The sequence below is a fragment of the Arachis hypogaea genome, chromosome 1 (genome assembly GCF_003086295.3).
Source record: "Arachis hypogaea cultivar Tifrunner chromosome 1, arahy.Tifrunner.gnm2.J5K5, whole genome shotgun sequence".
Classification (NCBI taxonomy): domain Eukaryota; kingdom Viridiplantae; phylum Streptophyta; class Magnoliopsida; order Fabales; family Fabaceae; genus Arachis; species Arachis hypogaea.
This window is the reverse complement of record NC_092036.1, coordinates 96,945,105-97,017,193: the sequence shown is the minus strand read 5'-3', so window position 1 is coordinate 97,017,193 and position 72,089 is coordinate 96,945,105. Positions and strand designations below refer to the sequence as shown.

The following is a 72,089-nucleotide window of genomic DNA, read 5'->3' as shown; positions in this document are numbered from 1 at the left end:
TCTATCATATCCTACGGGCCTCTGATATCCCACAAATTTATCATTGCAGAATCTGATTGCTCTTCACTCCTTCTTCTTCTCTTCTTCTTCTTCTTTCTTGGATTCCTATTTTTAAATATAGTATTTATTTATGTAAGCTTCACTTTTTAAGATAGAATGTGTCAATTTAATTTATATTATATTATGGATAAAAATTAAAAATTTTTATTTTCAAATTTCAGTTTTAAAATTTTATTCTAGGATTTTTTTTTACATTATAGATAAAAATTAAAAAATTTTATTTTTAAATTTCAATTTTAAAATTTTATTCTAAAATTTTTTATCTTTTTGTATTATGTAAATTTAGATAGTTTTTAATTAAAACAAAAAACTCTCAAAGGGCATTAAATATTGATTTAAATTAAATATAAATTTAAATGTAAAACCAAAATTCAAATATAATATTGTAGTGAGGTCGTACGCGTTAAAGTAAAAATGGACAGACATATTGAAGATATTGAAGGCGATTAATATGAATAAAGTAGTACTTAATCATGAAGCCTAAAATCAAGGCGTTATCTTAGAAGGAGGAGATCTTGTCCAGAAATTTTCATTGGGATCAAAATCCAAACAGAGAGGAAAACATATAGATTTTAAACTCAATATTTTACCCACTTTATTCCATTTTCATTTAGGTATTTGTTATGGTGTCTAAAGAATATTGTCTAATTACTAAAATAGGTATAATAATTAATTTTAAATTTAAAAGTATAAAAGTTAAAAAATTTTAAATATTTTAAAATTACTATAAAAAATAATTTAGACAAAAGTTAGACACCAAACAAAAGGCACCTATTGAATCATTTTCCAACACATCATACCAAACATACGCAATTCTTCACAGTAGAAAAAGCTTATCAAAGATTAAGGTTACTCAACAAAAATGGGTAAATAATTTTACCTTAGTCCAAGAAGAGGGTATAAGAAGAGTGAAACCTTCCTTCGAATCAGTGTATCTCTGAAGCTCCAAGTCCAACTCTTGAGCCATCAACAATGCACCACTAGTGTTTGATAAATTACTCGAAAGAAAAGTTGTGAGGAGAAGAGTAAGATGGAGCTTCCTCTTAGTAAAAAATGTTGATAAATGCAGGATGTGGTTGTTGTGAGGTTCATTGTGAAGAATGCATAAACAGGGGATTAAGAAGAAGGTTGTGGAAGAAGAGTGTTGTGAATTGTGGAGAAGAATGAAGCAGGTTTTCAAAGCCATTGGAATTGAATTGCAAAGTCTTATGTGTCGGGTTTCATTCGTCCCAGGGACATGACAACTTTAAGAGTCGTTAATCGTTAATCATTAAAACACGGGGCACCGGGAGCCACCACTTCCTGTCTTGCTGTTGAATCGTCTTGCGAAATGAGGCCATTACATCGGCTTCCGGGGCTACAATTCCTTGGTCAACATACCAGAACTCGGTGGAGGTGAAACCATCCAATATGTCCTGTAATAGAAAGTATAAATTCACATTAACAACAAACATGTGACAACAATCACCAATGTAGTGTGCATTCAAACAACAAGATTCATCACTCACGAGAAGCATGTTATCAAGTTTCCTAAGCGCTGGAGCATTGATAAAAATATCTGTCCTTGGCCTGCAAATCATTACCTGCAGAATAAAGCAACATATTAGAACTAGAAACATTATGATTCATATTCTACTTTTGTTGAATGAAACCGTACTTGAAAATTTAGGACTTAATCCAAATTTACCTCTAGCTTGCTTCCATCAGGGAATGTTTGCCAAGAAGGTATTAGTTCAACAATGTGATCACTAACACTAACAAGCCATTCCATCTCTCTTCTCCACATAGCTTTCTTTTCAGAAGGTAGAGGTTCTAATCTCCATAATTGTCCAAACACAGTGGCTACACAAGTTGCAAAAAAGTTCAAAACGAATTAAATTCGAACTTTGAAGTTTGAAAGTATCAGAAGAAGGAAATGCATACCGCACAGATTAGTGATAGCATTTGAGATGGCCAAAGCAGTACAAACCCCTTTCCCAGAACCTGACATGTCTTCACCAAGCAACAATTTTGCAAACCTTTCCTTCATCATTTCAGCATCTGCTCCAATTTGAAAGGAAATAAAGTAATTAAATTAACAAACCTACTAGCAATATCATATATCATCCTAAATCATCTTCTAATAATTCTTCTGCTTCCTACTACATAAGGTAAAAGCGAAATACATTTATTATCTTAAAAACAGAACAAACAGTAAAAAAAATTCCTTATTTGAAAATTGATAGGTAGAAAAATGATTTAGGAGAATAAACTACAACTAAACCGACATAAAAAGGGATTATTAGATTCCAATGAATAATTAAACTGAAAAAATAAATAAATAAATAAAAGCGTTGTCATCCTTATACTTTTGAAAATTCAAGCACATCAACCACTTTTATTCATTAAACAAGACAGATTTCTAAAATAACGAGAAACTGACCTGACACTTTTGAACCAATACTACTAAATTTTGTGTCATCCAAATGATGTTCTTGATCATTATCTTTTTCATCAGATTTCCCACACTTGGAAACTGCAGCTTTCAGAATAGGCCATCCAAGTGGAGGAGCAGGTGGAGATGGAGAAGAAGACCCTTTTGCTGCTTTTGCTTCTTCATTTGATGAACATGAGGAACTTGAATTTGATCCACTGAAACTGCTTTCTCTTGACTCAGCAGTGGAATCAGTTAACGACTCTTTTTTAACCAACCCATCTCTCTTCTTCCGAAATTCTTCACTCTTCTTAGACAAAGCACTCATCTTTAACAGCTAATTACAAATTCTCTTTCACTTCCCACACATAACACAAGCTTATATATATGAAAAGGCAAAAGGGGTAGTCACCACTCACTTCACCACTGACCTAGATAAGATTCACCAGGTCCCAGTAACATAGGTTTGGACATGGAAGGAACAAAGGAAGAGGAGAAATGTGATACTATTATTATAGGGAGGGACCAATTCTAAGGTTGTTTTGAAACGAAAAAAGACGATGAAATGATGAAGACGTGTGGACTTTTCCGTAAAGTTTGTGTGTTTTGAGATGCTTCAAAAAAAGGAAGCACATTTCATACAGAGTGTGTTAGAAAGTTCGGAAATTTGATTTCAAGTTTGAAGCTTTGCAATTGGAAGTGGCACCTGCCATGTCCCAACGTCTCTCTCTGGCTTTCGCTCTCACAGTAATTTAAAATTTTATATCATTTTTATTAACAAATTTTGAAAACCGGTTGCTGTGCAAAACGATGAATACCTCAAATTACATTATTGCCCCTATGCACAGTTGAATAATTAATTTGTTGTGTCTTTTTGTAAGTGTACTTTAGCAACGAAATTAGTACTGTTATGCCAAAGTAGTACTTTAGTTATGCTAACGAAATCAGAATGTGTGTTTTTTCAAAATTATCTCTTGTTTTTATTACTTTACTATACAGTGAAAAAAATATTATTGAATAATTTTAGAATAATATACATCAGGAGAGAAATATTATCAATTAAAGAATCACAATATTACACTCTTAATTTTCAATCTTTTCTCTATTTTTAATTAAAAAATTATTACTACTCTTAAAATTCATATTAAGTATGTTCCAATATCATGCCAGTATTTCTCTTATTTGAGAAAGTTATCAATGTAGGAATATAAAACATAATTTTATACTACATTGTTTATGAAAGTTGTAATAAAAACTAAATGACATTGTTTATCTATTTCTAAAGTAGCACTAGAGACTTAGTCAATTTCTTTCTGTTACCTCGTAAAAATTAAACACGAAAGAATCATCAAAATCATTGACACTCTTAAGGATAAGATTTATCTGAATAAAGGCTAGGAGAAATAAAGAACACTTAATTTACAAGCAATGCCATTTAAAATGAATTGAATTTGATGACTTGTCCCATTTATTTATTGGATTAATCACAAAAAATAACCCCGGATTATTTAAATGCTCACAAAATACATTTGAATTTTATTATCGACAAAAATATCTTTAAATAATTTTAAAATGTGATAAAAATGTCCAACAGTAAATATATATTTTTTAAAAATATCTTAAAGATTGAATTTTGATGTTATTTTTTGCAAGCATGATTATAAAGATAAGATATTATTATCTATAAAATTTGATAATTTTTCGTTAAGTATTTATCTTTTTTGTAATTTTTTTGTTAACAACCAATAATACTTTTAAAAAATCACAACAAATATATATTTAGCAAAAAATTAGCAAATTTTAAGAATAATAATATCTCATTTTTCTAATCAAGCTTGCAAAAAATCATATCAAAATTCAATCTCTAATGTATTTTTTGACAAATACATATTTAATGTTAGACTTTTAGCAAAATTATCTAACATTAAACATGTATTTCTCAAAAAATACATTAGAGATTAAATTTTGATGTAATTTTTTATAAGTATAATTATAAAAATGAGATATTATTATATTTAAATTTGGGGGGGGTTTCCTTAAGTATATATTCATTTTTATAATTTTTTTGTTAACAACTAATAATACTTTAAAAAAATTATAAAAAATATATACTTAGCAAAAAAAGTCACCAAATTTTAAGAATAATAATATTTTATTTTTCTAATCATGCTTGCAAAAAATCGTATCAAAATTCAATCTCTAAGACATTTTTTGAAAATACATATTTATTGTTAGATATTTTTGTCGCGTTTTTAAATTATTTAAAAGTATTTTTGTCCATAGTAAAATTTGGGTGTATTTTTGTTAGCATTTGAATAATTAATACTATGTAAACAGCTCCAAAACAGTTTTGGAGCTGCTATGCCTATAGACAATAATAATGGTCCCTTTCGTGATGCTTATGGGAGAGATCATGGTCAGAAGGCGTTTGCCTAAGTAGGAGAAAACGTTGTACCATGTGGAGATAACAATGGCATAGCAGCCGGCAATAGTGCTGGTTGTGGCGAGGGTGGTGCTGTATGGACAGGTTCAGTTGTTCGGAGATGAAGTTTAGTTAGTAATAGTCAATTAAATATTGCTCTCTGAGCTTATTCTATCTTGTTAATTAGCATGGCTGAATTGATAACTTTTTTTTAATGAAAATTCGTTATAGATAACGCGATTTCCTTTCCTGTTTTAATTGTAACCTGTGAATTATTTGCTTAAAGCCGTAAATTCGAGCAAGGACTTCATTGTATAGATTTTGGAGAAGGTAAAAATATTTTTCTCAAACTTTGTAGCAGAATGAATTGAATGTCTTTGCAAGAGTGGCCTATGTAATGAATCATGTTGCTTGTATGGTATTGTTGTTATTGCTTTTGGTTGTTTTGTATGTTCATAAACAACCACAATGGTTTTAAAATATCATGCTCTTAAGTTTAATCCTTGGAGATAATCATTAACCTATTAAAAACTGAATTCGGATAAGTAACAGAAAAATATTTTTTGAATGATCTTATCAAAATTTGTTGAATGATACATGGATGTATGGTAGTTTATTATTAACCATGTGCATGTCTTCTGACTTTTATCTTTTTCTAAAGTATTATTTTCAATAAGCAGTTCTTAACTAAATTTATTATAGTGCACTCCTTTAGAAAATATTAAACTTTAAACCATGATTTTTTTTTACTGGTGAAAATTTATATACAATTATTTTCATACGAAGTTAATAGTTAAAAAATCATTAAATAACAATTTAGTTAAATATATTATATAGTTTCACTTTTTTTAGACTTGAAGTTTGTATAGTTTTAAGTTTAACCATGTGATTTCAGACAGAATGATCCTATTTTTTAGGGTACATAATATTAAAATTATCTAACATAAATCGATTAAAATCAGTAAAGTCAACTCAAATCTTTCGAACTTTTAATATTGACAGTAAAACACACAAATTTATTTTATTTGGTGTTGTAGTTGCTCTTAAATATTAACGCTTGGTCAAAACTCATCGCCGCTAAGTTCAATCCTCCAAGATTATCACTAACCTATCCAAAAAATAAAATAAATAAAGAAAAATACATAGTAAACAATCTTGACAAAATTTTCAGGTTCATTATTTCTTTTAAGTTGTACATGTGAATTATTTTAATCTTAAAATTTAAGAATTAATTTTTTTTCAAATTACAAACCTGAATCACATTAATCCTTGATTTCTTTTTTATTATTGTTTCATCAAGTTTTCATTAATAAGACATTCTAAATTATAGAAAAAATGTTTTTTAAATTGAAAAGCTTGCTAAGGTAAGAAATTGAAAGTCTATTTACCTTCGAATTTATATAGGTGTGTTCAGGGACGGACATAAGGGGGCGAGTGGCGGCCTCGACCCCCTAACTTTTTTTAAGAGTAATAAGTTATTATGTATAATTTAATTTTTTTAAAAAAATATTTAGTATTTAATCTAGTATAAATAAAAATTCAGTCTAATTTTAATATTAATAATTTTTAATATCTAAAAAATAAGTAACAATATTAAAGAAATCTGAAAAAGATATTATCACTAATATTTTTTAATTAAATAAAAAATTTTAAATATCATAAAGTGAATTCTTTTTCTTCTTGTAGTAGTCTTCTTTTATTTATTTGGTATTAATTCTCTCTGTTTCAACTGCTACAATTAAGAGATCTTTTTCAACTATGAATATTGTGAAAAATAACTTAGAAATAAAATAAAAGATGAATTTCTTGATAATTTTCTTTTAATTATATTAAAAAGAAAATTACTGAAAAATTTTACACAAATTCCATTATCGGTGAATTTTATGATATGAAGAATCGACCATTTCGTTAGTAAAAAGTATACACATATTTCTTTTTACTTTAAAATATATTCTCTGTCAATATATTTTTGTAATACATCTTATATTATATAATTTTTTTACATAATTTTTAATATTATATATGTTATTGGCCTCCATAATATTATTTCTGGATCCGTGCCTGGGTGTGTTGCATGAGATTTATAAAGTGGCATGGATAAAAATTTTAGAAATATAAATATTTAATTTGTTAAAAAAAACTGAACTATATATAGTGGTACTCATTTATTTATTTTTATTTATTTTATTTAATTTGGTTGGTACTCTAGAATCTAGATCAGGAATTTTTTTTTAGAGTAAGAAATAGCGGAGATTATTTTCGCTGTGCAATATAATTGGGCTTCATGTTGGCCCATAAAGTCTATTATTTATTAATTTAGTTGCGCTTTTTTCTTTCGTCATTTCTGAAAAAAACAGAATTCTTCCAAAGCAATTGTTTTGATCCCAGTCTCACTCATGGCGGAGGTGTGCTTCTTCCTTCTTCCTCTCTTACTCTCTCTCATTCTCACGTTCCTACCAATTGTTCCTTTTCCCTATAATCTTACGCCATTTATTTCATTTGCTCATTTATGCGATTTATTTAAAATCTGTAACATTCCCCTAATGTTTGCAGATTCGTCTGTTATTAGAGTTATATTCTTTTATTGATCTGTTGAATTATTTAAACATTCGGTATTTCACCTTTCTGTAACAAAAACATTGAGTTGCATTTTTTGTTTCTTTCAAAAACGTGAAAAATTTCGAAATTTTTTATATCAACATTGTTGCTGGTTAAATTTGATCCGGTTCAACGATCCAAGGTTGTTGTTGTTTTAGCCGAATGATTGATTTTTGTCAGGGAAAAAGTGAAAAGTGGGTGAGTGAGAGTGAGAAGAGAAAAATATTCAGAGTATATCGCTTTAATTGTGTTTCTTTGAATTCAAATAATGACATTTCGGATTTTCGGGTTAACTTTGTAAAGTTGGTTTCTATGAAATTGCACCATGCGTATCCATTGCCATATGATTGCTAATCAAGATGTGCTTTATTTCGTTTTAGACATTCATACACATCATAATTCATTTGTGGTTGACGAGGATATGGACAATATGTTTTAAGGCATGCTTGTATTCGTTTTTGGAGTTACAGAGCCTGATAGAATGTTTAACTCTAGCATTTAGTTGATGCATATGTTGTCATGTTTTGCATTTGAACTTTGATGTGACAGGTTCAGTATCATTCTGTCTGTGTTTTTTTGGCATTTCTTCTGATGTTTTTATTTTCGTTTTTTTGGTTCTTTTGGTTACTGCTAGATTGAGCTAAAAACTGCACCTGCTGATTTTCGTTTCCCAACAACAAATCAAACCAGACACTGTTTCACTCGTTATGTAGAGTTTCATAGGTGGATTTTCTGACATTGCCTATCTTGTTCAGCAAAATTTTGTTTCTCTAGAATATTTTATTGAACCTGGACTCTTGATCACAGGTGCTTGGCAGCAAAGGGTGATGGTTCAGCTGAATGTGAGAGATTCGCTAAATATTACCGCTCCCTTTGCCCTGGAGAATGGGTAAGCAACCTATTGCTTGTTTGCTTACATTTAAATTGTCTGCAAAATTACTTCAATTTAAACATTGATGTCATTTGTGAAGCAATGTGATCTGTGGTTTAGTCCTTAATATCAGGTTTCTTTACACAATTAGGAGTTAGAGCCTTATTTATGGTCATGGGTGGTAGTGGGTAGGAGCTTGTGGTGTTGAGTGAGGGCATTGGTGAGTTTTTGACATAAGAAGATAATTGTGGAATTTTATAACAACAACAAGAACAACAAAGCTTTATCTCACCGAATTTTAGAAAATAGTTTTCCCTAAAATCTATGATGGCTGTACTTGTCTCCAATAAAAGATTATGCTTTCCCCTTTAGATAATCTGGATTTGCACTCTACTTCCCCTACCGAATATGTGTCACTGGAGACTAACAAGATAGTATGGGGATTCTTTCTTATATAGTCAAATAGACACTCTTTGTAGTTCACATGCTTGGAGGAAAGAGACAATCGTTGAAACGAGTTTAATGCATTATGAAGTCTGATGAACCAAATGTCATTTCAGAAATAATGAATATTATTTTGGCTAGAAGACATCATGAATATTGAGACATTCACAAATGCACAAGGGCAAAGGAAAAATGTTGTCTTACTGGTGTTATAACTGGGTAACATTCTATATAGCCATTGCATGAGCCAGGTTTATGCATCCATGCTTCTGAGGTGTGATAAGCTTTGGCGGATCCGAACTGCTTTTTCTATATCTCTAGAATTCTCTTTTTCTACTTTCCTTCTCTCTTCAGTAGCCCTTTTCTTTAACATGTTAGATCTACTGAGTCAGTTAATTGACTTGTATTAGCATGATGATTTAGTTACTAGACAAAGATATTTTTCGACCCCTTAGATCATCGCGAAGTCAAAGTATCAAACCATAAACATAAATTGCATTGATACATTATTTCTGACTCGCAAAACTCTATTTGGTGGGTTAGCATTTCTATGTTTGAAAGCTTTTTGTTTGCTAAATTTGTGGCAGGTTGAAAAGTGGAATGAGCAGAGGGAGAATGGGACTTTCCCAGGACCTCTTTGAAATCATGTCTGTGCCTTGGACAACCTTTTGAGGCTTGAAAACACTTGAACTTTCTGTTGGTTTAATTTCTTCTGTTAATTTGATGATCTTTACCAAATCATGTTGGATCAATAAGGCAGTTTATGGGATATTCATTATTCAAAGTTCACAAATTGTTGCACCCTTTTCTTTTTTGGTAACAGAATTTGCCTTTTAAGTTGAAGTGGCGATTCTGACAATTATATTCTCTTCAATCAGAACCTTGTTTTAGATAAGCAATGCTACTAAAAAGTATAGTTTCTAAATCGAATTAAAAATACATAAACAGAGAAAATAAAATTAGTACTATATAAAGCCAAAGAAAAAAAATTGCGTTTTTATTTGAGTGTACATATACATTTCAATATTTCATTAGCTTACACAACTCGTATATTATTGCCAACAAAAAAATGTACGTGATGTTCTCAATGTAGTTATATGCAATTATGCAGAGTGTCCAAAATACACACATCCTAGCCCCTACACTCTACAGGAACTGTATAATAGATATAAAAAAATTCTCAAAGTAATAAACAAATTATCTATATGAAGACCATTTTTTGAAGACCAGTATTTTTAGTGGGACTGAAATATGAAAGATATTCAACAGCTATTTCAATAACAAATTTTGACATAAGAGAAACGGCGTTAAAGAGTGACGATATAAATGAAAATTGTACATCAGTTTACATTTTAACAACTTGGTAATATAAGAAAGGTGGATACTCTGGAACTTACCTCGTCCACAACAAAATAAACCGCTATAAATGTCTTTATTTAGAAAAACAGGTATAACTAACTAACGTTTAATCCTCTAATGTCAAAGTAACATTATACCGTGCAAAAATAAAAATCAATTGTATATTTTAAGGTGTTTATCTTCTTTGCAGTTTCTAATCGGTATTTGTTAAACAGTTTAAGCGAAAAAAACAAAATCCACGCACCCTTCTATATAGGCTATGAAAAACAAATATATAAACCTCAATAACATTAATTCTTTGCTCTTCAATTAATCAATTACCAAATTAATTAAACTCTCCTTTACAAGATGGTTCGGTGCAGCAATATCGTGATCGGAATTCTAAACCTCTTCACCTTGATCCTCTCGATCCCAATCCTGCTCGCCGGCGTGGCCATGCAGAAGCAGGCGGCGACGGAGTGCGAGCGGTGGCTAGACTTTCCCTTCATGGTGGTTGGCATATTTCTGCTGGTTGTGTCACTTGCCGGACTCATTGGAGCATGTTGTCGCTCTACGTGCCTCTTATGGCTCTACCTCTTCGTCATGTTCCTCTTCATCATCTCCCTCTTCGTCTTCACCATCTTCGCCTTCGTCGTCACCCATAAGAATGTCAGTGAAGCCATCTCCAACAAAGGGATCGATGACTATAAGCTTGGAGATTATTCCAAATGGCTCCAAAGGAAGGTCAACGACACAAAGACATGGAACAAAATTAAGAGCTGTTTGCAAACTGGGAAAGTTTGCTCAAATAATAATTACCGTCACAAGTTTTTGGACAACGCTTTCAAATCTGTCGTTGATGAAAAACACACACCAGCAGTTGAGGTAACATATTCATTAATCACATACAATCTCTTTAATTTCTCCTTTAGGGTTTTTCTCAAAGTTTCATCTTCCATTTTCTTCTTGTTACGTTGCATGCATGTGTTAATTAATTAATTAAGAAGTTGTGCACCTTATTATTACTTGATTTTACTAAAATGTCCCTCATTAAAGTTTGATTAGTATTGTGTAACTAATTTTAGATGATTGTTTATTTGTTGTAGCGTGGATGTTGTAAGCCACCAAATGAGTGTAATTTTGTGAATGAAAGTCCGAATGTTTGGACGAAGCCAGAAAATGGAACTTATAACAATCCTGACTGTGATCGATGGAGTAATGACGAAAACACTTTATGCTACGATTGTCAATCTTGCAAGGTTGGATTACTAGAAGATCTTAAATATGACTGGAAGAGATTAGCCATTGCCAACATGATACTCGTCGTCATCTTAACCTTTATCTACTCAATTGGTTGCTGTGCATTTAGAAATAACCGAAGAAACAATTATTATAGAAAATATCGCTAAATTTCCTATTACCATCAACCAAATGATGCATCTATATATGACATGCTTGAGGTAATATCCTTTTATGACGGCGTATTTTGTTGTAAGACAATATTACTAATATTCTATATAAGATTCTTCTTTCGTTATTTTTCTTTTTTCCTTTGCCCTAAAATTTTGGTTTGACTTGTATACATCTTTGCTTTGTATATACTTATCTCCCCGTTAAATTATTTTATATGATTGATTTTTGAACTTTTACTGGTATATATTCCCGTGTCCTACTACATAAAATTATATAAAACTTTTTTATTAAAATTTAAATAAAAAATATATATAATAATTATTATTATAAATATTTTACAACTTAAAAATATTAAAAATAATTAATATTTGTTTTAATCAATTTAGATTAATTGAATCGTCATCTTATTTGTCTATTTAGGCAAGTATTTGGAGTTCGAATTTCGTCTTGTGTGTATAACAATCCATTAGTTAGTAACAGACCCTTAATAAATAGAACATTAATATGTGGTAAATTATTTCTCGACTTGTCAAGTTAAGAAATCCATAAAAAAAATTGTATTTGTCTTTAATATAGATTAATTTTTCATTAATAGCAATACTTATGAACTTTTGCCTTTGTTAAAATTTACTTGGGACAATTTTATTTGTTAGTATCGTATTCATTCTTAAAGTCAAAACAATATGATCAACATTGTTACTTGTTAAAACTTCGCATTTTGTGAAATAATTTTTAAATTTTTAAATTTATAAACTTATTTCATTACAAAAGTCATTAGAGTGATTAATATTTCTTTGTAACATGGTGTACCGAAACACCATCGTTGAGTATTAGTTAGTATGAAAAGAAACCAATAGCAATTTTTGTTATTCAAGATATAATTTATTCTATTGAAAAAATAAATTAATATTTTCTAAACTTGTAAATACATTTTCTTCTAATTTCTTACACCATTTTATTTAACAATATTTATCATTAAAAAATAGCAAATGACCATACTATCCTACAATATATGATATAGAAAGTAATTTCTTATTTTAAAATTAATTCTGGTTAGTGAGATAAAATTTAAAATATTTTTTTATTTTCTTACTCAAATTTAAATTTAAATTTAAAATTGATTAACAACTCATCCTTTTTTAATTTCAATAAAAAAGTAAATTGGTTAGATACAAAATATTCGGCATTTAATAATTTCAATCGTTTAAATTTCAATTACCAAAAATTGGATTACAAATTAATTATAAATGTAATAAACGATAATATATATTATATTAGTACATAAACAATGATATCTAATTTATTTATTATTTATTCTTTTGACATAATTAATGTATAATTTATTGAGAATTGATTTATTAACCAACATTTTTTTCATAAACTTTGTAATATAAGAAAATAGTGATCTTATTTTTATTATTATTTTAAAAATTCTTCATAATTTTTTAATTATGTAATTAATTTAATTAATAACCTTTATTATTACTTTTATACTAAAAAAGTATTAATTTATACTATTTACATATTCTTTTACTACTAATAAATAAACAAGTATTTGCACTATTATATTTATTGTTCTAGATAATAACTTAAGTTACTTATTTTATATATTAAATAATAAGATGAAAAAATCGTTCAATAAATTATATAAATTGTCGTTACAGAAAAGAAAAAAAAGTACATATCATATATAATAATCCTTGATATATATATAGTGTCATGTATATATTAAGATTATCTATTTTAATTATGTGAGTAATTATTGTTATTTTTACTTTTTTGTTATATTAAAAAATAATATTTAAAACTAAAAAAGAGATAATTAATTTTGTCTTGTAAATATATCCAACTTTTATATATATCAAGTATTATAATATTAAATAGTATAATATTTGTTATAACAATGACTCAAAATATTAATCTAAGATATATATTTAGACCTAGTAAAACTTCAACGCAAGCAAGATCAACTAAAATCCATTATTAGGGTCCCAAATTTGATTCAGGTTCATTACCTTAAAGGTCCAACGTAGATGAAGTCTACGCGTCCCATCTTAAATGGGTTCATATTGGATCTCTGTTGCTAGTTAGATATGGTAATGAGTACTTAGGGGAGCGTGAGACGCCCCCTTCCCATTCTTCACTCCTATTTAAAAAAAAATGCTCCTAATCCTTCTCCGTCACTGCAAGTTTCTATTTAATTACCCCTTAAGGAACGCAGATCTCCTCGGATATCTACGAATATTCTTTGAAAATTTTTAAAAAAATTAACACAAAAGACATAATATAATAATCATAAAATAATCAATTCAATATAATTCAACATAATTTATAACATATTCGTTATGAAAAATAACATTTCAAAAGGAGAAAATATAAAAATATATTTCAACATAATAACATAACATAACATTTTTGGGATGATACTGAGCGACGTAGTGACAGACTTGAGAGGTAGAGAAAGTGAGTTAGAGATAGAAAGGATCGAGGCTGAGAATGAGTCTGGAAGAAAAAGGAAGAATTCGAGTTGGAGACAGAAATTAGGGTTACTAAATTCAAGAAATAAATTTATGTATAAATAAATTAGGATAAATTAATAATTTTATATTTGTGTATATTTAATAGGTTTCATGGAGCGGATACTTATGTCCGTGTCCCATTAGGGGTGGCAAATAGAAAAGCTTGCCCAGTCTCGCCAAAGCCCCCATCTGGTGGGCTGGCCTGTCCCGCCCATCTAGTAAGGCAATCCTGAATCCCCCCGCCCCGCCTAATAGTAGGCTGGCAGGTTGGTGGGTTCTCTTTTTTTTTCTATAAGTCATTAAATATTAAATAATATATAATTTCACAACAATTTTAATAAATTTATAATTTCTAAAAATATAAAAAAATTATAATTTTTAAATTCACACACACATTAAAGTCTTTATAATTATAAATATGTAATAAACATAATTATAAACCAAATTTTTTAAAACAAAATAATAAAATCAACATTGTCCAAACAAAATAAATATTGTCCAAAATATATAATTAAACATCTTCAAGTTTATAATCAATCAAACATAAAACATAATCCAAAATATAACTTAGAACATATTCAATTATCATCTTCATCCTCTTGTAGATTAATAACATTATAGAAATTTATAAAAAAAATTATCATGACAAAATAAAAGCTTGACCTAGTGGGAAAGCCTGCCCAGCCCCACTCCCCTCCCGCCAAAACCAATGAATTAAGCAATGCAAGGTAGGCGTGCTTTTTAAGTTTGACGGTCTCAAATTTCTAGCCAAACCCGTCTTTTTTGGCAGGTTATGTGGGTCAGCCCAACGGGTTTCGACCCATTTGCCACCCCTAGTCCCCATCCATTTTCGCGTGGCAGATCGTGAGGATTTCACGAGTCCCCGTCTATCCCCAAAACGCGAGTAATCTCTGCAAATACCTGTTTTGGCTGTTTTTGTGATCATCTCTATTACTAGCATTCACTGGTTCGTGACGTGGAGCTATTCTAACCACTCAACAAATTCTCAGATAATCAAAGTTTAGATTATATCATTTTTATAAAGTCACATGTATCCTTGTTATAATAATATTAATAGAAGACAAATAGATAAACGCTAAGTTATTGTTTGGATATAAGATGGAAAATAAGAGAAAAGAAAATGAAAAGAAAGAAAATAAGAGGAAAGAAAATGGAAAGAAAAGTATATTTTTTTGTGTTGTTTAGATGAAGAAAAAATGTTATTTTTCTTTTGCTTGGATGGAAAAAAAAGTGAGAAGATAAAAAATTATAATAGAGAAAAAATATATTAATATTTTTATATATTATATATAAATTATAATTCAAATATTAACTCTGTATTTTTATCCATATTTGTACTTTTGCATCAGTTTTCTTTGCAACTTTGAAGAGAAAAAATTTACATGAGCCCCACATACACTTTTATGTTTTCCATTCAATTTCTTTGTTGATCCAAATAATGAAAATTGTCTATCCATTTTCTTTTCCAGCATTTTATTTTCCCACGTATATTTTTCATATATATAACAATAACTAATATCACATATCAGGTTAAATTACGTTGATAAACCAAAGCCACACCAAAATTACCTAAATCTCCCAAACCTAAAAACATTACCTAATTGTCTCCATTTACATTTCTATATAAATCGAATTTAATGAATTTGAATTAAGGTAATAAGTAGTAAATCAAATCTGTTGGGAATAAGTTGTATGACCACAATCCAATCAATCACGTGTTAAATAATTTGTTATTGTTATTATATTAAAATGTTAATATAATAAGGTCCTTGATTAAATTTAGAGATTTATCATTGTGATAATGATCACAATATTGAGAGATAAATCTTTTATAATTTAATATAAATTGTTCTTGGTCATAGGATTATTAAAAAGGACATTAATAATTCGGAAAGATCAATATATATATAATGATTTTCATTGGATGAAGATTAATAGATCTCATTTAATAAATTATATATATATATGGTGTATATAGGGATATGACCATTGAACTGGCTCACTCTAAGAATTTCTAACGGTTATAATTACCGCATATTTGTCAATAGGATATTCTCAAGATGAACATAGTAATAGAGTTTCCTTTGACCTGTGACTATCATAGTAATTAACAATGTATTTATTATACTTTGATTCCAGACACCTAATACCCTAGGGTGCTAGTTGAATGGATGTTGGGTATGATTTAAATACTTGTAGAATTAATGATTAGTCAACAAGGAATCCGTCAACTCTCGGTAAAGAGTTTGAGCTCTATAATTATAATGACTGAGAGGAATAAAACCTTGGCCAATGGGATTGAATGAATGAAGAAATGAGTTTCTTAGGTAATTCACAGTTCATTATAATAATGGTAACAAGTTAGAGTTTGACAATTAAACCATACTCTAAGGGTTAACCAAGAGCTGGAAAGATGGAAGGAATTATACTTTGTTCTTCTAAGGTTCTTAGTTAAAATATATTACTTCATACTATCGGGTCGTTGAGGAGTGTTGCTAGACGCCAACCTTGATTAGTAAATTTAGTACGACTAATTTACTACCCGCTTAGTATTGAACCTATGGGGTCACACACTAACGAGTGTTCTAACCTTTGCTATAGAATTATTTAATTATTATTTTGATTTGATCAAATAAATAATTATATTAATTCAAATGGAATATTACTATATTCTTTGCTAGCACCAAGAATATAATAATAGTATGATAATTGAGAATATTAAATGAGATTTGAGAATAATTAGTTATTCTATTTCTGAATTTGGATGAGATCCTAACTGATTTTGTTTTCAAATTGAGTTATGATATGATTCATAAAATTTGAATGATTCAGATTTGGAATTTCAAGATATGATTTAAATTTGAATTGAGAATCAAATTTAAAATTAGTAACAAATCTCATACTATATATATGTATGTTAAGAGTAGAGCAAAGTGACAGAAAAGAGAATAAAACACAAGGGTTTTATTCCTTTATATACCTCTACACACATAAATGTATGTGAGCCTAATTTTTGGAGAAGAATTTTATGGTATACAAAGAGTTGCAAGAGGTTTCTTAATTTAGATCAGATGTCCGTTGGTCAAAGAGTTGACAGCAAAGGTTGGTCTCGGTGTGGATACGCATAGAGTCTTCGTACAATCGAAGAATAAAGTTTTTACTAAAGCGTCTAAATGTATTTAGATCTGATTTACTATATATTTATTATTGGAATAAATTTTAAGCACAAAATAGATCTTTTAGGATTATTTTCTTTTCTTCCGCTGCGTGTTATGAACACATGGTAATCCTACAGTGGTATCAGAGCTTTGATTTTTTTGTGTTTAAATTTTTATTCCTATTTTCTTAAAGTTTGTGAATTAATAAGATTAATTCAAATTATTTTTTAAGCATGTGATGTATTTATTTCCACTGAGATGGTTTTCTAATAAATTAATAGTTAGTTTATTTCAATGTTAATTATTTAATTGTGATTAAATTATTATCTTTTATGGTTATGATTTTAATCAAATTTTATTTGATTTTTTTATCATGATTTTGAAACGTCACTTTAAAGGAATAAAAATATTTATTTTTATATATAAGTGTATATATTGAGAATGTTAAATTTGATTTAATAGTTCTATAAAGCTAAACGTCAGTCTATTAAAAATCAAATTTTGATTTGATTAATATGTTCTGAACACTATGATTTTAGAAATTAATTTTTCTAATGTTCTTGGTTATAAAGAGCAGTCTGACAACCAGGAGTTTTATTTTCAAGATACTAATCAGTATATACATTTGATGTATTAGAAATTTAATTTTATATTTTTACCTAGACAACTTGGGAGTATAAAATTTAATCCAAAAATACTGGTAGAAATTCTCTAATAATAGAGATAAGTCCTAAAAGTTTGGATATTGTTAAAAATAAATTTATCTCTTGTTTACAAGGAATGACCTGACAACCAGGAGATTTGTAATCACGGATAGAATTTATTCATGTATATGATGATGCATAAGGAGAATTAATTTTATACTTGAACCTAGACAACCTAGGGGTATAAAATATAATTCAGTTAAATAATTGTTTGACAACCAAATAATTATTTGAGATTATAATTGTATGTGATACAATTTAATCATATTTATTTGGAATAGGTATGAGTAACAACTTGACAACCAAGGTACTCATTCATGATTCTAAATAATTTTAACAGAAATATAGATTTCTTAATTTACTTTCATATTTTAAATTTTTTAAATATGTCCATTTTTGTGAGATATACTTGAAAGTAATAAAGTAGCTATACATTGAGAATTGTTCTTATGTATAAAAGAGTTTTATGGACATGATAATCCTATTGAAATAATATTGTCCAATAAAATTTGTGATGGAATAGTCAATACTTGTGAAGTATCTAAAATATTATTTTACTATAATATAGGTTGTTTTGACAACCAAGAGTTCTAATTTTAAAGGCATATATCCACTATTTATTATTGAACATCTTGAGAAGATGTATGGTATCCCAAGTAAGATAGTATGACTATCTAAGATTTTATTTAAACTAGTGGGAGTATTGGGCAATATATTTTGAATTAAACAACTTTAGAAGTTGGAATGCCATTAGCCAAATGGCTTTAGCGAGAATTGTTCTTACAAGCAATTTTAGAGATTTATTTTGTCACAAACAATTTATAATTGGCCCTAATATGATTAAAGTTTGTGATCTTTTTGGAAAAGCTCAATATGAGTATTAAGAATGCGTATCAAACTTGCTCTTAAGGATTTGTTTGACCAATAATAAAGATATTGAGTATTTTTATTATAAGTGCTTAAAGTAAAATCTCTAACATCTAATTGATATTCTATTGAATAGAGAATGAAATTCTCTCCACGCACAAATATTAGTATTCTATGTTCTCCATCATGTTTAAAGAAATATGGAATTTGATTTAGCTGAGGATCATTGTTTGTTAAATATTGGACTACATTTTAGAAATGTTATTAAATTAACAAATTTTTCACTAAATCAATTTTTTTTATCCATATGAGATATGGAAAAGGTATAAGCTAAAACTCAAGAATATTAGAGTTTGGAGATGTCTTATATGTGTTAAGAGATTGCACAACAATAGAATTGATATTAGATCCGATAAATGAGATTTATTGGTTACCCTAAAGAAATAATAAGATTATTTTTATCACTCTTCCTATAACAAAGTGTCTGTGATAAGAGGTTAAACACCTTTTTAGAAAAAGAATTCCATCTTAAAGAAAGAGTGGGAGTTACAATTACTTTTATTAGAATTTGATACCGCTCAATAGAGGATATAATTTCTCTTGAAAGTATAAAAGGTTTGATCGTCAAACTGACTTTTCAAAAAAGTAGCCTATTTGTATCATGATACAATTCTATAAAGATAGATCTAATGGTTACTTAGATTTTTTATAATCATGTTCAATAAGGATTGTCCTTAAAATAAAATTATGCACTGTTGTAGTGGGAGATTTCATGTTTTGAGAAAACGTGATATTTATTATGCACTAGGTGTATTTTGCAAAAAGTCAAGCACATGTTCTCGAGAGCTAAGGTGTTTAAGGTCAAAAGAGTTTTAATAAACACAAACATGCATTGAAAAATTATACACATGATTGATTGACTCTAGTGCAAGTGGGAGATTATTGTGATAATAGTATGCCCAAGATCCAATCTATCATGATTGGCTCTAGTGCAAGTGGAAGATTGTTGGGAATAAGTAGTATGACCATAATCCAATCAATCACGTGTTAAATAATTTGTTATTGTTATTATATTAAAATGTTAATATAATAAGGTCCTTGATTAAATTTAGAGATTTATCATTGTGATAGTGATCACAATATTGAGAGATAAATCTTTTATAATTTAATCTAAATTGTTCTTGGTCATAGGATTATTAAAAAGGACATTAATAATTCGGAAAGATCAATATATATATAATGGTTTTCATTGGATGAAGATTAATAGATCTCATTTAATAAATTATATATATAGATGGTGTATATAGGGATATGACCATTGAACTGGCTCACTCTGAGAATTTCTAATGGTTATAATTACCGCATATTTGTCAATAGGATATTCTCAAAATGAACATAGTAATAGAGTTTCCTTTGACCTGCGACTATCATAGTAATTAACAATATATTATACTTTGATTTCGAACACCTAATACCCTAGGGTGCTAGTTGAATGGATGTTGGGTATGATTTAAATACTTGTAGAATTAATGATTAGTCAACAAGGAATCCGTCAACTCTCGGTAAAGAGTTTGAGCTCTATAATTATAATGACTGAGAGGAATAAAACCTTGGCCAATGGGATTGAATGAATGAAGAAATGAGTTTCTTAGGTAATTCACAGTTCATTATAATAATGGTAACAAGTTAGAGTTTGACAATTAAACCATACTCTAAGGGTTAACCAAGAGCTGGAAAGATGGAAGGAATTATACTTTGTTCTTCTAAGGTTCTTAGTTAAAATATATTACTTCATACTATCGGGTCGTTGAGGAGTGTTGCTAGACGCCAACCTTGATTAGTAAATTTAGTACGACTAATTTACTACCCGCTTAGTATTGAACCTATGGGGTCACACACTAACGAGTGTTCTAACCTTTGCTATAGAATTATTTAATTATTATTTTGATTTGATCAAATAAATAATTATATTAATTCAAATAGAATATTACTATATTCTTTGCTAGCACCAAGAATATAATAATAGTATGATAATTGAGAATATTAAATGAGATTTGAGAATAATTAGTTATTCTATTTCTGAATTTGGATGAGATCATAACTGATTCTGTTTTCAAATTGAGTTATGATATGATTCATAAAATTTGAATGATTCAGATTTGAAATTTCAAGATATGATTTAAATTTGATTTGAGAATCAAATTTAAAATTAGTAACAAATCTCATACTATATATATGTATGTTAAGAGTAGAGCAAAGTGACGGAAAAGAGAATAAAACACAAGAGTTTTATTCCTTTACCTCTACACACATAAATGTATGTGAGCCTAATTCTTGGAGAAGAATTTTATGGTATGCAAAGAGTTGCAAGAGGTTTCTCAATTTAGATCAGACGTCCGTTGGTCAAAGAGTTGACAGCAAAGGTTGGTCTCGGTGTGGATACGCATAGAGTCTTCGTACAATCGAAGAATAAAGTTTTTACTAAAGTATCTAAAGGTATTTAGATCTGATCTATATATTATTGGAATAAAGCTTAAACACAAAATAGATCTTTAGGATTACTTTCTTTTCTTCCGCTGCATGTTATGAACACATGGTAATCCTTCAGAATCTATAGGATTCGAATTACTTGATATTGTGATTCGAAAGTAAATTGAATTCAAAGAATTCGAATAATGTCATCCCCTACTAAATCGAATCTATAAATTTTGATTTATATGGTCCATGCTAAATCGAAGCAATAAAGTTCGATTTATACTCATTTAGTAGCAATCCATCCCATTGTAAATCAAATCTCCTTTATTCGATTTAGTAGTATAGATAGCATCCAAGTAATTCGAATCTTATAGATTTGATTTACTACGAAAACACATAATTCGAACTCCATAAATTTGATTACATAAATATGTAAATTGAGACATGTACATAGCCTTTTTTACTTTGGGGGATATACGTAAAATTAGTTTGCAAATGGTTTGTAAAGGTGATTTGCTCCATATATTATAACTTGTGAAATCATAATATTTTGAGAAGTGATGTATAGACAACTTAAATGTTGATAAGTTTAAAAAATTTTAGAAAAATATAAAAATATAAAAAAATTACATTTTGATCCATAAGGATTTTTTAAAAAAAATTGTCCATAATCTATAATTAATAACTTTAAAATTATATATGTTATTTATTTTATATATTTCTTTTTATTTTATAAAAACTTATAATTTTGTTATCGGTGATGTTAGTGATTATTGAGAAATTTTTACTTTTAAATAAATTATAGAAAAATTAAAAACAAAATTGGTTGCTATTTTTCTGACAATTCATTTAGTTTTTAGTTTAAATTAAAATTAAATTATATATTCAATTTATATTTGTTTGTTTATCCTAATGATCATATATAATAGATAATATATTTAAGCATGTTTTGAAAGAACTATTAGATTTTATATAATTGAAAGTTAACTATGAAACTAAAACTAAGATAAAATAAAATACAATAAACATATGAGAAGTGAAAGTAAAAAAAATAATTAAAAATAAGGTAATAAAATAATTAAAAAAAGTAAAAAAAAACAAAAAAAATGCATGTAGTTGATAAAAATACTCTGTAAAAAAAATTAGTATAATCAATGAATATAAAAGATAAAAGAAAAAAATTAAGATATATTTTTGTTAAAAAATAAAAAAAACATTGTGGAAAAGAGCCTATTAATCAAGTTTTATGAAAATATTATGAAAAATTTAAAATATTAATAAATAAAATAGTAACTTCTTTAAAAATTATTAATCAAAATACATAAAAGCACATTCTGATTCTTAGATATAGAAAATACTAAGAGAATAATTCAAATTAAATTTATTTATTTTATTATTGATTAAATAATTTAATATTTATTTAATTTTGGTCAAATCAGATAATATAATTGAAACATATTAAAACTTTAAAGGTAAAATTAAAACTAAATGTTAAGGATAAAATTAAAATAAAATTGCATTTGCAATCCTGTAATTTTTTTAATAAAAATCTCACTTATACATCTTTAAAATGCATCACTTTAATACAGTAATATTTTTATTAAAAATAAAAAGTATGATATAAATATCTCATATATTTGTTAGTAAATTATATACAAATATTTTTTTGAAGTATATCACTTTTATTATATAAAAATAACTTAAATATCTTTTAATGTGATTATGATAATTCATTAAGTATTATATTTTTTTTATTAATTTATATTTAATAATTTACCTTTAACTTTTAATTATAGTAAAAATGTACGATATGATGTAAAAAAAAGTTAAAGCGACATAAATTTTTTACTAACAAAAAACAATATTTTTTTTATTTTTAGGCATGTATCTATTTTTTTTAAGTTATACATTTTAATTTATATAAATTAATGATAATTAAATGTAAAAAAAAATACTAATTAATAAAAAAATAAAATTTAAGATAAATATGTCCTAAATAAATTGAAATAAAATAAAATTTTTTAATTATAATCATTAATTATAATCACACATATATATATATATATATTTACTTCAAGATTTATACTTCAAAAATTCAGTATATTAATATTTTATATTTTTATTTTTCAATTTTAAATTATCACAAACATTAGTTACTAATTTTATATAATAGATTTCTTTTGAATTTTTATTGCTTGTACGTTGCTAATTTTTACATAATCTATTCTATTATTTTTGCCTATAAAACTATCAACTACCTAATATTATGATTTAATTAATAAGAATGATGAAATTAATATTTTTTCATAAGTCTTGTTATTATTTATAATTATAGCCATAAATAAATTTATTTTCTTAATGAATGTTAATTTTGTTGTCAAATTTTATATTATTTTTAAAATTTTAACATAATTGAGTCTAATTTTTACATTTTAAAATAAATTTATTCGAAAAAATTAATATGTAAATCATATTATTATTATAAAATTATTTTTTTAATATAATTAGTAGTACTTATTTAAACTATTAAATTTAATTTCTAATAATATTAAAGTGAATCTATTTTATTATTTTGCGCCTTCAAAAAATTTATACGACCGATGCCGCTAAGATGTTTCTCTGCTTTTTCATGGATGATGCATTTTTTGGAACAGCTCTTCATTTATCTTAAAAATGCCTCTGCGAATGATATTTCCATATAAACAAAATGGATTCATGCAATTTTTCAACAAAGGATAACAGATTCTAGGGGCTGCTCATATTTTTCAAATATAAGAACTTGATTTTATCTTCTCCCTTTACACACTAGTCCGAGTCCAATAGAATATTCCCTGATATATATTTTTGTAACAATGTAAATTTAATGATTTCTAAAAAATAAATGGTGAAGAATTTCACGAATCTTAAACCACTAATACATATTTACTTTTATTCTTGCAAATGCAAAAATTCAAGAATTTGAGTATTATCATGCATCTTATCAAGAAGGTTCTGCAAAACCTATTATTTGCACATTCGTAAGCTTTTGTAGCATTTTTTTTACCAAAAAAGAAAGTTTGGTATTCATATAAATTAAATCATATGAAATTTGTTTGTTTTATTGAACAATAATTCTTTAATAAATGTAGTTTATGACTTCTTTCAACATTGTTACAACCAATATTCATACTCATTATCACTTTTTTTAGCGATAACATTAGAAAAAAAATATAATTTGTTATCATTCTAAAAAATAAATTCATAATAGGTCAATTGACATAAAAATATAACATTTGAAAAAAAAAATCATTATAATGAGTATATTCATTTTAACAAATATTTTACTATCTAATACTATAAAAAAATACATTGACTACTTTAAATTATTATATGTCAACTTTTATCTACATAGTAGTATAATGCCTAAATTGAGATATATTCATCAAGCAAACAATCAATAAAAGAAATTATACATAAAGAAAAAAAAAGAAAAAGAAAAGAAGAGTTAAAATAATAAGAGCGATAAAAATCACGATTCTTATAATTTTGTGTGACCATCTATATATAATAGACCAGACAACTATGATTATTTAAGAAAATTAATCTGTATTTATTGCACTCAACTTGAATAAGTAAGAAATTATCTTATTTTAATTTAGTCCTTAATTCACATTATTTGAATTTAGTTCAATATATATGATTTGATTTAATTTAATTTAATTATTAGTTAAAAATATCTCTGTTGCCTATTTTATTTATAGATTTATTATTTTAATGACTAATAAATTAATCAAATGAATTAATTAGTACACACAACACATTTGGTTTAATAAATTAAAAGAAATAAATTAAAAAATACTAACAGAATATTAAAATAAATAAATTAGAAAATATTACCAAATCAAATTGGTATAAATTATAATAAATGATATAATATTTAAATATCTAATCAAATCAATTAGTTGATATAGTTAATTTATCGTAATAACTTGTATTTAATGAGTTAAAAGAAATAAATCGAAAAACACTCTTAGAAGTATGCTACGTCAACTCCATCATTAAATAGCAGAAATCCAATTTTTATATAATAAAATAGATATGTCATGCGACTATTAAACTTTAAAGTCATAAGAAATACTATATTATTGTGCATGCATGTGTATTTTCCTAAAGCTTTGATTGCAAAATATTTATTTCTTTACTATATCATGCTCTTTATCTTTATTTAAATTTGATTTTAAAGAATCATAATAGTAAAATAGTCTATAAAAATTAAAAAGCATTTTTTAATTAGTATGTGGTACTTTAATTTTGTACTCTATCATTGCTATTGTCTTTGTTGTCGAAAAAGTATTTTAGGAGCTAATTCGTTAGAAATCAATTTTTAGGAAATAAAATAGTTTCTGAGATATTTAAAATAAAATAATATCTTTTTAGAACTAATTAAATTATTATTTTTAACTATATAGATCTTGATAAAATTTAAAAATATTATTTATATATTAAAATTAATTATTAATATATTTATATATAAATAAATATATAATTTAATTTATTTTTAATATATATATTTTATAATATTAATTAATAATTAATTTTAATAGCTGAGTTTAATATGCATATAATATAATCATATAAAATTAGTCTAGTTTTACCCCTACCTTTCTTAATAAATGATGCCGTGGTTAGGCATAGGAGTTGCTCACCTATTCTACCATAAATAACTTTCTAGGTCTTTGGGATATTCAGAACTTTCCATTTCTACTACTCATTTCCATACAATAGTCAATAGGGAAGTAAAAACGCAGAAAAGTTGAAAGCTATTGACAAAAAGTCGTGGTCACTTATCACCTACGCAAGTTAAATAATTTGTACCCTTGTGATGATGAATTGATGATCATTGTTGAAGGCTAGTTGAATTTTAGAGGAGCAGACTCGTCCTTGAAAACGTGTACGTAGATACTTTTCCAATTATTAATAGCCATTAGCTAAATTTGTCCCAAAGCTTACATGAAAACGCTAATTAATAGTACAAACACCACCAAAACCTGACCCCTCAACCCCTTTGGCATTTTCAACAGCCGTGACCACCGCCAAATGCCATAGTAACTACTAATATTTTTTAAACTGATAAATTAATGACTATTTTATTATTAATCAATAAATTACTACATAAAAAAAAACATTGGAACTCATCACATAAAAATCGTGCCGTCTCGTTATTACTCATCAACAAACGCGTATGGTACTCCACGTGTAACGTAAATGGCGTTTCAGAGAGTGTGAAAGAAAAATTGAAATGAAATTAAGCTAAGTTTTTGCCTTCTTGGCAATTTCCTCCATGTCATTGATTGATTCAAAGAAAACCACTCTTGTAATTCTATTTCTATATAAACAAAACAACGTCATTCTTATCACTATCCAGTATCCACCTCTTGATACATCATCACAAGAAGATGGTTCGGTTAAGCAACAACTTGATCGGCATTCTGAATTTCCTGACCCTGCTTCTCTCCATCCCAATCCTCGTCACCGGGGTCTGGCTCAGCAAGCAGGCAAACACCGACTGCGAGCGCTGGTTGGAACGTCCCGTCATCGCCCTCGGCGTCTTCCTCCTCCTCGTCTCCCTCGCGGGACTCATCGGGGCCTGTTGCCGCGTCACGTGGCTCTTATGGCTCTACCTGCTCGTCATGTTTGTCCTCATTGTGCTCGTCTTCGCCTTCACCATCTTCGCCTTTGTGGTCACCAACAAGGGTGCCGGTCAGGTCGTTTCTGGAAGGGGCTACAAGGAGTACAAGCTCGGAGATTACTCCAATTGGTTGCAGAAGAGGGTTAACAACACTAAGACTTGGAACAAAATCAAGAGCTGCTTGCAATCTGGGAAACTCTGCTCTGATTTCAAATCACGCTTCTTGAACGACACTCTTCAACAGTTCTACTCTGAAAAGTTAACGGCGCTTCAGGTCAATTCTCTTTTTCATTTTTCATTTCTCGATTTCAATTAGGGTTTGTCATGCATGTTGATTGTAGATCTGGTTTGGAATTACACTTCTATTCGCTGCAATTTCAAATTTAATTTATGGTTAAAGCTGAGTTTGGGGTTTGACTAGTATAATCCTAAGAGAGTCAAGGCGGAAGTGTCATGGATGAGAGTTCCTAAGTAGTCAAAGTTTCTTTTTCCAAAAAGATGCTCTCTTAACTCTTTATTTCCAATTGGCTTTCCTCTTCTGAAATGGAAAGGCTGTGTTATGCTCATTTTTCGATGCTTTTTGTGTCAGAACTTTTCAGGTCTCTTTTCTACTAATTTTTTTGTGGGTAATGGATGCCAAAAAGTTAATTAACTTTTCTGTTTTTGCTGCCCATAAATCAATAAATAAACTTTGATTCAGAGTAGCATTGCTTATGTCTACTCCTCTTTTAATTTTCCTTTCCTATTTTTTTTTCATAGTATATATAGTTAGTAAATTGTAATTGAAATTTTTAATAAATTGGATTATGTTCTAAGATGAGTGACGAGTTCATAGTGAGATGAGATGGTTGCATGCCCCACTCCCACTTGATCAGTTCCTATCATGCATCCCCTTGAAAAATTCAATTATTTTCTTCTCAAATGAATGCAGCTTAACTCAATGCATAGATATCTTTAAGACTTTAATCTTATTATTATTATTATTATTATTATTATTTGCAGTCTGGATGTTGCAAGCCATCAGATGCATGCAATTTCACCTATCAAAGTCCTACTGAATGGAACAAACCACAAAATGCAACTTACACCGATCCTGACTGTGATGCTTGGAATAATGATCCAAGCGTTTTGTGCTTCAATTGCAATTCATGTAAAGCTGGATTATTGCAAAACATTAAGACTGATTGGAAGACAGTAGCTGTTGTCAACATTATATTCCTAATCATTCTCATCATTGTCTACTCCATTGGATGTTGTGCATTCAGGAACAACAGAAGGGATAATTGGAAGTCATATTAACCTCATCACTATATTCATTCTTATTAACTAATGCAGAGATGATGATCAAGTTAGACATTATTTGGTTTATGGTCTGGCTTTTATGCAGTTAAGTACAGTACAGTTTCATTGTAAATTGCCCTGCTCTTTATTGCACTTATTGCTTAGTACTCTACCTTAGCTTCCTTTAATTTTGTAATTATCTGGATATTATTTTCATCTTGTTTTTCTATTCTCAGTTTGATCACTTGTGATTTAATGGATGTTTATCTATTATATTAGATTATCTCTGGTTACAATTCTTTTTATCCTTCGTATATATCTTGCATCAACAGTCAGATCTACTTAATTATTGATGCGCCTAGTCTAATGGCAATTGGTCAATAGTTAGATAAGGGAATCAGTAATGACTAATGAGTGAGGTATGACTCGGTGATTGTCTCCTTCAACACCAGTTTTTACTTTAGAAGTAACTACAAACTCGGTGGCAAAAGAGTCAATTATCAATTAATGGATATATCAAATAATTTCTTCTTAATTATTGATGGTTAACAATTAACATCACTGTAACTGATCAATCTTTTAGATAAGAAAATAGTAGAGAGTTCGTGTATAGGGGATACAAAGATATTAACCAAACCAAACCAAAGATATAAAAGTGGGTTAACTCACTTTTTCTTTTTCTTATATATATATATATATAGTAATGTTAAAACTTAAAGCCACCCTTATATAAGTTCACCACCAAATCACCGATCACTCTTCCCAAATCACAATTAGATAAGAGAAATCTATAATGAGCTAGTGTCCAGCCGTTAATGAGTGAAGCTAGGCTTAGTGGTTGTCATGGTCCTACAGCATGTTTTTTTGTCTGCACATGCTCATTTGAAAGAGATATACATTACCCATTTTATTTATTTATTTTATTATTCATCTGTATGGCTTTTTGTTTTCTTCTTAGAAGAAATAATTAAGTAACCATTTTTTAAAAAAATATTATGTATATAGTAAAAAACAGTGATTAAATCAGTTATTATGTATTTATTAATATATTTATGTTATTTCATATATTTGTAATATATATTTTGTATTTAAATATATATAAGAGTGACTAATTTATATGTAAAATGATAATTTTTTACATACTAAGGGACATCAATTTTGGATTAAAAAACATATATATTTGAATAGGTAGGGGAACTATTTGAGTGTATAAAGTCTGAAATCAAGAATCAAGAACAGTGCAATCAAAATTAGCCAGCGTAGTTAGAGTTGCTTTATGTCAAGTTAGCTAAAAGTGGTTACTGCTGAGTAGTAGTGCAGCATGACTTTAGCATTGTATAAATAGATTGGAGCTGCTACTCTTCATTTCAATTCGAATGGTTCAATTCTATACACAATTACATTTTCTTCACATTGGTTCCTCTTCGTTTTCAGACTTACTTTAGGAACAATATGCACTCTTTTGTTTTGAAAAAAAGAACACCTTAAGTTAGAAAGCATTTTACAAAAAAGGTTAAGAACAAAGTAAAGTTAAAATAAAATTTGACACGAAATGTAGGATTAGAAATTTTTCTTATCTGTACATGTAGCCCCTTTGATAAAACCAAAACATTAAAATAAAAATTCCGTATACCTTATATGTAGTTTTTTTGGTGTTTTGGTAAGCACCTTATATGTATTTTACCTATATTTACTCGTATAACCAGCCGTTGCTTTAATTGTCCTTCAATGAAATCTGTTTATCCAAAAGCTCATAATTGTAATGATGTTTTTTTTTTTTTCCTACAATATCCATCCCTCTAAATTTGAGCCCCTCAAACACTTACTTAAGCGAATTGTAAACAACTAAACCAACCCAACTTAATTAATTGATATGTGATATACAAAAAAAGTTCAAGGTGTACATATTATACGTTCTAATGGTTCGAAAAAAAATTGACTAAAAAAATAGCCCAAGCCCAAATCTGGTGAAAACTAGATAGGCTTTTCTCTTTCCTAGTTCATTATTATAATATTATTATTATCACAATCTCTTTTTGGTGCTGACTCATTATTCATCATCACATTTTAATTAAAAATGTTCAAGTGATAATCTTGAATTTGTTTTCAGACCAAAATAATAATAATAAAATCTTGAATTTGTTTATCAAAGAAAATAGCTATTATTTCTATTATAAACCAAATAAATCATTGTTTATTTTTGCAAAAATTCCGATTTCTAAGAAGAAAAGAAGAATAGCTTTTATCTAATAATACATTACTGCTACTAATCTATAATATATAATAGTTACCATTTTTCAGGTAATAATCTTGATTTTTCTTTGGTGTCCAGATTCTCTGCCTTAGAAAATTTGATGAAAGGAAGTAGTTTCTGTTTAAGCTTCTCCAGATCAAAATTCATCATCAAAACTGTTACTTGATTAATCTTGTATCATAATCACGGTTGTATCTTGCTTTCTGATTTATCTGACAGAAGTGGTTCTTCCAGATCTATCTTACTACTACAACTTCTTGTTATTACATTATCATCATCACCTTCCTCCAAACTTGAATCTGGTGTCTTCTGCTTCACCCCTTCATACTCTTTGGCTTTGCCCCATAACACAATATATAAACCAACAATCACTCCAATTGCTCCTATCAAGCTGAAACTCAAGTTTACCTTAGCTTCAATTATTGTGTTCTTAGAGAAATTTTATTCAAACAATAAGAGTTTTTAATGATATTAACACATACCTTCCAACATAAAGCTGTTCCTGTAAGAATGTAGTAGAAATGAAAGCTGTGATGACTGTTGCTAGAGGGTTGAACATTGCACAGTACAGAGGACCTCTTTCTGATATACACCATGTTTGAACCAAGAAGCTAACAGCTATTCCAATTCCCTACACATAAAAAATAATTTAGTTTGATTTAATTGGTAACGTATAAGGATGTTAGGGTGTGACTTACAGCATATAGGCAGCATGAAAATTCTAGGCCAGAATGCAAACTCCATGGTTTTAGATCATGTTCATAGACTAGTGCAAATATGGCTGATTGAACCGCCGCAAATAAACACATCCAAAAGGTTGATAACAAATGGTCTGGGCAGCTTGAAGAAATTGGTACCTGTTTGTTTGTGTTGGTTTCAAGCTATAATAATAAGTCCCATTTTCATTCATGTACAGTAATTAATAATGATTAGAGATTTTATTACCTGCATGATAATCCAAGAAGACCAGAAAACACTACTTGCTAAGAGCAATAGGCAGCCAAGAAGCCACGTGTCATCATCAGCAGCAGTGAGGATGTGTTTGGCAGCATTATGAGGAAAGTAGTCCATGTTTAAGAGCTTATGTCCTTTCACCAGAGCCATGGTTAATGCTCCACTCACGCAGCAAACTGTTCCTATTATTTTTGCACTACTTCTCATGCTTTTCAGATCAATTTTCTCAAATCTGACTCATCAATAAACAAAATATGCTCTTTGTTATTGCACTGAAGTGGTGCATGCTGGATAATAACTAGAGAAGATAAAGCAATTATACCCAACAATTGTTGCTATGACAAAAGTTAAAGCAGGTATGAGATTACTCATTGCAGTTGCTGCTGTAGAAGAAGCATAGAATAGACCTTGAAAATATGCATTCTGATTAGCTGTTACTCTGCAAGTGCAAAAATCAACCTTTAAGACTTAAAGAGTATATTATTATAGATCGTTATTCAATTAAATAACCTAAACCAACAACATGATATATATATATACCCAACAAGAGAGGTAGCAAACATCAAGAAGAAGCTCTTTGGTGATCTCAGTGAAGTTTTGAAAGATTGTATCCTGATACAAAGAACATGAGAAGAAGAGATCTAGCAATTAAGCTGAACATATATAATTATGATGAGTAGTTGTTACTTGTTACCGCTTAGGGGAGAAGACCATAGGAGCCAAAGCTAAGGTAGCAATGGCTTGTCTATAAACAACAAAGACGGTTGGACTCAAACCTTCTAACAGAGCAGCTCTGGTGAAAATTGCAAGCGCTGCATAATGAAACTGCAACCCCATCATAGCCAGTGCAGGAAGATTCTCATCCAAAACACCCATTTTCTTTCAACACAGATTGTTCAGTTAGCACTTATAATGATTAATATATAAAGATACACGGTAGGTGAATGAAAGATAAGGTAGGTTCTATGGTTCAAAGATATGTATGCGGAGATTCGAAATCATGGCAAGGACAAAACAGCACCAATCAAGTTAAGAGTGTATGTAGAGGAAGGTTCTAGTGAGAAAGATAGGATCGTAAATATTAGTAAAAAATACTAAAATTTATTAGTTTTGACTTTATTTAATATATTTTATAATAAATAAATATTAAATAAGATAAATTTTGATTGTTTAAGTAGAATATTTTTTTTTTATCTTTTTAATTTTAGTACTATCGAAATTATTATTATGCTCTTCATGGTGAATCATGTGTTTTCTATGGGCTAAGTGACAAAACTATATTAATGAGATATAGTACAAAAAAATGATAGGTGAATATTGCCGAAGAAAACCAATCAAAGTTTTCATCAAGAAGACAGGATCTGCACGTCTGTGTCCACGTCATCATGGAGCCACCGGGTTAGGACACAACTCAACGATATAATCCAGCCTCATCATCTGTTACTTGGCATGTTGGAGGGTGTTATTAATTAATTAATTAATAATTAGTATTATGTATTATGTATAAGCTAATGTCACTATATATACGGTGGCAGTTCTTAGCGTACAACAAAATGATTACTACTTCTACTTCATCTTTTCCTAAAGAAAAAAACAAGAGGTAGGGTGCACCGTGACCACAAGAGTGAGCATGAATGAACGTCACTTGGGTTAGTCTTGTCATTAATATTTCAAGGTTATATTGTTGTGATAAGGATGATAAGGTGGATGTCGATTTATGATGGACGATTCAATATTCTCAAAATAGAATATATTTAATAATAGCTTGAAAAGAAACTTTTTCATATATATAAATAAGAGGTTTAGATATTACACATTAATAACAACAACAATCTTTTTTTTTTATATTACTAATATAATTTTTTCTTTTTTTATTTTATAAATATTTTGAATACTCTTTTCTCTCATTTTTTATATATAATATTAATAAATATATTAATTATCTCTATTATATTGAGATAATAATTGTGGTGAATATTATTATCTAATTATATTTTTTATTTTATATTTATTACCTCTTCTTTATTTATTTATTTATTTATTTATTTTACAATACGTTATCAGCACGAGACTCTAATCAAATTTTAGAAGATTCCAGGTAATAAATTTTTATTATGTCGAAACTCTCTCATCTTGAACTTAATGCTCTTGATATATCTGGAAATAATTATTCATCATGGATACCTGATGCTAAAATTCATCTTGATTCAATGGATCTTGGAGATACCATTAAGGTTAAAAATAATGTATCCCAAAAGGATAAAGCCAAGGTCATGATTTTCCTTCGTCGTCATCTTGACGAAGGATTGAAAAATAAATATTTTACATTAAAAGATCCTGCAGATCTGTGAAAAGACCTTGAATAAAGGTATAATCATCAAATTAAAAGATGGTGATACTTCCTCAAACCCGATATGCTAGAGAAAACTTTTTCGATCTTCTTTATCTCGAATGTGCTCCTCCAGCAGCGGTATCGAGAAAAAGGATTTAAAAAATATTTTGAGTTAATTTCTTGCCTTCTTGTTACTTAACGCAACAATGAATTACTTCTAAGGAATCATGAAGCGCGTCCAGCTAGCGCCGCTCCATTTCCTGAAATAAATGCGGCAAATCATTACCCAAAAGAGGTAATGGCAAGATTTTAGTAATAAGAAAAATTATGGAAGGAAGAATAATTATATTCACAAGAAAGGATCTCACAAGAAGTGGGATAAAGAAAGAAACAATGGGTAAAGTAAATCAACTGAGGATAAATGCTTCTGTTGTGGTGGAAATGGTCATTGGTCACGCACTTGTCGTATCCCAAGGCACCTAGTTGATCTTTATCAAGCATCATTGAAAAATGATGACAAAGAAAAGGAAACAAATTTTGTTTCAAATGATGAAAATTTCACCACTCATTATGACGTATCTAATTTTTTTGAGGATCCTACAGGAAATATTGGCTATTTGATCAATGATAGAATAGTTTAATATGTGTGTTTGTTGAGTATTCATGTGAATAATTTCACTGTGCATGTACTTTTACTCATTTTATTATTATTATTATTTGTCTTTGAAGAAAAATGGTAAGGACATATTCTGAAGATATTTACCTTGCGGATAGTACAAGTTCACACACTATTCTTAAAAGTGATATATATTTTACCCATCTTGTGCCAAAAGAAGAATATGTTAATGCTATTATTGGCTCGGGCAATGTGATAGAAGGCTCCAAAAGAACTATAATTTTGTTTCTTGGAGGAACAAAATTCATAATAATAATGCAATATTATCTACCAAGTCTGTGAGGAACTTGTTGAGTTTTAAAGATATTTGTCGAAATGGATATCATATTGAAACAATGAATGAGAGAAATTATGAGTACTTGTATATCACAACTCATGATTTAAATAAAAAGATTATATTAGAAAAATTACCCTCACTTTCATCTGGGTTGTATTATACTAGAATTAGTACAATTGAATCACATGCCATTGTAAACTAGAAGTTTACTAACCCAAATGAATTCATAACTTGGCACGACCGATTGGGTCATTCGAAAACAATCATGATACAGAGAATTATTGAAAACTCCCATGAACATTCACTAAAGAACCAGAAGATTCTTAAATCTAGTGAATTTTGTTGTGCTGCATGTTCTCAAGGGAAGTTAATTTTAAGGCCATCACCAGTAAAGATTGGATTTGAGTCTTCTGAATTCTTAGAAAGAACTCAAGGTGATATATGTAGACCTATTCATCCACCATGTAGATCTTTAAGATATTTTATGGTCCTGACGCATCTTCGAGATGGTCATATGTGTGCTTATTGTCTTCTCATAACCTGACGTTTGCGAGATTACTGGCTCAAATGATTCGATTAAAAGCACTGTTTTCAGAAAATTCAATAAAAGCAATTTGTCTTGATAATGCAGGTGAATTTACTTCTCAAGCATTTGATGCTTATTGTATGGCTAATAGAATAAGTGTTGAACATTTAGTAGCTCATGTTCACACACAAAATGGGTTAGCAGAATCACTTATTAAATGCCTCCAATTAATTGCTAGACCCTTACTTATGAGAATAAATCTCCCAATGTCGGCTTGGGGACATGCTATTTTACATGCCGCAGCACTTATTCGTTTGAGGCCAACGAGTTATCATTAGTTCTCTCCTATGCAATTAGCTTTTGGCCAGCAGCCAAATATTTCCTATTTAAGAATATTCGGATGTACAATATATGTTCCCATTGCACCACCTAATCGCACCAAAATGGGATCCCAAAGAAAATATGGGATATATGTTGGATATGATTCTCCTTCTATAATAAGGTATCTTGAGATACAAAATGGGGATGTATTTAAAGCCCAATTTGCGGATTGTCATTTTGATGAATCAAAATTTCTAACATTTTAGGAGGAGAGAATAAGCTTCCTAAAAAGGAACTTAATTGAAATGCATCATCCTTGATGTATTTAGATTCTCAATCAGAGCAATGTGAACTAGAAGTTCAAAAGATTATACATTTGAAGAATAGCAAATGAATTGCCTGATGTATTTTCCGATACAAAGAGGATAACCAAGTCTTATATACCAGCAAAAAATGCCCCCAATTTGAATTGTTGTCCCAGTTGGACAAATTGTCACCGAAGCAAATACACGCCAGAAGCATGGTAGGCCTGTCAGTTCAAAAGACAAAAATTCTCGAAAGAGAAAAGAGGTAAAAATTATTCATGTTGAAAAAGACATAATAAAGACACCTGCAGTTGTCTAAAATTCTGATATAATTTTAACGCCAGAAGACATTCAGGTACCTACAAATTATGAAAATGACGAGATCTCGATAAATTATGCCTTTACAGGAGATAAATGGGAACGAAATAAGACAATTATTAATAAAATATTTGCATATAATGTGGCATTAAATATCATGCATGAAAGTAAGGATCTTGAGCTAAGATCAGTTGAAGAATGTCGACAAAAGAATGATTGGCCAAAATGGGAAGAAGCCATGAAGGTTGAGATAGACTCACTTGCAAAACGTGAAATCTTCGGACATGTAGTCCTTATACCAGAAGATGTAAAATCTGTTGGATACCAATGAGTATTTGTGAGAAAATGAAATGAGAAAAATGAAGTTGTACGCTACAAAGCTCGACTTGTAGCACAAGATTTTTCACAAAGACTCGATATAAATTATGAAAAAACGTATTCCCTTGTAGTGGATGCGATAACATTGCGTTATTTGGTCAGTTTATCTGCATATCATAAACTGCATATGCATTTAATGGATGTAGTAACACCCTATTTATACGGCTCATTAGATCGGGATATCTATATTAAGGCCCCTGAAGGACTAAAGATATCTAAACCATCCAATGAATATTCATAGGGGTTATACTCAGTCAAATTGTAAAGATTTTTATACGATCTAAAGTAATCTGGACGAATGTGGTATAATCGTCTTACTGAGTATCTGGCCAAAAATGGATTTAAGAATGATGATATTTATCCATTTGTTTTCATAAAGAAATCTGCATCTGGATTCATTATAATTGCTGTGTACGTTGATGATTTAAATATCATTGGAATTCTTGAAGAGATTCCAATAATTATAAAAGCTTTAAAAGAAGAATTTGAGATAAAAGATCTTGAAAAGACTATATTTTGTCTCGACCTGCAGATCGAGTATACAAAGAATGAGATCTTTATTCATCAAACAATATACACAAAAAAAATCTTAAAAAAGTTTTATAAAAATAAATTACATTCATTAAATATTCCAATAATCATAAGTTCTTTAAATGTGGAAAAGGATCAATTCCATACAACAAAATGATTACTACTTCTACTTCATCTTTTCCTCAAGAAAGAAACAAAACAGGTAGGGTGCACCGTGACCACAAGGATGAGCATGAATGAACGCCACTTTGGTTAGTCTTGTCATTAATATTTTAAGGCTATATAACTTCACCAACAATTAACGGAAGCAAAATTTTTCATTGCAAGATAGAGATCCAAACTTTTGGATCACTAAACATAAATTTTGGAGTATCTATTTATTGAACAATTAACTTTTATTACCTGTTTGAATTTATTTTTCGGTGAGTAAAAAACTAGTGGTGCATACACGCCATTCTTAATTAAGGAAATAAGGATTGAAAATCCATATATTTTTAGTGTTTATTCGAATTTTGAATATAAAAAGAAAATTATTTTATTTTTGAATAATTTTATTATTATTATAAAAACATAAAATTTTACCTTAACGATAAGACTTATTATTTTTGGTATGTCTTCAGAAGTTTAGAGTTATTTTATTCAGTTTTATCAATTAATATAATATTCAATTTTTCAATTTGAATATAAATTTTTTTAATATAATATTCATTATATTATAATAATAGATTTTTTGTATAATATTAATTGATAAGTGTTTATTTTGCTTAAATTTTATCTTTTTACTTTCTCTATAAAAAATATACTTAATAAGTTGGGACTAAAAAAAAGAGAAAGAAAGAGAGAGATGAAATTTTTCTCGCTTTTGGCATAACGAATTTTAGCGAGAGGCCCACACGACGAACTATTAGTTCAGTGGTAGAGCACGTCCCTAATAATTACGTGGTTGTGCTTGAATTGTGAGTTAAGTTCGTTTTGACCGTTAAAAATAGATAACCCATTTCCCTTATCTTGATTATACTGTATATTTTAATTTTATTATTAACTTTTGATAAAATTAAATATACTATACTTTAGCATAGACGAATTATATATAATTTAATGATAAAATTTATATTTCATATGATTGGCTGAGATGATTTTTTGAATAATGTTATATAATTAATAAAATTTATTATTTTTGATTAATAAAATTCTTTAAATTTTAAATAATAAATTTTAAAAATTAAATTCTAAATTTTAAATTGTAATAATATAAAAATAAAATATTAATTAAGTATTAATTAATATTGTTAAAAAGTATTAGCCTTTGAAGAATATGAGAAAATTTATTTCCGTTTATGCATGATAAACCAAAAGATTAGATTTTCATTTAAGTAGATAATAGAATTTGCACGCTAATATGGATGGAAAGTGGGGGCGAGATAATTGATGTGTTGTTCATTTCACATTACATGTCAGACAAAGACAACTGGACCAGTGTGTATTTAGTTCACGAGCCACCCTAAATAAGCACAAACTCCTACAATATTGCACATGCCTACAGCGTTAATTTGTATATATATACTAGTACTAGAAGTTTCTACTCATAACAAGTGTTTGTGTTTTGATTAGTCTTTGCTATTTCTAATTCATTGGATGTTATGTATCTATCTTGTACCTATTTTTTATTTGAAAGGTGAACAATAGATTATGAAGAAGATCATGATTTAGCACGAGCTAACAGAGATATCTGGTTTAAATAGAGAAATACTAAAAAATTATCAAAATTTATTATTTTTAGTTATTAATTTAATTTTTTTTAATAATTTAATAATATTTTATTTTATATTTTTAAATATTAATAATAAAAAATAATAATTTTGATTAGTCTCTAACATTTTTCGATTCAAATCAGACATGACCTTTTACCTACCTATCACAACTTGCACAATTTTAAAGAGGTTTAAGCATCTTTGCAGCTAAACCATTTCACACACTTAATTTTCTTATTAATTAAATACATGCATGAGATCATGTTTTATATATAAAAAAATATAGGTAGACAATAAAAATACTAAATAATGTAAACAATGAATATGTTAGATGTTCATCAATTTAATAGGTATATAGATAATTATATTCATTATTTTTAATTAAATTATTATTTTTTTATTTAATTTAATCATACACAGTTAATAATGACTGAATGTTCAATTCTCTATGTGTGGAGATTATTATCTTAATATTCAAAAATCATTATCTATTTAACAAAACCCATTATATATTATATCAAACAATGATCACACAGTCTGCTAATATTTATCGTTAAACTTATACAAATACCAATAATTCCGAATACTTATCATACATAATAAATTAAAAAAATATAAATAAAAAATTTTTAACCAACTAATTTTAAATAATTATAATTAATAATTATTAATTTCATATTTAAAAAAAAATAAAATTATTAATTAATAACAAGTTAACTGATAGTTAATTGATTGATTATTGATTACTTAACAAAATTTATAAATAAATAATATATAATATACCAGTACTGTCACTACCATAGAAACAGAAGATGGTAATCGCCACTAATCTATATTTTCTTGAACGATACTTCAACGCTTCAACCTCTCCATCTGTTAATCCTATTTTTCAAGTGTTATCACTTGCCAAATAAAAGGAAGGATTTTGATACATATATCTTATTATTATTGTTAAGCATCTCGTTATTATGGATAACACTAAGCTTAATAAAGTACACACATATAGATGGTATAATTCTTAGAATCAAAACGAATATGCGAGTCGTTTTTACGTGATTAATTGAATGGAGCTGAGCACGGTCCCCATTAGTTTCTGCAAGCTCTATAGACTCTGCAGTCTGCATGCATGTGAAGACGATAGCACCACTAAATATTGGGGACAAACATCGTATATTGTGCATTTTTATTTAGGGTTTTCGAATATTGGATAAGTCATCACTTTTGGCCTAAGACAAAAATAGCTCAAATGATATAGAGTTCTTCTTTTTTCTTTGTCTTTTATTTTCTTTTAGAATTTGATGATTCAACCTTAGAAGATCATTTTGTTAGTGATTTTAATTGGGCCCAATCCCAACATTCATCATTTTTAATCAGATATTGTTTTTTTTTTTTCTTGAGTGATTTGTTGATATCTTACAAAAACTAAGAAACAAAGTATTAGGGCTGTTAAAATGGTTTAAATGGGCAGATTTTGTATTTATAATTAAATCTATTTAAATTTCGAATTATTCCGCATGCTAAACCAGTGTTTTGTTTATTTTTTTTACATAAAAAAATAGTATTTTTAATTGATATTTTTTTTTATCCGATCCAAAAATCTAACTCATTAATTAAAAAAAATATTTTTTAAAATTTTTTTACTTAAAAATAATATTTTTATCAAAATATTTTTTAAAAAATAAAAATTAAATTAAATGGGCTAACCTATTTAACTCATAAATCAGACTGGTCATAAAAGGTTTGAGCAAAAAAATTCTACAAATAAAATAAATTTAAACGAACCAATCTATTTAACTTATAAATCTAACGGAACAAACCTAAATAAGTCAAATTAGCCCATTTGATAACCCTAAAACAAACTATTAGTACTCGTACTTCAATTAAAGTTGAGTACTACGTTTTTGCAGGTACTACTTGGGAACTCATATGGATTCTAAACATGTGTCGAAGTTTCTTTATATCTCTTGCGCTCGTCCATGACCCACCACTCTTGTTGTTTGACAACCAAAATACATTACATATTACCGCAAATTCTATTTCTATAAACGCAGTAATTAGTTTTTATAATTTAGTAAAATTTTTAATTAAATTTTTATAATTTTTTTAAATTAGATTTTGTACTAAATTTTTTTTTAATTAGATCTCTTTTGATAGTAATTGACTTAATTTTATAACGATTTAACTAAAAAAATTTGGTATAAAGATCCAAATAAAAAAAAAAGTATAAAGACCCAATTAAAAAAAATTTAGTGCAAGAACTCAATTGAAAGCAAAAAAAATACATGGACCTAATTAAAAATTTTGCGAAATTATAGGACTAACAAAGTAATTAAACCATTAAATAAATGTACATGAATTCATATAGTTTATTTGGTTGTCAAAAAATTAATAAGGAAACAAAAATAGTTTTGTTGTTAAAAATTAATTTTATTTCTAATAAAATAAAAATTGTTCGTGATGAAGATAATAAAAATAGAAAATAAAAATTTGCATTTCATTAACTATATACTTTTTTAAAAATTACTAAATATTTGTTTTATGTGTCATTATATATGAATAAGTTTTTCTAATTTTTATGTTTCACTCTATGCTGTACAGATACTGTTATGGATACGGGATATACAGATACGCAAATTTAAAATTTTTATAATAAGATACGACATATATATAAAATATAAATTATTTTTTAATTATTTTTAATATTTTTTTAATAATATATACTATTTTTAAGCTTATTTTAAAAATATATATTAAAAATAAAATTTGAGACACTGACACGTGATGGTATTTAAATATATACAAATATATTCAAAATTTTTATTTTATTTTTTTATTAAGACACATTTAAATATAAAATACATATATATCGAATAAATAACAATAAATATGTATCTCAAATATACTTAATACACTGACATGACAAATCAAAAAATTGTGTATGCTTCATAGATTTGGCTTTCACTAAACAAACAATAACAAACACATGTAATCATGTTCATTTGTCTAACAGATAGATATAGACATCAGCTAATTAAAAATAGCCTATCTATATACCTACCTAACTAGCTAGCCAGCTAAGATCAAAGTGATGGTTGTATAGAGCATAGAGCTGAATACTCTTCAGTCTTCTCCGACTTCTGAAATTTGTAGATTAATTAAAAGTTATAGGTGGCAAAACAAGCAATAATTTGTTTTATGTGCATAATATTTTGACTTGGAATGCGTCTATATATTGTAGTAAGTCGTGGTATATGTGTTGTGGACCCAAGCACCCACCAGTTCCTCTTTTTTTTTGGGTCATCCAAGCACCCATTCTCTAAGTTTTTGTTTTCATCTTGTATTTGGGCTATGAAACCCTACATGTTTCCCAGGCCTAAAATGTCTTTAATGGTTTAGAGGAAATATTTCTTTTCATGGATTAAAGAATATTCCTAGGCTCTCCATTTAAAATATGATTTATAAAAATTCATAAATTATAATTTGACCTCTTTAATTGATAAAAATTAATTTGTAATATAGTAAAAAAAATCATTAAATAATTTAATATATTTAATTGGCCTATTTTAATTAAATTATTATTTAACAATTTTTAACTATTAATTTTATATAAAAATAATTTCATATGAATTTTTATCTTTTATCTAACTTTTACTTATAGTACATCAAAATCTTTTAAATAAATTACTTCATTAAAGAACTTGTCCTCCTTCAATTCATATTATTCATAATAATGAAAATCAATGAAGAGTTGGATTAGGAAGCTGAAGTCATCACAAATTCACAACACACCCCACATGTAGAGTTTGATGATCATATCATTCAATGAAGAGTCTCATATATATATTTAAACTGAATTGATTAAATAACATTCCTGCTGCTACGTCACTCATTCATAATGTTGCGTGCATACATAAATGATAAAATTCAATATATCTCTAACTTGCTTGTTGATTAGTATTAATTAGGCGGCTCCAAATAAATGTGTAAATGTGTAAACAACTCCTACCACACTTTCTGGTTTCATTAGTTAGAAGAAAAAGGCAGATCAGAAACCACCACCATTATTATTTGTACGTTGCAATTTCTTTGAATAATCCTTCTCCACCCAACTCACTCATATATATCTTTTTCACTTTTTATCAAATCCCATTAATTTTCTAGTAATATATGTTGTTCAATCTACAGTACAAGTTTAATGAATATTACTGTCCTTTCTTTCAAAGAACATATATGCTCGTATAATAGTGAATATTGTACTACACAAGGTCACATTTTACTTTAGATAAAATTATAAAACATTACTAAATTTAGACCTTGAAAATTAGGCTCTTAATTTATCTTCACTAATGAAATGTATGTACTATATCAGGCAAAGCCGTATACTTAGTAATTAATTATCAAAATAAATGATCTTTCTAAGCAACATTGCTACGAAATTGTATATATTGAGTGAAGACGTATGATTATTATGCACTACTAACTATCATTATCGAAAACCATATATTGAACAGACCCCTAACCTACCCTTATGAATAATAATACTACTAATACTATGAGATTGGAGAGAGAGAGAATTAAACACTAGTACTGTCTCATCTTCCAACCATATGGTGCATTAACTTCTCTCCAGCTGTGCCAAGAACGCGTGGATTAGTGATTAGTGAACCACTAATACTGTTCCAAGTTGTGTTCTAATCAATCAATAATCACACTTATAATAATTAATACAAGTGCAACATAACTGGCTGCTAGCAGCTAGCAAGAATCTCTGGTTCAAATTATGTTCTGGGATTAATGGGCACTAGTGGTATTAACTATTAAGTACTCTATATATTTCTAGCATTATTAACATGCATGGCAAGTGTAATACATATACCTCTTTATTTTATGAATTCTTTCTTATTTTTAATGATAATTAAGAATTAAGAAATTGGTATGAATGATGAGAAAGAGACATGTATGAGGAGGGGGCCAGGGGGCATTGAACTAACTTGATACACACATACACTAGTTTGATCTGCCTTTATAAATAGGTGATATAGGAATAAATGCTTCTAGTTGTAGCTCAAACGTGGTGATTGTAAGAGATCCCCAATTGAAACAAAAAACAATTTGGTTCTTTGCAGAAACAAATTAAACCTCTTCAGCTCTCCAACACTTTGCTGTTCCCTTCTTTTTTGTTTTCTTTCCTTCTTCTCTGATACTATCATTATTGTTTGGTTTTGGGATCTTTTCCAGTTTCTGCTCCTTGGCTGCCATAGTTTTTTGGGGCTCTATTCAGCTTTAGGAGAATACAGAAAGTAAGAGTTTTTCCTCAGAAGAAAGATACCATACATACATTTAACAGGGTTTGTAAATATCTTAAACTAGCAGAACCTAGTGCAGTGAAATGGGTAGTGCTCCTTTATCAAGCTGGCCATGGGAAAATTTTGGATTATTCAAGGTATATTATATTATATATATTTATGTGATGCATCTGTTATGTATATAGAATAAGTCTAACTACTTGTGTGTTTTCAATTTCATAAATATAGTATGTGTTATATGGTCCATTGGTGGGGAAGGTTGTGTATGAATGGTTGAATGGTGTGGAACTCTACTCCATGATCAGCTGCTGGAGCCTTCACTTGCTCATACTATGGATTCTAAGAGGAGGAGTTCATGTTCTGTGGAGTTCTTACAGTCACATGCTTTTTCTCAATCGAAATCGAAGGATCCTTCAACAAGGTGTGGATTTCAAGCAGATTGATCTAGAATGGGACTGGTACATATATATACAATCATTATTGTTGCACCACACTACTACTTAACATTTATTGATGATAAAAGTTATTAGTCTTTGTGTTTTCCTAATTGTGGAATAGGGACAACTTCTTGATTCTTCAAGCACTAGTTGGGTCCATGGCTTGTTATGTGTTTCCATTTCTTCAAGATCTTCCATTATGGAATATGAAAGGTGTTGTTGCTGCTATGATTCTGCACGTGGGAGTCTCAGAGCCACTTTACTATTGGATGCATAGAAAGTTTCATGAACATCACTTTCTTTTCACTCATTACCATTCACTTCATCATTCATCTCCTGTTCCGGGGCCATTTACTGGTGAGAAATTAACTCATTAATAATGATTAAACAAGTGCAAATAAATAATCTTGGAATAATAATGATGATGCAGCTGGAAATGCAACACTATTGGAGCACCTTGTTTTGACGGTGGTGATAGGAATCCCTGTTTTAGGGGCATCCATAATGGGATATGGATCAGCAAGCTTGGTGTATGGTTATGTTTTGACTTTTGACTTTCTGAGGTGCTTAGGTCATTGCAATGTTGAAGTGGTCCCACATGAGACTTTTGAAAGGTTTCCTCTCCTTAGATACTTGATTTTCACACCAACGTAAGTCATTCTTAACACAAGTAACAATTAAATAATAATTTATCCAAGATACAAAAACCAAAGTACATGTAGATATCTCACTGCCATCGCATTGATTTATGTCTGTTGTTTTGGTGATACAACAGAAATGCATTTACTGCATGCATGGCCAAAACATTAAAGAGATGTGATCATACATACTAGAATAGGTGTTGCTTTATGGTACAGTTGGAGGTTGGGACTTGGGATTTTAACACAAATTAATTAAGGCCTGTGATGAGAAGGAAAGAAAATGATGGATTGGCAATAATCAATAAAGATCAGTAAAGTAAGGATAACATGTCAATTGAGGACTCAGGATTTCAACTTAGTTTCTTTTATTTTATCATTTTAATCTTTTTGTTAACATCAAATTATTGTTGTAAATATATATCTTTCTTGCATTCTTAGTATCTTTTTAGAACTTTTCCATTAAATTATGTGTTTCCAATGTATTAAATATTTGACATATATATAACACTAAATTACTTTTTCACCTGAAGGTTTTTTAGATTTGTGAGACATACATATAAATATCTATTGTTGTTTTTTCTTCAATTCCCTGTTCTGTTATTGTTGGATGTTTCAACTACCAGGGCAGTGGCATTAAGAAATGGAGATGAACGTGTGTACATGTAGTGGTCCAGAAATAAGTCCAATACAATATAATTCGAAGCAAAACTTGTTTTTTCCCACCATCATTTACCCCATAGTTATTTATATACATTCATTTAATTTACATGTTCTGATGCAGATACCATAGCCTGCACCACACTGATAAGAACACCAATTTCTGCCTCTTCATGCCCCTCTTTGATGCACTAGGCAATACCCTTCACTCCAATTCATGGCAATTACACAAAAGATTAAGCTCAGGTTCAGGTAATAATATAATAATTAAGTTCTTAATGACTTTCATGCAAATAAACAATTCAGGAGGAGGGGAGTAATACTTTCTCACTTTGACTTCAGTGTTAGATGTTAGATAGCTACTCAATATAAATGCATGCATTATCTAACTATCTTTTTTAAATGCAGGGAACAATTGTAGGGTACCGGATTTTGTTTTCTTGGCCCACATAGTTGATGTGAGTTCTTGTATGCACATTCAGTTCTATCTTCGATCCTTTGCTTCGTTGCCATACAGAACAAGATTCTTCTTGGTCCCAAGTTGGCCATTCGCCTTGTTAGTTTTGCTAGCAATGTGGGTTTGGTCCAAAACCTTTGTAGTTTCCTTCTACTACCTCAGAGATCGCTTGCACCAAACATGGGTTGTACCTAGATGTGGCTTCATGGTTAGTCTGTGTGTGTATATATATATATATATATATATATATATATATATATATATATATATATATATATATATATATATATATATATCATCATTTTATTTTGTTGAAAACTAAAAATAACTAAATGCATTATCTTGTTTTAATAGTATTTCATACCCTATGCTACTGAGGGAATCAATAAGCAGATTGAGGAAGCAATCTTGAGGGCAGATAGGATTGGGGTCAAGGTCATTAGCCTTGCTGCATTGAATAAGGTTTGGCCTACCTAACTAACTTATAAATTAGTTGAAAGGAACGTGCATGATTGATTATAAATAACTGATGTTTAATAATTTGTCTGAGCATAGTTGTTGAGGGTCTTGACTCTTAATGCTCTTCTTGTTGTGTGGTAGATATCACATAAATTAAATTAAATTTCTATATATATGTATATATACACGTCATAGTTGCCTCAGTTTTTCACTTTTTTGTAACATAATGCTAGGCATCAACTGCTATATGTAATTGATTAATTATTAATTATAATGATGTGAAGATATAAATAATTAAATATATACACAGAATGAATCACTAAATGGCGGTGGAAAGCTTTTCGTGGATAAGCATCGAAATCTCAGAGTTCGAGTTGTTCATGGAAACACATTAACTGCTGCTGTGATCCTCCACGAAATTCCCGAGCATGTGGATGAGGTGTTCCTCACTGGAGCCACTTCCAAGCTTGGAAGAGCAATCGCACTCTACCTCTGCCGTAAGAAAGTCAGAGTTCTCGTAAGTACAATAGTAATATTCTTGTACTTAAGATTCCATGAATGAATGAAAGAAACTTTGATTTGACTCTATTTGTTGTGTGCAGATGTTGACTCTGTCAACGGATAGATTTCACAAGATTCAAAGGGAAGCACCTCTTGAATATCAAAGTTACCTTGTCCAAGTCACAAAATACCAAGCGGCACAACACTGCAAGGTAATTAATTAATTCTTCTCTCTCTTAATTTGATTATTATAGAATCTTGAACAATGCAATTTGCATTGACAGACGTGGATTGTTGGCAAGTGGATATCGCCAAGAGAGCAAAGCTGGGCGCCACGTGGGACCCACTTTCATCAATTTGTGGTGCCACCAATCTTGTCGTTTAGAAGAGATTGCACTTACGGTGATCTTGCAGCTATGAGATTACCACAAGACGTGCAAGGCCTAGGCTCCTGTGAGGTACTTACTACTAACATTATTATTATTATTATTATTATTATAATCTTAATTAATTAATGTATAATTTGTTTGTGATGAATGGATGATTTGTTACATGCAGTACACTATGGAAAGGGGAGTAGTGCATGCATGCCATGCAGGAGGAGTGGTGCATAGTCTTGAAGGATGGACTCATCATGAGGTTGGCGCCATTGATGTTCACAGAATCGATCTTGTGTGGGAAGCTGCCCTCAAACATGGACTACGCCCAGTATCATCACTCTAATCATCCATCTCATTTCTTTCTTATTTATCACATCTTACACCTTAGAGTGGCCATTTAAATGTGATTAATTAAGTCCATTCATGTAAGGACCCCTCTTAATGTATGTTTCTTACTTCATAGCTTACTTTAATATTCCAAACATATTTAAACAATGTTAGACAGATATTAACTTTCTCTCAAAGTTTAATTATCAAAATTACGTGCTATAATAATATTTCTTCTTACATAATATATCTGTATGTCTCCTACAGTCCTACTCTATAATTGTATTTTTCGACGTACTTTTCGTGCGATTAGATATATTTTAAAAATTGTCTATCATTTAGTTTTTAGAAAAGAGAAAAACTAAAAAATAAATAACTTTCTATAAAAATGGATATTTAAATGAATTAAACAATATTATTTAAATCAAAAGTTTGGCTAAAATTTGAAAATTTAAAAAATAAGTAGCATTTCTCTTTTAATACGGTCTATTGTTTTGGTTGACAATGGATATATAGCAGGGAAAAAACAAAATAATTACGCTTTTAGTTAACAAACATAATAAGATTCACAATTTTTGACCAGGAGTTATAACTCAAATCGCATAGTGTATTAATGTTTCCATATTCAACTAAGAGTTCTTAGATTCGAGTCTCTTTATTTTTGGTAAAAAAAATTAAAATTTTCGTTTTTTTATAATGGGCCAGGGTCCACAAGCAGACCCAACCCAACAACAAACAATAAAAAAAGAAGCGAAATGGACTTCAGGCCCAATTAACTGGACCAAAACCCTGAAAAGAATGAAGTTGCGGCAATTTCTAGAAAGATGACACGTAACAGTAGCGGTTACTGGAAGCCAAACACGTGTGGCGTTGTGAAACTTTGTAAACCGCCATGAACGTAACAAATCGATGATTATTGTTGTTTGGGTTTCTCTGTTTCCAGTTTGGAAAGATGCAAAGAAGAATAGTGGAAAAGAGCGGGCAGGTGATGAGGCTGAGAGTTAGAAAGAAGAGGAAAAGTGGGAGCGGAAGAAAAGCGGCGGTTCTGAAGAAGTTGGCGACATACCTGCAGTGCGATACTTTCATGTACGCTCCCCTGGTATCAGATTTTCCCGACCCTGCTCTCCCTCTCTTTCCTTCCCCTGCTAAAGGTTCAATTCCTTCTCCATCTCCTCTTATCTTCTGTCATCTTCTCCTGCTTCTTTTTATGACGTATTTATTTGTTTCAGTGGTTGAACTCAAAAAACCAAGGAAAGAGAAGCAGCGTTTTGTAGACCAACTTTTAGAATACCTGAAATCCGATGTCTATATGTATGCTCCCCTCCTTCGTTCATCTTCAGGTTCATCACAGCACTCACCAACAAGGTTCACAAGCGGAAATGTGAATCCTCAAACAGATCTCTCTCAACACCATCATACTTGGGTGCAAAATGAAACTGTAAAGCACACTGTGTATCAAATGCGTCGCTCCGTTTCTGCCTTAAGTAACCTTCCTTTACTGCATAAAATGCTTACTTTATCACCTTAAATCAATCAACTAGTACTAGTCATTGTATTGTCAATAATTGATGAAAATGATATATGAATCAAAATTGGTTTTGGAACTCTTGTTTATAACTCTGCTTATGTTTATGCTGCAGGAAATGTATCTGTCAAGTCGCAGCTGAGAACTCATAGTTGATTGAAACTTTTGGACATATAAACACCTATATCTATATTATATGGACACTTCTTTTAGGTGTACATACATGTAATGAATGTAATCTAGAATTTTACTAGTAACCGTCCTTTTTTTTTTTATGGGAAAAAGATAATGCCATTGTTTGTATTGTAACTTCATTTTATCAACTTTTCATGTAATGTTGGACTTGTTTTAACTTTTAACTACTTATCTGGTAATTGTAAGCATGGGGTTGGAGTGTAAATATGAAGATCGCTTGTTTCTTTTTAACTTATCTTTGGCAACCACGAAATTCTACTGTTCTAGATTACGTTTTTAAGAACTTGACATAACCAATGAAAGTTGGATTTGCCTTTTTTCTTATATGCATAATCGGACAAATTTGCAACATGACTCTCTTTCAAGAATAGGAGTTATTTGAGTATTTAATTTGCATGTGACAATCATAGCTGCTAAAAGATATAACGCATTTAATTAGGCAACACACCCAGAGAGGTTGTTATCACCAGCTTAGCTGGTATCTAATAATTAGTCCTGATTTCTTTCCACATTTCCTGTGTCTGAATCAAATTGAGTTGTAGCTTCTAAGTTGAGTAAATAGTGTTGTGATTGTTATTGATATGTCAAAGACTTCACTATTTGAAGATGCTTTATTTACTCTCTGAATTAGGATAAAGTTGATTAGTTTACTGCATTGTCAAGTGGTTTTTATTTACTTAAAAACTTGGTTGGATTTAAGCATTGAGCATATATGATGTGTGATCATGTATGTAGCACTTTTAGGAGGCAAGTGGTGAAGCTGTCCGTAATATTTGCTATTTTTACGTTTATTGCTGTTGAGATATTTCTGCATAACGTGGGAATCCTCTGTTGTGTCACTCTCATGACAATTATCAATGATATGACAGATCATTTGCAAAATCCCAAGTAATTAGAAGGCTAATTTGGGGTATAATCATTTCTTGGATTTTCCCAAATCAAAATTTTGAATTGTGATATGGAAATGGAAGTAGTAGTGTTGTACTGGGACTTGTGTAACATTTCTTTCTGGCCTACTACTCAATGATGTATCCTTGTCCTTCACCTTAGTTGTTAAAACCATTAAATCCTAGCCCCCAGTTTTGACCTAGGAAGTAGTACAGGATAATATATATATATATATACCAAGGCGTTTGTTATGGACATTAGTGATTAAATTGGTTAGAGTCACGAAATTGATTGATTGCATATTAGAATAATGATATGTATAAACAATTCCGGTAAGGACTAGATGGAGTTGCAATTGTAGTTGAGGTGAATGAATGTACCAAAAAGAGGGAAACATGATAAATGCAATATGCAATAAAGAAAATTGATTCCAAATTAAGTAGGATTGGTGCTAACTACTCCTAATCTTTTCCTTTTTGTGCTTTGTAGTATTGATGTTAATAAGAATGAAGAGGAACATGACCCGGTTCAAAGTCCTTTAATTGATAACAACTTTAATTTGTTATAAGTACAACCCCCGAGGATCTCGTAGTGGCAACGTTATACCATATCTACTGGTCTGCCACTGTCCATTGCTAATTGAGTTACAATGCATGCATGGTTTGTTATAATTAATTGGCTAATAATAAGGAAGAAAGGATAATTTGCATTGGGACCTGAAAGGCAGAAAATCCGGATCGGAGAGCACATGCATGTAATGAAAAAGACTAGTCTTAGGAAAGTCCATATGTATGATTAGATTTATAAGCAGTAGTAGTACTTAGTAAATTAGAAATGAAGTTGCGGTAGAAATAACACACCTGACACCTAAGAAAGGCCCCTACATACCTATGCACGTGTATCCCCTTAAATGCATATCTCAATTGCTTATCTATAATTGAAATTAAAATTTGTGTATGTATGATATAAACATTATTTTGATCAATAATAGTAGTGGAGTATGCACAAGAGGCTATCTATCTTTATCTGGGCTAGGCTGGCGTATTGGTTAGTTTCAGATACTCACCGTGTTTTGAAAATGACCTTTCCCTTGATAAGATTGGTACTTGTTCGATGCTGACACCATATAATAAGCATACCACATTCAACCCATTCATCATTTTTCTTTTTCTTTTTCTTTTTTCTTCTACACAAACTACCTTAATGTGTGGTCACAAAATAATTATGCTTATATTATCGGACGATTAGACCTCCACAAAGACCAAATGGGACTAAATTAATTACAGACAAATAATAAAAGGATATATGCTTAATTTGGATTATTTCATTCAACAGTTATCATGAGTTGGCTACTATGGCTAGTGTTTTAAGCTGCTTTGTCTTTATTAACTGATTCAAATCATATAGTTTCCAAAACCTATTTTATGGTATCTATGTCATGTTTTTTAGTTTTTACCTTTAATTCAATCACTAACAAAGAGTACATGAAAATGTCCATATGCACAGAAAATGATGCATATAATATAGGAAAAATTTTAACTGTATCGAAAACACCGATGTTCTAATTGTTTTAACCGTTAATTTCAATTAATATATATTATATATATTTTTTATAATTCAGATCAACGGTTAAAACAATTAGAATACCAATGTTCTCGATACACTTAAAATTCTTCCTATAATATATTTTAGTAATTATTCTAATACTTAAAAAAAAAGAGATACTCAGAGAACAATGCATATAACATTCCGAAATTCAAAAACATGTTGCCCTTGTCTTGGTGTCTCTACTAGCTAGCATAAGCTTCTATTTAATTCGTGCATACAAATTCAACCCCGTCATATTAGATTAATGTTCTACCAACTAGGGTCAGTAATGTATTTGTTTTGCTTGCTTTTTAGGGTTTGGTTAAGAAAGTGAAAATAGTAAAGAAGATTTTATGAATTGAACTTATAGCCATAGGTAAAATAACTATGATCATATAGGCTGCATTTGTTTTCGAGAACATGATAGAATAAGATACTGATAGATAGAGACAAAATTTTGTGTTCTTATATTTTGTTTGGCGATAAATTAGAACAAATTATAAAAATCAAATTTATTCTCATTTTTTTCATTCAAAAAATTTGAGACGAAAAATATAATAATAAAAAATATAATTATGAAAAATTAACAAGAATAATGAGAGAAAAAATAAAAAATAAATTGTGTCTTTTATTAGTGTCTTTGTGTCCTTCTTGTCAGAATTGACACAAAATACACTAATTTAGTATCTCTAGACACATTATCTCTGTCTATATCTCCTCTGTCAAACACAATTTTGTGTCTCTGTAAACAAACGCAGTCATATAGACATTAATATATATATTATGAGACACCATTTTTACATACCAAACAGACTTTATTTAATACCACGCGAATGAATTAAGACGAAATGTGTAGGGTTTGTTGGTTTGATTTAACCTCAAATTTTGTAGGCGACGCACGAGCACAGCTGTGAAAAGGACACATACATAGATACATATAACATACATATACATAAATACACGTAATTTTCCAATTTGACCAAACATACTTCGCATTTCATTCCATGGACTTACTCTTTTTTTCTTGCAAATTGTACTAAATAATAATGTCATATTTGGCTCACCTTTCCAGCCTCTACTCCAACCAAACATATGTACCTTAGCTAATGGTAAAAAATAAATAAATAAATAATGAAATAAAATAAAAAAAACATAATAATTAGGTCCCTTAAAATTTTGATTTCAAATTAATTATTCTCTAAAAAAATCAATTAAATCTTTTACGATAACAAATAATAAATACATTATGTTCTTATATTAATTCATGATATAAAATTCAAAGACGGTGTTTATATATATTGTTAACTATAATAATATATCTATTTATAGAAGATCATCACGAAAATAATATTTTTTAATGCAAACTTTTATCTGTTTCGTTAGAATTCGTAGTAAATTAAGAATAATTAATTAATTATATAAAAACTCAAAAAATAATAAATACGTCAGTATCAAAAATAACGTATGTCATTTGTATACTCATGTAGTAATAATAGAACACGTCATTATAAATAACAAATCACATAGATAATTTTATTTTATTTTATACTATTCATTAATAAAAAAACATAATATATTCCTTGTTTATTATCATTGTACACTTAATTGATATTTTTTTTCCATAAATTAATTAGTTCCGTATTGAAATATTTGAGGATGTGATCATGACTTCCCTCTAAAATAAATTAACTAATATATCCATACAGGAACATGAGTATGTATCCACCACAAATTAAGTTAAATAATTGATACCATATCATCAGCACTGTCATTATTTTTCTTACAAGACCAACTAGTATTTTGCCTATATAAACCTTTATTTGAATGATATATATATTTATATATATCATATCCTCCGACCTCACTATACATTTCTTTCTTTCTTTCTTTCTTTGCTGGGATTAAAATAATGGGGATGAATAATAGGCGTAGAGGAGGGGGAAGAAAGAAAAGGGCCAAGTTGTGTTTGGCAAAGAATGCCAATGGTGGTGGCAACAAAACTACTTCTTCTTGCTTAGAGAAGAAGCTTGGGGAGCTTCAAAGGTCAATTCCAGGGAGCAGTGGAATGGAGGACATGCACACTTTGTTCAAAGGCATTGAAAACTACATACTTGCACTTGAAGCTAAAGTCACCGTCCTAAGGTGCTTGTCCAATTTCTATGGAGTTTAGAAATTACACATATATATTTATATTATGTACTCCTCATTCCTCCTCAACCAACCATAAATCTTTAATTAAGTTTGGGGTTTGGAAGAAATAATATATATCATTGTATTGTATTGTATTTCTTTCATTTAAAGTCCTGTAATAAAATTACACCCAAAAAAAGTCTTGTAATAAAAAGGGAAGATCATATCACTTTTTTTTTCTTATCGCTTATTCTTATTACATTTATAATTAATTGCCATATATTTTATGATATGGTTTGAGAGAGAGAGAGAGACTTTATTTCAGATGCTACTAAGAGTCTAAGACCATGAGTCCATGAGTAAGAGTTTCTGTGGAAGATCATTGCTAACATGGAAATAATGATTGATATGTATGGAATCATGACATGGTTAATCTAAGTAGAGGTAGGTAAATTATTTCTTGAAAGTGATAATTAGGCCGCCCTTTGTTCTCTTAATTGCCCTTCAAAATTCAAACTGCTCAAATTTTGTTCATAGTGTAAAAAGAATAATTTACATAGAGAAAAATGTGACAGTAAAAAAAGAGGTTATACATTATAATGTTAAATAAAAACCCTGAGTGAGAAGATGACAAAAAAAATCAGTTCATGCAGTTTCTCTTTCCTGAATTAATGAGTTCATTTGTCGATCATGCTAGAGTGATAGTAAACCTTGTCTTGTGTGTACAGTATTTTGCATCTTCCTCTATGATGAGATGGGGGCTGAACTGTGTTTTTCTCTTAGGGCCTAAGCCAAAATTAAGGATTTTGACTTTCTAACAAACTCGTGCAATTAAAGGTGTAATTAAGAGTGTGATGGGCCCTTCCAATTGGGCTACCCTAGGCACTAGGCAGAGCAGTTAGAGTGTTACGTTCTTAATTGAACCCACATTCATTTTTAATACCATAGATCCATTATATGAAATTATACTTAAACAACACTTGTTTTAGGCTATTTAGTTTTGATGTGTAGTTGGCTCTATAATCTTAAATTGGTTTCATTATTGTATCAATGCTATGTAATTAGACATGATAAATGTGTTAAGTTTCACTTTATTTTAAGATATGGCAAAAAAATCTTGCTCGGAAGTCAACGGAGTAAGTATATAATGTGTACAATGAGTTGATTTTTTGGCCCAACATAAATAAAAAATTAAAATTAATCATTTGTTATCGTACAGATTCGAATATTCAGAGTAAAATGCTACTAATTTATCAAACATAATACACTTATACTATCCAGAATAATCATCCGAATACAAGGAATAATAAACATCTCATATTTTTTTGAATCAAACATCCAATTTAAAATACTTAAAACTGATCACACAAACACACATTTATTATTCTAAAATACGTATATGTGAACAGTTTTAAATAAACATTCTATATTTTTATTTTAATTTAAAATTAACTCCTATAGTATACATTGTACGATATATGTATTGACTCTCTATACTTTTTTATGGTAGAATAAATTTTTATAGTGATTTAGGCAACTGCCAGCTCGTATTATATTCATCCATTATTATAATTTCAAATTTGACTCTCATCAGTAGCAAATGAAAGACAAATCTTATTATATGTATGAACTTTGAGGAAAGACATGCCGTTAGCAGGTTCTGGCATGCTATCTAATGTGTATAGAATAATATATAAATATAGATATTGATGCTCTGTTTAATTATGTCTAATAATAGTGTTAATTAAACAAATGTGTGTGATTACATCTTTTGCTTAGAGATGATGGTGTATGGGAAGCAACCAAACCCTTGATTCAAGGCAATCATGAAATTGACAAGTTAAAAGGCACTGCAATGATGCTGTTAATCAAAATGAAAACGCTTTAATTGAGTTTTTTCTCTGTAAAGTACTACGTTTAATAAACAAAGTAACAAGTGTTATTTGGCCATTCTACAATGCACATAGCCCTGCCAGATCAGCTACATATTATATATGCCATTTGTCAAATAGTCATCAACAATATATATGTATAATATATATTTTAAGATGATTTCACCTAGCATTACTCTATACGAGAAAAACGGGAGTAGGAATAAGGAGGTGTGTGGTTATTTAATATTCATGTTAGGCTGCATTTAGAGAGGAGATTAAGATTGAGAGACATAAATTGAGAGCAGGTACGGATGCACATATAAGAGGTTGGAGTTGTTAGTGTGCAAGTGTGAGGAGTGTTAAAGTTAGTCGCACATCAAAAAAAGTAAGGAAAAGTGAAGAGTTTATAAGATGAGAAATCCATTAACAACAAGTGATATTAGAGTCGATGGTTTAATTGGTCTGGTTTAAGGAGTATTCAAAGTGAAGTATCGAAAGTCTTCTCGGCAAAGGTGGTCCCTATTGTTAAAAGTATTTTTATATTAAATTTTAAAATATTATTATAAAGATGATTTTAATGGTTTATTTTATTATTTAACTATTTATTTTTAATAAAAAAATACAATGATTTTTTTTAGTGTCTCAAATATAAAAATACAATGATCTCATCCTACTTATTTTTGTCTAAGAAACGTTAATATGAAAAGTAAAATGAAAGTTGTTCAATATATTATTTTTGAATTTAAATAAGATAAAAAAAATTTAATAATGTAAAAAATTATTTTTACTATTATACTAAAAATAGTAAATACAATATATTATTGTTGGTCTTGTATAAATAATATTAAAATTAGTTAATATTTTCATCACGTAGAAAGGTGAAAAAAATACATACTAAATTTATTTTTAATCATATTGTATTAGTTACTATTTTCATATATTAGCTGACATGTTTTAAATTAATATATGTAACTATGCTAGATTTTATATTTTATATATACATATATGTGTATATGCATGTTGTTCTTCCCCTTTTTAATTAAAACTTGGATTCATTAATAATTAAGAAATTAAAAATAAATTAAATTTTTATCTTATATTTGATATAAAATGTACATAATTAAATTATATTTTAGTATTTTATTTAATTTAAGATAAATATAAAAATAAAAATATATTTAATAAAATATTTTTAGTTATTAACAAAAAATATTATTAAAATTTTAATTTCTGTATTTAGATATTTCAATCTCTTGTATTTTTATTTTTTTAAAATATTGAAGGAACTAAAATTTTAGTTTTAATATTTAATCTCTAAATACAATACTAAATCTCAATTCTTCATATCATATATCTATCTTTAGGAATAAACAAAGGTCATGTAATTTATCAGCACCTGCAAACTAACCTAGACGATTAACCTGGTATAACAAAAAATAAGTATAAACTCGGACTATTTTTAAAGTAAATTTTTAGTAAGCCAAATTCAGACGTGTGAAATAGTCTTTTTGACTTCTCAAGCCAACTTTGGCCTATTAAGATATATAAGTATATAGTTTTATTATAATTTTATATTAAAAGTTATAACAGTGAGAGTTTAAATTTATATAATTTATTTTATTTAAAAATTTTATTCATTAGACTATTTATTTCTTTAATTGAATATATATATTTTTTAAAATACATTTAATATTTTTTTATTTTAATTGCTTGATTATTTATTTATTTTTAAGGTTAAGTATGATTTTGATCCTTAACGTAGAGGTTAAAAATTTATTTCGTCTCCGACTTTTTTTTCACTACAAAATAATCCCAAAGATTTAACTTAATTTTAAAATCGTCCTTCGGATGAAAATATCCTTCCCTCCCCTCTTCTTTATCAACACCTCTCTTCTTCCTCAACATTAACCAAAAACATAAGCAGATGCACAAAGACAGAAACAAAAAGCAGACAACAATGGATAACAATCAGTAGAACAACAACAACAATAACAATGGATAATAGAATTAGAGCGACAACGAAAATAAAACCAGAAGTAGAAACAAAAACAGAAGCAACAGAAACAGAAACAACCAAAGCATTAACAACAACAATGGAATAAAAGGAATAAACAGAAGCTACCAGAAGCATCAACAACAACAACAACAACAATAGAATCCTTTAAATTTGAATAAAAATTTGAAACAGAAGAAAGGGATTGCGGTGGTAGTGGTAGAGGAGGGGCTGCAGCGGTGAATGACGATGTGGAGGAGGAAGGGTTGTGTCGGTGGTAGAGGAGGAGGGCTTGCGGCGATGTAGAGGGCTTCGTTCCTCTCTTTTCTTTCTCTCTCTCTCATTTATCTTCTCTTGCCATTAGTGTAGGGACCAGTGGCGGATCACAAGCGGCAAGGCAGCGGTGCGATGATGTGGCGTTATGGCGGTATATATGGCGGTGCGGCTTCCCTTCCCCCCTCTTTCTCGCGCCCCAACCCCCCTTTCTTTCTCTCCCCCTTCTCTGTATCCTTTTCTTTTCTTTTTTATTTATTTTATATTTATTTTATTTTATAATTTTTTTAATAAGAGATAATTTGGTAATAAAAAATAAAATTAATAAAAATGACGATTTTAAAATAAATTGAAATTTTTGGAACTATTTTATAACAAACAAAGGTGAAAAACGAAATAAATTTTCAATCTCTACGTTAGAGATCAAAATCATACATAACCTTTATTTTTATTTTCTTTAGATTTTTTAATAGACTTTAGATCAATCTAAATTTGTCAACAAACTTAGTATTCAATAATAAATTACAAATGAAGTAGAGACTAACAAATTTTATTATTGTAAATCTAACCTCTCTTAAGAATGAATTGAAGTTTGGTCCAAACTAATGCATCTTCACCCTAAATTAGTTTGTGTAATATTTAGTGGAGAGATAAAAACAGAAAGATTGAGATTAAAAGATGAAAATTAAAAAATAAAGATTAAAATAAATTTTAATATTCTATTTAGTGTAAAGTAAAAAATAAAAATTAAAACAAAAATAAAATTTTAATTTAATTTACACAAATAATAAAATTAAAATTAATTAATTAAAATAAAAATATTTTAAATATAAAATATTATTAAAATTTTAATTTTAATTTTTAAAAATTTTAATTTCTGTGTTTCTATTTTTAAAAAAACTAAAATTTTAAAATAATAACAAATTTTAATATCAATTTTTAAATTAATAAATATAATATTAAATTTTAATCTTTTAATTTTTATGTCAGCACCTCAAAATAAATCCTACCTTAGACATGGAGAGATAGAACTGAAGGAGAAAGAGAAGAGAGGTGAGCATGATTGAAGGGTTGCGGTGGTGTAAACCTTTGTTAGGACATAAGTGGGTCCCTTGCATGTGTGCACATGCCTCTGTTCCAAACCCCGAGCGTGCGTCCACCAATCACCGCCGTTTTATTTCTTTTCCTTTCTCTCTCTTACCAATCTTGTTAATTTCTTTTTAACTATTCATCTTAATTATTTAGTGATGGCCTTATTTAATATTAATAATACTCTGGTTAGGGAAATTCTACACTACACAACACATGAGTAGTTGACCATTTTGTGTGTGGCTGCCGCCTTGCGGCTTGACATTACATTGACAAGTAGTTTGAATAGAATGTGATCAAAATCAAACGCTTGTATTTTTGTAGTAAATTTGAGACTAAAATGTTGGTGTAAGCTAAGTGTGGAGTGTAATGCAAGTTTTTCAATGGATAACCGAAGATTACGGAGGATGGGTTGGTGGACCAAGTAGTCATCATATAAAACCTCCCTCCCTCTCACTCACTCTTACTTTCTCCCTTCCCCGTAAACATGGAGTCATATTTGCCTAATTATTTTCATGCAAACTAAACAAATTTATTAGCTGTCCCATTTTTAAATATACATGTCTCGTGTATGAGTTTGTATCCTTTAAAATTAAAAAGTTTGTGATTCATTATTTTATAACTCGACTTTTATTGTGTATTATAAATTATAATTTAATTTTATTTATTTTTATTCTAAATTTATAACGGATAATCTTAATAACCATTATTCTAACTTAATAACAAACGATGATAACATCAACTTTATGTCTATAAAAATACCAATTTCTATATCTTAAAGGGAATTACATGATAAATTCTATTTCATGTTTAATATTCTATAATTATTTTATAATTATACCTCTTAAACACTTATTGATTTGAGCGTCGGTATATCTTTTGCAGGTACTCATCTACAATGTTCTTTAATGTATGAGTTATTCTCACTCCATTAAAAAAAAACTATTACAACAGCACAAGAAATAAGTTATATCTCGAAAGTTCATCCACACATAACCAGTTAGTAAAGTAATAAAATAAATAATTAATCACTATTAATTTTATAATTTTTATAAAATGTGTATTTCATTATCTTAATTAACTCTTTATTTGATGATTTTACCAATTTTTTAACTTTAAAAAATTTAAAAGTAATATAAAACATTATCATCTTATCATTAATTAAAAGATATTGATACCTATTTATATACACATCATCATCTTAATTCTTACATTAACTCACTTTTTTCCACTTTTAATTGATGATCACATTTCATTCTATTTTGTTTTCTTCAAGATTTATGGTCTAGTTTCGCTATCTCTCTTAATGCATGTATGTCAAAATATGTGCTTCTCTATCAAAAGAATTTAGTTTTAATATATTATTAATATAAGAATCATTTATATGGGTGTCTAATTATATATTTGTAATTGATAAAAAAGTTTTTTTTTTCACAATATCAATAATTAGACAATTGTATAAGAAACTTTACTAAATGTATCACAAATTTTCTAAATAGTAGTAATTTACACTATTGGGTTTATAAAGTTAAACCTGCCTTCTTTTGAAAGATTAAAGAGGTATATTACATACTTTTTATAAAGGCTACTCCATCATTTGAAAGAATAGATAAATTACTAAAATATAATATTCAAAAGTTTATATTGCTAATAAAAATAATAAAATAACTAAATAAATTTTTAAAATATTTAAAAATATAACAAAAATATTTAAATATTAAATATATATTTTAAGAAAACTTTTAAAAACTAAATTTTAATATAACTTTTTCAAGCATTATAAAAAAAATTAGATTTTTATTTATTAGAATTTAGTAATTTTATATTAAGTGAATTGTTTTATTTTTTATTGTTTTATGCAAGTCGTTATTTTGCTTTCCCAACCTTGGGCAACTATATATACTCATTTGTAGCCTTGAAAGATATATCATTATTGCTACTGACGTAATCGGGAATAACCTTTTAATAAAGCATTGATAATGTGTCGTCGAGCTTCATTACACACATGTTAGATATTCAAAAAATATTATTTATATATTAAAATTAATTATTAAAATTAGTTATTATATTTTTATGTTTAAATATATATAATTTAATTTATTTTTAATATATTATATTTTAAAGTATATTTTAGGAGAATTCACTTAAATAAATTATTTAGAGAAAAATATTACTCAAATATAACTTTTAAAAAACCAAGATCGAAATGCAATTTTTCATATTATTATAGAAATCGTTATTGGTAGTAGCGGTTTACAGGAGCACATAAATCGCTACTGGCAGCCGCGATTTACGTGAAAGTGACTATAAACAAAAACCGTTATAAGCAGCAGCAATTTCTGTGAAAACTGGTTTGAGTATAAACTATTACAGACAGTAGCGATTTATGTGTTGTAATGCATGAATGAAAGCTGGAGATAGTAGAGGTTTATGTTAAATGTGTGTATAAAAACCGTGGAAGTCAAGAGAGAAAATTCTAGAGAGAGAGAGGAACACTTTGAGATGGATTCGGATTTTCTCAGCGCTGACCTTCAGTTGGACAGCATAGCAGATGAACAGAACTTATACCGATTGAATGGCGTTGTCCATATTGTCGGTGCCATTGTCAACGATGTTAGCTTTGTTTTGTTTTTTTGAGTATTAGAATTTGTTAAATAGAATATAGTATGTAGAATATAGGAGTTAGAATTTATAATTTAACCTTTGTAGTTGAGTATTATTAGACTTTGGAATTTAGGATGTAGAATGTAGTAAGAGTGTACATACAAAAACCAAAATATCGTTAATTGGTTAAAAAATCATAACCACGTTTTGGTTAACTAACTCAACAAAACAAATTTAAAATCATATCCATGTTTTTCAAAATTGGTTAACGAAAACCAAATTAAAAAAAAATTAGCTTTTTACTGGTTAAACAAAACCAAAACCAAATTTGAAAAAAAAATCTTAATTTCAAATTTTTATTTTAAATGTTCGTAAAAAAAATTTAAGAAATCGGTTTTTTGGTTCAAAAATTGATTTTGACTAAAATGGGTTTATTTTTTATAACCCATTAAAGATTAGTATTTAAATTTTATAACTGGTTGATAAACAGTTTGATCATATAAAACCAATCTAGTTAATTAAGATTTATAGTTTAGGGTGTTAGATTTAATGCGGATGTTATTCAGTGTTTATGCATGTATGAAATAGAATAAATTTAAATTATTTAGTATTAATATGTTTAGGGTTCTTTTTAATTATTTAATAAGTAAAAAATTTAACAATTTGATTTTTTAATTGAATAATAATTTAATTGTTTAATTGTTTAGTAATGGTATTATTTATTTATTTGGTGTAATTAGTTATGATTTTTCGAGTATCAAGTAGAATTTAATTGCTTTGTGTATATCTTTCCTTCATGATGCAGTCAAGTAGGTGTATCTACACTGCAAGGCGGTAACAAAATATGCCTATGCATGAATAGATTAAACCTTATTTAAAAAAGGGTTAGTTTGTATCACTTGGCCAAGCTAAACAGTCATTGGTTCAGGTTGGATGAGCATATAGTCAGTGCGTTCATTGAGAGGTGGCGTCCTGAAACGCACACTTTTGATATGCCTTTTGGAGAGTGCACGGTGACGCTGCAAGATGTGCGTTTCAACTTGGGTTGCCTGTCAATGGGACGGCCGTTAGTGGGTGCCTGACAGAGTTTGAAAATTTCATGGAGGGTGGCCGACCAGTTTGGAAATGGTTTCAGGAGTTATTCGGTGAGCTGCCACCGCCAAATAAGGTCAAGCAGATGATAGTCTACTTCACATAATTCCATGAAAGGTTTAGGGTGTTACTAGCAGATGCGATGGAGGATACTGTTCGCATATACGCATGTGCCTATATCATGATGTTGTTATCCACTTAGTTAATTGGGGACAAGAGTGTGAACCGGATTCATATTTGGTGGTTATTCTTTGTGGTGAATCTTGATGACATGGGTAGTTATAGCTAGGGGTCTGCTGGGTTGGCATGCTTGTATCGATGCATGTGTCAGGTGGCGAATAGAAATGTCACCAACTTTGTGGGTCGTCTCTAGCAGCTACAATATGGCGGTTTTCCTCTTTGAGGCTACCTAGATTTGAGGATTTTTTATTTCCGTTGGCATTCAGGTATTCTTTGTTTGTTTGAAGTTTATAAAATATTATATTTCATGTTATACCTTCATAATATCCCTTACATTCTGTTCTAACGTTCGAGATGTTGAATTTTCAAATTGTTTAGGAGCCTTACTCTGCCCTCAACGTACTTGCTGTAATTCATCCTAGGATACTTACGGAGGAGCATTGTCAGTTATGACGAGTGGTTACCAGCTTGATATATTTTTCCGTCATTGAGTGGCTTCAAGTTGATAGGGTGGTCCCCCAACATGGTGGTGTGCAGCACCTTCCCAAGGGGGCTTTGAACATAGGTTGCCTCAGTTGCTTCCTGCAACATCTTAATTGTAACCGACGCTTTGGCTCTGACCAATGGAAAGATCCTCGCACATATGACATGATAATCAAGCTGTTTGCGGTCGCTCGATATTGATATGGCCAAACACGTGTGCAGTCCGTTGTACCTCATAACCTACCAAGTGCTCTTCCTTTGTCGCGGCGTGATACGAATCATCCATGTACACTTTTTTTCGAACTCCTTGCATCTCCCGTGGTATTTGATATGGTCTACACCATCATCCTGTACTCAACTCCACGCCGGATGCTGTAATTCTTTACGCCCAGCACAGCTTCCTTCTTACTCTGGAAAGATTGGTCAATCTAAAATTTTGTTAGAGCTATTGCATGATGCAGACCCTAACCCGTAAAGGTTGCATCGACTTCCGACTATTGGCATATGGCTTCTAAGTTCAAGGTCGACAAGTGTGGAGGATATTGTTGTGTGCCGGAATCCGATGCTCCATGGGGGTATATGTGTGTTGCTCAGAATATCATCGTCACTGTCCCCACCAATGTCGACCAGCTCATCGTCCGAATCATCGTCTTCTCGCATCGCATTTTCAACTCGATCTGGTACAGTCTCAACTTCAAAATCAGGAACACCACGAGGCACAATAGCCGTACCAACCGCAACACGTGGAAGATTAGGGATCGGACAAGAAGGTCCTACCACAGGCATCGACGTTGAGGCACAACCCATCGTTGTCGATTGAGGATTCGGTGCTGATTCCCTAGAGCTGTGGATGCCATCATCCAACTTCGCAAACAACTCGGGTATCCTAACCTCAGGAAAACTCCACCAAAAGTGAAACAACACCTGCATATCTTCATCGAACTCTATCACAAATGTCTCATACTTCACACCGGCGGACACAACGGCACTGAGAATTATAACATCCTGATTCTCCACAGAATTATTCTCGAAAATTCTGTGATGAGAAAGTCGATAAATATGTGAGAATTACCTCATCATAAAATAATAAGGCAGATTTAGGCTTGCTAAGTGAAAAGATTAGATATATCGTGAGAGATAAACGTGTGTCCTAAGTTGAAAACCGTACCAAACAAACTCCACCCTTCTATAATCAAACCGGTTTTTCCTCCATTAAAAAGTCACGATTTTTTTTTCTTCCTCCACATTTTTCTATCAAACATCACAAAATATTATATCTTTAATTATTCATTTGATGAATTAATTAAAGAAAAGTATAAATATATTATTAAGATTAGTCAAATATGAACCAACACATTAAACAACTTTTTTTCGGTTCCACCGAACCATAACATACACATCATTAGGAACCTAACCATGATTAAAGCCCTAATCTTCTTCGTCCTTCCTCTGATAACCGAAATAGAGAGAAACTCCCCAATCAAGGTTACACCTCTTGATTTTCTTATGTGATGATCGGCTCAGATTAGGTGTTCTTTGGAGGAGGAACCATGCAACCCTCTTCAGCACCTCGTCTCACTTCTTCTCTTATTTATATATGTCCACCATTTTTTCTGGGTATTCTTTTTCAGATGCATAAAAATAAACTCGGGAACCAGAGAGTAGGAGAACGACAGATGAAGTAGGAGTGACGCCAAAAGGAAGTTAAGGAGGAATCCTTCCAATTCTTCTTGTTCTCTATCAATCAGAGCAACAAGAGGAACAGAGTAATGGCATGAGACGGGGTTGACCAAAGCTTCAATTTTGTGTGGTTAGGGTTTCTAATTCAAAGAAGAGGTACAAACAGAATTTTGGTAAGGGATAGGATAGATAAAATGCTTCTTTTGTTACTGAGCTTGCTATTTTGGATTGATGAATTGTTGTATGTTTGATGAAGTAATGTATTTTTGAACGATGACGTTTTGGTTGCTGCTAACGGGTTTACTAAGAAAAATATATGATAAAAATAAGCTAACATACGCGATTTCGTTAGTACGAAAGGCTCATAGGTAGTAACTATTATCGAGTCTAGAATTTATAGGATGACTGGGAGGTGAGACTTGATGACTGGCAGTGATCCAGACCTGTCGGAAATTGGGTTGTTACAGGAATATTGTAGAACAAACTTCTTTATCCACTTTGTTCCACACACACCTAGCTTCTATAATATGCTGTTTTTTATCTCTACCAACGTACTCGACGACCGAATAAAAAGATTAAGCGGTTTTCTGTCCATAAATTTAACACTGTGCCTTTTGCTTTTTTGAATTTTTTCAGATCAATGCACTAGAGACAGAATAACTCTCCTCACCATCCATTTGTGAAAAATGACACTCCACTTCTACCTCAATGTCTAAGAAGGGTATATATAGCCAACCACCATATACACAAATTCAATGTAAACTGCCACTACTTTCAGCGGTTTACATTCATGCATCACAACACATAAATTGCTACTATGTCCAAGCCAGCTTCCATAGAAATTGCTGCTGCATATAACAGCTTCTATTCAGGCCCCTTTCATGTAAACTGCGGTTGTTAGTAGCAATTTACGTGCTCCTATAAATTGCTACTTACAGTAACAATTTTATAATAATATGAAAAATTACATTTCGATCTTAGCACTAAAGAAAATTGTATTTGAGTAATATTTTTCTCTAAATAATTTATTTAAGTGAATTCTCCTATATTTTATTCTTAAAACTAATTTTAATACAGTATGATTGTAATTATTAATAATGATCCAAATTAAACTCAAACCTACCATTCTTATTGGTTAACAAATAGTTAATATTAAAGATCACTGTTTGACCCGAGTATTCCAACTATAAATCGAGCCTAAGCAAAAACATTATAATTAAAGTTACACATTACACGTGAATTTGTAAGATATTTTGTAACATTCCAAAGATTATTCATTAATAAATCAGTTCTGTTTATACCTAGATTTATATAATGAGTCAAATAACACGAGCCAATCAAAAGTTGGTCTCACCATCCACGGCTAGAAATAATATATTTTTAGCTGTCATTCATTTTGTTTTTAGTAATAATAATAGCTATTAATATATTTATTAACACTTAGATATTAATTATTTTATATTTTGCCAAAAAAAAGTTTTAGTAAAAATTATATAATTGTCGATATATACAATTTTTTTAATAATCACAAAAAATATATATTTATTATTATAACATAAGATGTTATTATATTATATTGTCATTAAAAGTAATTTTTATTGTAATAATTTCACTGGATTAAACTTCTGACATAGTCCGTTAAAACAGTATAAAACCACACGGTTGAGTCACTAAACCCAAGTGGACCATAGCTCGGACCCTAGGACTCGAGCTAACTTTCCATACAACGATTTAACTATCCTCCATATAAATAAGTATTCATTAGAATAAAATGAGATTAGAAAGTTTTTATTAAACATAAAATTTAAGCTTTAAAAGAAGACCATTAAAAGAGATTTTAAACGGAGCTGTTGTTAGTGAGAAAAGGGTAAATGGAAATTGTTAAGGGAATAATCAGAATCAAATTAGATCAATTAGTATTATTTATATTTATATAGTGTATCTGTATATTAATTGTAGGATTTTATATTTTTATTACTTTGATTTTTTTAGCAGCTATATATATTCATTGTACATTGTATTTTTTCTCAACCTGAATAATATACAAAACACTTTTTTTAGATTGCTCTCTTGTTTCTAACATGGTATCAAGAGTTTAGGTCCTTTTTTTCCATAAAAATTCGTTCATAGTCCCCTTATTTTTCTCTTCTGATAGTGCTTCTTTGCTCTCGTTTTTTGATATTTTCCCGACGCTTTGGTTCGTCACCGCCGCCACCATCGTGTTCGTCTCTTCGTCAAGATTTCAACGCCGCCGGACGCACCCTCACGCGCTACCGCAACCTTGCTGCCCACCTCCCTTGTTTCCTCTCTAGACGCTTTAGGATCCGTTGGATCTAGGTGCCGATCGAACAGTCCAGAAGCCTCCACATGTCGCGACGCCAAGCTTCCGTGTATCCCACGCATGACCCAGCCCGATGCGCTGGCTGACCGCTCATCAGCTGGCATGGCTAACCTAGCTTCTCGCTCCACTCATAAGATGCCACGTGTCATCCATCTGCTAATGTGGCTGTTGACGTGGCACTAACATGGCAGATAAGTGGGACCCTCTCTAAGATTTTTTAGTGAGATCTTTTCGATTCTGCACTCAGATTTTTCATTTTCTGCTCCGAAATTGTAATTTTCTCTCCTCTCTTTGATCTCTATGACTAATATTATGGAAAAGTTAGATGTTTTTGCTGCCACAGACAGAAAGGGTAACTTCTGTCGAAAATGTAACTGTTTCGGGCACCTTTTCTCCAACTGTCCATTTGTTGAATGTCGCACATGTCACTAGAAAAGTCATATTAGCTACCATTGTTCATAGCTGTTCTGTCATTATTACAAGCTCTCGAGACATTTGATTACTACCTGTCCTACTCGCCACCACGTCCTGATCAACTCAAGTATCATTCTCGTCCCAAATTCTCCAAGATTGTGCTTGCTTTTACTATTGCTGCTACTACTGAATCTACCACCTCTGCTCCTCTCAACCCGTCTCATGTCTCTCTATCTGATATTGCATCTCTTCTTCAGCATCTTCTCTCCCTTTTTGGTAATATCCCTGCTGCTTTTTCCACTCCTCCAGGTAATTCTAAATGGTATTTTGACTCGGGTTGCTTTAATCACATGTCTCAGTTGCGTAATCTTTTCTTGTCTCTGTCTACCAATACAAAGGCACCTTCTGTCAACTACTAATGGTTCCCTCTTACACGCAACACACAAGGGTTTATATCTTCCAGTCGACTCTTAATCTTCCTGATACTTATTATATCCCCAAATTAAACTTTAATCTTATTTCTATTGGTCAACTTGTTGATATGAATCTTGATGTCACTTTTTTTATTTCTAGTTGTTGTGTACAGGATCATCAGATAGGACAAATCATCGGGACTGGACGTAAGGTCGGAAGGTTGTTTGAACTCGAGAATCTTCATAGTCCTCCTGTACCAAATCTCTGTGCTGCTTCTTCTCCATCTACCCTTCACGTATGACATAAACGTCTTACCTACAGCTCCTTAGAAAAATTGCGTCCTCTTGTGTCTCAGGGTATTTTGGTTCAGGTTCCTAATAAATCTTTTGATTGCATTTCTTGTTAAACTGCCAAACAACCTGCTTTATCTTTTCACAATAATTCCTCTCTTGCTTGCTCTCTTTTTGATCTCATTCACTCTGATGTTTGGGGCCTCGCTCCTACTGTTTCTATGGGTGGAGCTCGATACTTTCTCATTCTCATTGATGATTATTCACGTTTTACTTGGGTTTATTTGATAACTAATCACCATGAGTTATCTCAAATTTATATTAACTTTGCCACTATGATTAAAACTCAGTTTTCCCCGGTCATTAAGGTTTTTCGACGCGATAATGCTATGGAATATCATGATTCTAAATTTTTAGCCTCTCTTGTAGAATAGAGTACTTTGTCTGAGTTCTTTTTGTCTTGGTACGTCTCAAAAAATGGTCGAGCTAGACGCAAATACCGTCACATTCTTGACTCTGTTTGTGCAATGCTTCTTTCTTCTTCGTGTCGTGAGCGTACTTCGGGTGAAGCTATTCTTACTGCTATTCATGTTATCAATAGACTCCCTTATTATGTTCTTGGTAACGTTACTCCTTTTTAGCGTCTTTATCATACCTCCCCAGATTATAGTTCTCTTCGAGTTTTCGGTTGTGTCTGTGTTGTTTTTCTTCAGCCTCATGAACATAGTAAACTTGAACCTTAGGCTCATATGTGTTGTTTCCTTGGTTATGCTACTGAACACAAGGATTATCATTGTTGGAATCCTCTCTCTAAACGTATTCGTATATCTCGTCATGTTGTCTTCTGAGAGCATAACATGTTTTATCGGTTCTCCTCCTTTAAGTCCATTCCTCCTACTCAGTCACCTTTTTTCACTAACCCTAATATTGATCTTTTTTCTAGTGATGATTCTACAGGTTCTATATCTCAAATCACCCTCTACATCCTCCTGTTCTTCCGCCTTCTCCATCTCCCAATGATTCCAGATCGGACAACGATCTTGCTCCTACTATCATGCCTCCTCCTTCCACTCGTTATTCTAGGGTAAGAAATCCAACTCCTCATCTTCTTGATTATCATTATTTTTCTACTATTCTTTATCAACACGAACCTAAGTCATCCAGAGAAGCCTCCATAAATCCAAATTGGCAACAAGCAATGCACGAAGAAATACAGGCACTTAAAAAAGCACACACTTGGGATTTGGTTGATCCTCCTTCTAATCAGGAAATTGTGAGAAGCAGCTGGGTATACAAGATCAAGACTCGCTCTGATGGTTCTATTGACCGTTATAAGGCACGATTGGTTGCTCAGAGTTGTACGCAAGTGTATGGTATTGCCTATTCGAGCTCTTCTTGCCATTGCTGCGGTCAAAAATGGTCTCTCAATCAGATGGATGTGAGAAATGCATTTCTTAATGGAGATTTGAGAAAGAAGGTGTATATGAAACCCCCTCCGGGTTATCCTTGCCTTCCAGCAAAGTTTGTCTCCTTCGCAAGACACTCTATGGACTTAAGCAAGCTACTCGTGAATGATTTGACAAGTTAAGCACTACCATATGAAATCTTGGTTTCACTTGCAGCCCTCATGAGAATGCTCTCTTCATTCGTAAAAACAAACGTGGAGTTGTTCTCCTACTTCTGTATGTTGATGACATGATCATTACTGGAGATAATGTTGATGGTATATCTGATCTCAAGGCGTCCCTTCGGCATACTTTTGAGATAAAAGATTTTGATTTTCTCAACTATTTTATTGGTCTAGAAGTCATATCCACCGATGATGACATATATCTCTCTCAAGCTAAATATGCTTCAGATCTTCTTACTCGAGCCGAAATCACAGATAGTTGCATTGAGTTTACTCCTCTTGAGTCTAATGTTCGATTTACTCCTATGGATGGAACTGTTTTACATAATCCTACTCTTTATCGACAGCTAGTTGGAGGGCTCGTCTACTTAACTATCATCTGACCAGACATCGCCTATCTGGTCCATGTTCTTAGTCAGTTCTTGTCAGCTCCTCGTACTACTCACTATGCGGCAGTACTTTGCATTCTTCACTACATCAAAGGCACCCTGTTCCATGGCCTTTATTTTTCCGCCCTTTCATTTTTATCCCTTCAGGCGTACTAAGATGCTGATTGGGCTGGTAATCCCACTTATCGTGGTTCCACTACTGGTTATTGTTTGTTTATTGGTGACTCTCTCATTTCCTGGCGAGCTAAGAAGTAAACATTCACTGCTCGATCAAGCAAAGAAGCTGAATACCGTACTCTCGCTGACACCACTGCTGAAGTTATCTCGATTCGTTGGCTTCTCGAAGACTTGGGTGTTCCTTAGTCATCCCCAAGTGATGTTTTTTTATGACAACCGCAGTGCTATTTAGATTGCCTATAAACAGCACCAAACACATTGAGATTGATTGTCACTTTGTTCGGCAACATATCCTTATTGATGCTATTCATCTCATTGCTGTTTGAACACTAGATCAAATTGTTGATATCTTCAAGAAGGCTCATCATCCGACTCGTTTCCAAACTCTATTATCCAAACTAAGATTGTATTCTTATCTCACACTTGAGTTTGAGGGGGATATTAAGAGAATAATTAGAATCAAATTAAGTCAATTAGTATCATTTGTATTTATATAACGTATCTGTATATTAATTGTAGGATTCTATGTTTTTATTACTTTAATTCTTTTAGCAGCTATATATACCCTTATATATTATACTTTTTTTCAACCTAAATAATACACAAAACACTTTTTTTAGATTGCTCTCTTATTTCTCTCAATAATGAATATCGATCATGAATGGAGTAGCTAGCAGCTAAGAGTTAGCTAAATCCCACATATATATTAAAAGGAAGACCAGGAAATAATTAAAGGTGGATTTGGATTTGGAGAAAGAAAGCGTAAAATGAATGCCTTAAAAGAAGGGAGAGAATTGAAGG

The 72,089-nt window shown here is 29.9% G+C and overlaps 8 protein-coding genes across 8 annotated transcripts; 6 read left to right on the top strand and 2 right to left on the bottom strand.

Annotated features, from left to right (window-relative positions):
- Positions 1-1,233: 1,233 nt before the first annotated feature.
- LOC112699221 (rop guanine nucleotide exchange factor 5-like) lies at positions 1,234-3,096 on the bottom strand. Its single transcript, XM_029287446.2, has 5 exons — positions 2,483-3,096; positions 1,984-2,100; positions 1,748-1,902; positions 1,569-1,643; positions 1,234-1,475 (listed from the first exon to the last, which is right to left on the bottom strand). Exons 1-5 carry the CDS (start codon positions 2,799-2,801, stop codon positions 1,317-1,319), a joined length of 825 nt encoding a protein of 274 aa, XP_029143279.1. The 5' UTR covers positions 2,802-3,096; the 3' UTR covers positions 1,234-1,316.
- Positions 3,097-7,166: 4,070 nt separating this feature from the next.
- On the top strand, positions 7,167-9,703 carry LOC112699205 (cytochrome c oxidase subunit 6b-2). The gene is made up of 4 exons (XM_025751692.3): positions 7,167-7,300; positions 8,128-8,216; positions 8,301-8,382; positions 9,396-9,703. The coding sequence occupies exons 1-4, from the start codon at positions 7,292-7,294 to the stop codon at positions 9,447-9,449; spliced, it is 234 nt and encodes a 77-aa protein (XP_025607477.1). The 5' UTR covers positions 7,167-7,291; the 3' UTR covers positions 9,450-9,703.
- Positions 9,704-10,392: 689 nt separating this feature from the next.
- Positions 10,393-11,685, top strand: LOC112751768 (tetraspanin-8-like). Its single transcript, XM_025801056.3, has 2 exons — positions 10,393-11,031; positions 11,253-11,685. Exons 1-2 carry the CDS (start codon positions 10,516-10,518, stop codon positions 11,553-11,555), a joined length of 819 nt encoding a protein of 272 aa, XP_025656841.1. The 5' UTR covers positions 10,393-10,515; the 3' UTR covers positions 11,556-11,685.
- Positions 11,686-26,290: 14,605 nt separating this feature from the next.
- LOC112699189 (tetraspanin-8) lies at positions 26,291-28,530 on the top strand. Its single transcript, XM_025751691.3, has 2 exons — positions 26,291-27,245; positions 27,974-28,530. Exons 1-2 carry the CDS (start codon positions 26,739-26,741, stop codon positions 28,268-28,270), a joined length of 804 nt encoding a protein of 267 aa, XP_025607476.1. The 5' UTR covers positions 26,291-26,738; the 3' UTR covers positions 28,271-28,530.
- Positions 28,531-30,390: 1,860 nt separating this feature from the next.
- Positions 30,391-32,895, bottom strand: LOC112699173 (WAT1-related protein At4g28040). The gene is made up of 7 exons (XM_025751690.3): positions 32,155-32,895; positions 32,001-32,072; positions 31,783-31,899; positions 31,452-31,692; positions 31,205-31,363; positions 30,989-31,137; positions 30,391-30,897 (listed from the first exon to the last, which is right to left on the bottom strand). The coding sequence occupies exons 1-7, from the start codon at positions 32,334-32,336 to the stop codon at positions 30,690-30,692; spliced, it is 1,128 nt and encodes a 375-aa protein (XP_025607475.1). The 5' UTR covers positions 32,337-32,895; the 3' UTR covers positions 30,391-30,689.
- A 10,539-nt stretch (positions 32,896-43,434) lies between these two features.
- On the top strand, positions 43,435-48,287 carry LOC112699157 (very-long-chain aldehyde decarbonylase CER3). Its single transcript, XM_025751689.3, has 12 exons — positions 43,435-43,682; positions 44,114-44,318; positions 44,410-44,639; positions 44,740-44,975; positions 45,049-45,268; positions 46,041-46,168; positions 46,325-46,581; positions 46,728-46,835; positions 47,143-47,349; positions 47,435-47,545; positions 47,618-47,791; positions 47,892-48,287. Exons 2-12 carry the CDS (start codon positions 44,265-44,267, stop codon positions 48,054-48,056), a joined length of 1,890 nt encoding a protein of 629 aa, XP_025607474.1. The 5' UTR covers positions 43,435-43,682; positions 44,114-44,264; the 3' UTR covers positions 48,057-48,287.
- Positions 48,288-48,662: 375 nt separating this feature from the next.
- On the top strand, positions 48,663-49,991 carry LOC112699141 (uncharacterized). The gene is made up of 3 exons (XM_025751688.2): positions 48,663-49,191; positions 49,270-49,524; positions 49,681-49,991. Exons 1-3 carry the CDS (start codon positions 48,993-48,995, stop codon positions 49,719-49,721), a joined length of 495 nt encoding a protein of 164 aa, XP_025607473.1. The 5' UTR covers positions 48,663-48,992; the 3' UTR covers positions 49,722-49,991.
- A 20,796-nt stretch (positions 49,992-70,787) lies between these two features.
- On the top strand, positions 70,788-71,105 carry LOC140183740 (uncharacterized mitochondrial protein AtMg00810-like). The gene has a single exon (XM_072232593.1). The coding sequence runs from the start codon at positions 70,788-70,790 to the stop codon at positions 71,103-71,105; it is 318 nt and encodes a 105-aa protein (XP_072088694.1).
- The last annotated feature ends 984 nt before the right edge of the window (positions 71,106-72,089 follow it).

What these genes read in the sequence shown, in the direction of transcription:
- LOC112699221 (XM_029287446.2), bottom strand. Translation starts at nt 2,801, where the DNA reads ATGAGTGCTTTGTCTAAGAAGAGTGAAGAATTTCGGAAGAAGAGAGAT. An exon ending in TGCTATCACTAATCTGTGCG is followed by an intron (nt 1,903 to 1,983) that starts GTATGCATTTCC and finishes CAACTTGTGTAG; the next exon opens with CCACTGTGTTTGGACAATTA. An exon ending in CTGATGGAAGCAAGCTAGAG is followed by an intron (nt 1,644 to 1,747) that starts GTAAATTTGGAT and finishes TTTATTCTGCAG; the next exon opens with GTAATGATTTGCAGGCCAAG.
- LOC112699205 (XM_025751692.3), top strand. An exon ending in CGTTATGTAGAGTTTCATAG is followed by an intron (nt 8,217 to 8,300) that starts GTGGATTTTCTG and finishes TCTTGATCACAG; the next exon opens with GTGCTTGGCAGCAAAGGGTG. An exon ending in CCCTTTGCCCTGGAGAATGG is followed by an intron (nt 8,383 to 9,395) that starts GTAAGCAACCTA and finishes AATTTGTGGCAG; the next exon opens with GTTGAAAAGTGGAATGAGCA.
- LOC112751768 (XM_025801056.3), top strand. Translation starts at nt 10,516, where the DNA reads ATGGTTCGGTGCAGCAATATCGTGATCGGAATTCTAAACCTCTTCACC. An exon ending in AACACACACCAGCAGTTGAG is followed by an intron (nt 11,032 to 11,252) that starts GTAACATATTCA and finishes TATTTGTTGTAG; the next exon opens with CGTGGATGTTGTAAGCCACC.
- LOC112699189 (XM_025751691.3), top strand. Translation starts at nt 26,739, where the DNA reads ATGGTTCGGTTAAGCAACAACTTGATCGGCATTCTGAATTTCCTGACC. An exon ending in AAAAGTTAACGGCGCTTCAG is followed by an intron (nt 27,246 to 27,973) that starts GTCAATTCTCTT and finishes TATTATTTGCAG; the next exon opens with TCTGGATGTTGCAAGCCATC.
- LOC112699173 (XM_025751690.3), bottom strand. Translation starts at nt 32,336, where the DNA reads ATGGGTGTTTTGGATGAGAATCTTCCTGCACTGGCTATGATGGGGTTG. An exon ending in GTCATAGCAACAATTGTTGG is followed by an intron (nt 31,693 to 31,782) that starts GTATAATTGCTT and finishes TTGATGAGTCAG; the next exon opens with ATTTGAGAAAATTGATCTGA. An exon ending in CTTCTTGGATTATCATGCAG is followed by an intron (nt 31,364 to 31,451) that starts GTAATAAAATCT and finishes ACAAACAAACAG; the next exon opens with GTACCAATTTCTTCAAGCTG.
- LOC112699157 (XM_025751689.3), top strand. Translation starts at nt 44,265, where the DNA reads ATGGGTAGTGCTCCTTTATCAAGCTGGCCATGGGAAAATTTTGGATTA. An exon ending in AAAATTTTGGATTATTCAAG is followed by an intron (nt 44,319 to 44,409) that starts GTATATTATATT and finishes TCATAAATATAG; the next exon opens with TATGTGTTATATGGTCCATT. An exon ending in GTAAGAAAGTCAGAGTTCTC is followed by an intron (nt 47,350 to 47,434) that starts GTAAGTACAATA and finishes TGTTGTGTGCAG; the next exon opens with ATGTTGACTCTGTCAACGGA.
- LOC112699141 (XM_025751688.2), top strand. Translation starts at nt 48,993, where the DNA reads ATGCAAAGAAGAATAGTGGAAAAGAGCGGGCAGGTGATGAGGCTGAGA. An exon ending in CTTTCCTTCCCCTGCTAAAG is followed by an intron (nt 49,192 to 49,269) that starts GTTCAATTCCTT and finishes TATTTGTTTCAG; the next exon opens with TGGTTGAACTCAAAAAACCA. An exon ending in TCGCTCCGTTTCTGCCTTAA is followed by an intron (nt 49,525 to 49,680) that starts GTAACCTTCCTT and finishes TTTATGCTGCAG; the next exon opens with GAAATGTATCTGTCAAGTCG.
- LOC140183740 (XM_072232593.1), top strand. Translation starts at nt 70,788, where the DNA reads ATGATCATTACTGGAGATAATGTTGATGGTATATCTGATCTCAAGGCG.